Raw genomic sequence first — 72,089 nt, 5'->3', positions numbered from 1 at the left:
GTCGTGGATAGATGTATGCACGCACACAATGATATAAAAAATCATACATAGATAGATAGATAGGTTCTCTTATTAATGAATTGTTATTTTAAGAATATGTTGTTTTTTTTCTTGTTAGTATTAATTGATTACTAAATATATTTTATAATATTTTGTGTTTATTGATTTCAGTAATAATAGTCCTTCCAGCCGGATTTATTATTTAATAATACCAATTTTTTGATGTAGAGGTAAAGCCATGTTGCGGTCTTTACTCGTGTAGTTAATGATGCTTGTATTTTGATGTTTGAAAGGTGTGTAATAAATAAGTTTTGAAACTGTTACTTGTATCATAAGTTAGGTTAAGCGATAAGTTATATATCTGAAAACTTTAAAATATATCATTTAGGGTTGATGTTTTAATTTACTTCGTTATATATTTGTATGGATCATTATCCAATTCTATAACGAGAGCAATGCCTCCTAAATATTCTGATAACTCTAACACCTAACAGAAAAGTTATTTACATATATGTATATATAATTATAAAGCGTTGCTGAGTTAGTGTATAATTTATGTTTGGATAAAAAAAAATCTAAGTAAAATGGTTATACTTCTACCACATGTATTGAGGAACGTATTTAGGATGCAAAATTCATTTGGGCACGATGAGGGTAATATTTTAATGTTGAAATACAACGATTGTATACGGAACGTTTGACTGTAAACACGTGAAACTGTTTACTTAAACATCTTATTTTTAATCCCGCTGTGTGTTTCTAGCAGCAGCAGAATTTATTTCAGCAACTCATACTCACCACAGAAAATAATATAGAACACCAGCAGTGCGACTCTGTGAAAAAAAAAACACTTCGTAGCTCACTCGTGAAATGTTGAAACAGTTTTGATACAGTATAGACAATGTCGTATATTACATCCTGACGTTTCACGCTCGTGTTCTGCGGCGAGTTTCGAGTTTATTTTTATACAATACCTCTATGATTTCCGTCACCGCCGAGCACGAGATGAATTACAAACACAAATCAACCACGTACCACCCACTCATCAGATATTGTACCGCTAAACAGTAGTACCTAGTATTGTTGTGTTCCGATTTGAAGGGTGAGTGAGCCAGTGTAACTACAATCACTACATAACATCTTCCCAAGGTAGGTGGCGCATCGGCGGTGTGAGGAATGGTTAATATTTCTTATAGCGCCATTGTCTATGGGCAGTGGTGACCACTTAACATTAGGTGGCCTATTCGTTCATCCGTCTACATATATCATAAAAAAAATGTACAAGCGCCATTATTTTCCGTTCATAATTTTAAAATTAGGCTCAAATCAAATCAAAATATATTTTATTCAAATAGGTGAACAAATAGGTTGAACACTTAAATATACTTAAATATTACTTCAGAGAAAATCTATTAAATAACTTTAGTATTCGTTTGAATATCGAATGTTTAAATGTGGACTTGAAAATCGGTTTGAATATCGAATGTTTTAACCCGTCGCAGCTCTCAAAGGAGCGGATATTACACCCATACTTCGATATTCAGTGTTGTAATATTCCTTACTGTGTACACTACACGTGTCTGCTGAATGGAATGAAAAATGAGCATTCGTAGAAAATTTTGTATTTCGAATATGCAAATGTTAAGAAAAGTAAACTTTAAACTTTTGGTGATCAATTCTAAATAGACTTAACTATATACATATATTGAAATATAAAGCTTTTTTCAACGTAATTAAAAATTATATATATTTTTTTAGTTAAAATTTTATATAGGTACTCCCTCATTGGTCTCGTGGCTAGTTCTTGAATCTCTGCTCGGTCTTTTCGCTAAGATCAAAGTGTATTTCTTTACAGCTTAATATCTGAAGTTTCCACACCACGGGGCCAGTACATATATTAGTGGCTGGGTTATGAAGCAGTAGTATGCGGAAGTTAAGAATTTGAGTGTAAACGATCCCTTTGCGTCGAAACTGCTTAAAACTGTCCTTTGAGATAGACACTTGAATTTACGCACACACTCTATCAATATAATATTTCCTACGAAGCTAGGTATTCTCCGTTTAAAATGGCGGTCGTGACGTCATATCAACCATTCCTTACGTCGGCACTGCGCCTTCAACATAAATTAATGAAAATGAAGATGTCTGTGTGCCTCAGCATATGACACACATATGAGTTCGGAACGGATAGATAGTATACATGTCAGGTCATGTATGTTGCAATTGTAAAGATAAAATCATCTCTAAAAGCAATAGACTTTGCTTTCCAAGCCTCAAATTAAATTCAAATTAAGAAAATTGTACATTGCGCACGGAAATTGTACTGTAAAAGGTTTTTTAAAAGCATTATGCAAATAGCGCGACCCAATAAAAATTGAATTCCATTAGGAGATAAATCTTTCGGTACTTAAATACAATATTCTTGGAAAGTGTTGACACTCAGATAGTGCCATTAGCGAGTATCGTGCAACAGATCTTAGAATTTAAAATTTTCATTTTCCCAATTTACATCGTAGCACCGCATGCAATGCAGATGTTATTTTGTATACGTTTCAGTTTGTTCATAAATATACAATTTTGGTATAAAATTATACACGTTATACGAATAATTCGATGTTGGTTTGTTTGAGATTTGATTCATCGCAAATACAACTTTATTTGTGATGAATCATAATTTACGTAAAGGATAGGATGAAAACATTCTGCATGATCATGGAGAATGTTTTCATCCTATCCTCTTCGTTGTAGTTCGATACTAGATGGCGCCATGGTATTTAGTATAAAAAAATATGTACACAGACAGTTGAGTTTTACTATTATTTTTATTTCTTTAAAGATGTTTACTGCCATTTTAGGGTTCTGTAGCCAATTGGCAAAAAACGGAACTCTTATAGATTCGACACATGTCTGTCTGTCTATCTGTCTGTCTGTCTGGCTGTCACACCACTTTGCCCCGTTTTTCCGAAACTATAAGAACTATACTGTTGAAACTTGGTAAGTAGATGTATTATGTGAACCACATTAAAAATTTCACACAAAAATAGAAAAAAAAAAGTTGTGGGTTCCCCATACATAGAACTGAATCTCAAAAAATATTTATTCATCAAACCCATACAAGTAGCACCTATATATAGGTTCGAGGTATCGAGGTTTCTAACATATTTTTTTCTAAACTGAATAGATTGCGCGAGAGATGCTTCCAAAGTCGTAAAATGCGTGTCGCTGCTACGGAACCCTTCATGAGCGAGTCCGACACGCACTCGGCCGCTTTTTTTTACTTTACGTAAAACTTCCTAAAATCCGTTTGTACAATAGTTATCAAAAAATATCTACCAATTATTAAGCTCTATGGTTGATTGAAACTAATTAATTATTATTTCATGAAATAAAATAGACTATATGCGTTATGCTGATCTGAACTATGCACTCTAAAATGTAATAGTATTAATAAGAAGATTCAGTGTGTTACAAAGCTCTTGCAATACACCGCTCGATTGAACCTCTCGGGAACAAGAAAGCCGATGAAACAGACATAAAACAGCAATGAAGTTTATGACGTCAATATGTAGACGATTGCTGTCATAAATCCTCCGAACATTGGAAGAGGGGAGAAGATTGATGTACTTTGATATTTATTACATAAATATAATAAGTAGCAGGGGAAAGGTGCGAATTTCCGCTTTACTTAAACTGTTGATTAACTGTTGATTGGATTTTGGGTGTAGCTCATAATATATTTTATTTTAGTAAACATTCAAATTATTTGACAAGGTGAAAAGTTTGAAAATTCGAAAGAAAAACGGTTTTAGAAGAAATTTTAAGCGCGATTTGAGTTTCTTATCGGAAGAATCGACAGTGTTTGTATCCATAAGAGCTTAAGTACTTGAATAAGTTGTATTTTGATTTTGAATTTGAGCCAATCATACCAGTTGCCTTGATATATATTAAATTAATGGAATAACATTTATGCTAATTCACTTAAACGTAAAAGCAAGAAGAAAACAAAACATACTTACGTTACGTCAGAAAGAAAAATGTTATGTTATAAAAATAAACGACTCGAACATAGTTACCAAAATAATTACGTAGTCCTGAGTTATTTCAAAGTAATCTAAAGAGTACTGGCGAGGTTAACAAGCCGTAAGAGGTAAGAGTATTATCGACATAAGATCGATGTTAGTTCAAAAGCCCTTCGCTTGGTTTGTAAAGGGAGATTATATCTTTGACGCCTTCAACACATTTTTATGAAAAATAAATATTTTCTGTATTAATCAAAATGACGAATGAATACTGGCAGGCAAGTATAGCTAATGACCTATGATGGAGTATTTCAATTTACTCAAGACTAAAAATCCTTAACTTATATATCTGAACGCATTCTGGAAACATTGTGTTTCTTCTGATACAAAAAGGTCTGTCATACTAATTTTTTAGTAGATTCGATATGATGAATTTATGGGGATTTTTTAGTTTTATGATGTTCGTGATCATGATAAGTAACAAGTTACTATTTTAAGGCCAAATTAAATGTAGTTTTGTAACAATTCCACCGTTGGTCTGCCTCGTACCTCATTATTTTTCTATTGAAGTTTATTGATCCTCACCCTTTGTTTATCTGGTGGAAATTGTTTGAGCAAGACTCTTTACTTGTATAAGTTTTCTATTTTGTTTTTCTTCGTCTTCTTCAACATCTCTTTTCTTTTTTTGGAATACCACAATTGTTGTTTACATAACATAATAATAACATAATCAGCCTGTAAATTTCCCACTGCTGGGCTAAGGCCTCCTCTCCCGTTGACGAGAAGGTATGGAGCATATTCCACCACGCTGCTCCAATGCGGGTTGGTGGAATACACATGTGGCAGAATTTCGTTGAAATTAGACACATGCAGGTTTCCTCACGATGTTTTCCTTCACCGCCGAGCACGAGATGAATTATAAACACAAATTAAGCACATGAAAATTCAGTGGTGCCTGCCTGGGTTTGAACCCGAAATCATCGGTTAAGATGCACGCGTTCTAACCACTGGGCCATCTCGGCTCGTGTAAATTAAATTGTTGTTTACATAATATTAATTGATTGCCGAAAATGTCTAGCGCTTTGAACTAGTGTTGCATATCGATAGTCTATCGATAGTTAAGGTGTTAGCGATAATATCGATAGTCTATCAGTAAAGAGTATAGGAATTAATATATTTAGAACTTTTTCATCGATTTATGAAAAAATCATTAAAGTATACTCTCAAGTTTCAAAATTGTGGGTCTTCTTGTAGAAGTGTAGAATTTACACAATTACAGACGACCGTCGTAACATGTCCAAAGACGCGTTTAAAAAAAAATAACAATATTCAATAATAAATCAGGGCCGCGATTCAAACAACACTATCGACTACTTTGACTTCGTCATTATCCCTTTCTCAACATTCATTCACTGAATATCGATATTCCAAAACTATCGATACTATCGATAGTATTAATAGTATCGCTGTTACCAATAGTTTTGCTCACGGAGACCTATCGATAGTATTATCGATATCCTGAATAGTTTTAGATTCCAACTATCGATAGTTTGACTACACTAGTCTGCAACACAGCTTTGAACTCGTGAATCTTTACCGAAGTTGGAACCCGTTCAAGCTTTTCAGATTTGTTATATTACCTAATTTTTGTTTTTTTAATACATCTGTATCCACCAAGCCAACCGTAGAACGTTAATCCTCACTAAATATTCCAAACCGTGGTACCTTAAATATGAGTAAAGCAATATCTTCAATTTTTGATGGAATTTATTTATTAAAATTTGTTTTTTATTTATTAGACAAAAAGTTAGCTCAAGTTAGCCTACCAACGCCATATATTGTTTAAGTTTAGGTAATTTGATTTGGAAATTGTCATTTAGCAGTGCAGCGGCCCTTGCCTGGCAGTAGGACATGTTTGGATATTACTTATTAAATATATAAAATCGGGAAGCTTAGCTACATATTAATATACGAAAGTAAATACATGATTATGAATACATCTAGTATGTTACTTATATATATAATTTTTACTGAAGCACAAAGTTTCCAATAAAACTTCGTAAGCATCAAAAAGGGTTATTAAAATAAATTGCGCACGATATTTTCAACAAATATTAGTTTTATGTATTCATAACGATTTTATGTCAGCACGTTGACAAAAGTGCTTTGAACGATCCAAATTGCTCAGATGGCTATCTCTCGTGCAACCAAACATACGTTACGGCAATTTCGCCCAGGTTAGGTTGGTTACACACGGCACCGTAACTGACGTGGGACAATCGCGACGATCAACGACGCATATAAAATAAATTCATTAAAATTTGCGGCACATTTAAAATATTCCTTCGACATGAGCAGTAAAGATTAACAAACCATAGATTTATATATTCCATGTGATTTTCAAATAGCTCGACTATATTTTGCAGAAAAAGCAGTTCTTAACTAAAAATATATTTATTTATACAGCCCTATTTCATTTATGTCCACTTTAATTTCACTTGCAGTTTTGATAACTACATCACCGCCAAACCGAATGCATTTTTGAACGAATCCATAATGAATTTAAGATCTAGATCTTAAATAATCTGTGGTATTTAGTATTCGTCGAGCTAATGTCATGTTGATGTCATGTTAATTCAAGGTCACTGTTTTTTCTTTTTCTCTCTGCCACGTAATCACAATTCTTGCATAATGGAAAATTAAAAAGCGACACTTATTTCGCGCCGTATGTAATCACCCCTAGTATCGTTAATTGAAATATTGTAAAACAGTATTTATCATTCAGCACAAGTAACGCTCGTGATTTCGTTTATATCAATTTTAGACGTAATGGTGTGTTTTATGTGTACGCTGAAAAAAGTATGTTTTATAAAATATTTCACCAGGAAATTATAGTCACTGCCTGGCGATTGAATGATCTGAAAGGGCGAGCCAAAACATTTATATTGTGGATATGTTTACATAATATTATTATACTCATTTTGTTAAAAAACTGATGGGAATGTCGATATTCAAGATCATGAATAGATCGGACAGCTCTTTATTTCTGAATTAAAACCGTTTCTATATCTGTAGCAAAGTTACTGTAATTTCTATTAATATAGTATTTTCAAAATCAGAAATTTATTAAAAGGGCCCATCCCTTGTTATAAATCTCTTTATCCGCTCTTATAACATCCACGATATGAGATTAGGGATAGCTTTAATCTACTCTGCAGGAACCACACGGTACAATTAACATCTTAATTTCTACAGACGTAGCTTTACATTTGATTCAACGTCGTAGTTGCTAACAAGAGTGGTCGCTCAGGTGTGTTAGATCCCTTTCCTCTTTAGGTAGCCTTAATGCTTCACATCTTCAAGCTAACTTGCCATAATTAGCCCTTGAACAAGCTATTGTGTTGTGGTTTGTATTGCAAAGGTATGCTAGTAGACTTGGTGATTGGGTAATACAATGCAAAATGTTTGATTATAAAGAACGATTTTGCATTGATACACGTACAATTTACTTTTTTTTACGTTAGCGAAAAGGTCGTATAATATTCAAGTTACGAACCTCGACCTGATATGGAACGAGAGAGAGTTTCGTGTAGTCTTGAATAATTTAACCTGTCCGCCAATTAGGTTACAGTTTCACTTTCAGCGATAAATTTTATTTTTATCGCAGTTTATTGGGTTGCCAGCTAAATTTTTGATGTTTTTTGTATTTATTTTGTTATGTTTACTTAATAAAGTTTTGAAATTATTAAATAACATACATCATATATACTGAATCGGTGGCTTTGGCAGGATGATATATTGTACAAGAATTCCTTAAGGAACGTGTGTGAGCTCTAAAAGGGGTTATTTTAAAGTTCATCTTAGTAAAGAAATTTCTCATTTCTGATGTCAGATGGCAAACTATTAAGATGCTAGTACATTTAGATTCCCATATTATTTTACGCATATGAAGAGCTTGTTTCACACGCATTTTTTTTTTTTCTTGTTTACTTGCCAAAGTCATTACTTGAGCTGCTTCTTATAATATACTGGTGGTATTTTTCGTCGCCGGTGACGCTTTTGTATAGAAAACAATTTGAAGTAAAAATATTTTTTAAACTTGACATATCAATCACGAGCAATCCTTCAGTCAGGTCATCTACTCCATATATAGCATAAATTTTGTAAGCAGTTTCTGTAGTCTGATAAAGTGACTGAAAATGCTTCACAATTGAACAATTAGTGACTCAGAAATTATTACATATATGTGCAGAAAATCCCTTAAAAATCGCGCCGTAGTGGTGGTGATGCGAATGTAACTTCAAATTCTAACGCGATGTCTGAAGGTGAAATTCAGCAGTCGGAATTAATCCAAACAAATCCTCGGAACATTACCCGTGAAAAATGCGTTAGAAGATGCAGATTGATCCGAAATATCTACGCAAAATCAAACAGATCTGAACCGGCTTGATCGTCGATTATTCGTGCCGCTTTGCTTTGAATAGGTTAACCGGAAGAAGTTGACTATTCAGTGTTGAAGTACTCCATTTCAGGCCTTGTATACTTGTACCGTCTTGCCTTACTGAGCACAGCAAGATTGCAATTCGGCTTGACCTTCCAATTGACCATGGAATTCAAATAGATTCGAAATATCAACGTCAAGTATTCCGATACTAGCAGTGGTTGCAATGGGAATGTTCTCAAAGCGTGGAAATAAGACCAATGATAACTGGTTAGTCGTTAACGCGTAAACTTGTATCTTTTACGGATTGAATTGGTCTCGATCTCTAATCAGCTGGTGTTACTCTAGGTACCGCAGTTTGATAATGGACTCCATTATCTCGGAGAACAAGGAGGTGATGAGCATAGGTCTGTACGTGGACGGGTTTGAGGGGTTGGTTTTTTAGGGATCTCTTTTTTTCAGGACCTAAAGGCAGAGTTATATTCCTTTCCGAATGCGCTGGTATTTACATCACGAGACGCCGATGCGTTAGCCCAGGCTTGGCAGTGTTTCCGCTTACAGCGTTTGCAGTAGTGCCACATTTAGTGGCAGCCCACAAGGCTGTGAATATTTGTATAAATTATTTTAGTTGTATATGAATACGAAAAGTAACAAAGAAATCTTTTCTCTTTGCGATATTAAGCATTAATTATTCTCTTGTGAATATATGTTCTCATTTATTTCCGTTGTAATCCCAATAAGTGAATAAGGATTGTTTCACACGTATAATATTAACAAAGTATACCAGAAAGAGGAATAAATTATATGGTTTCTTACCTGACCTTTAATAAATGAATTAGGATCATTTAATTTATACGTTATATGGGTACCAAGTTATCCTTCACAAGCGTTAACGTTTTCAATATATTCTATGAATTATGATGAAATATTTTAGTATGTTCTCGTTAGATAACTTTTTGAATATTTGTCATTCGCATAGATTTATTCATAACGTAATTTATTCCCTGTTTAAGAAAATCGATGTTTAATAAGTTATTGTTTATATAATTTCAAATTTTAATTTCCGTAATTTTTAGCCATTTAACTTTTTTAATGACACAATAAATACATTATTTAAAAATTAAAAAAGCATTTAAAAGACATTCACTTTAAATTTACATTATACATTTAATACATAGTCTCACTTATCAAGTACATACACGTCGTACCATCTAATTCGCCGAAACGTCCACTTCCGCCGTCATATACACTGGTGATGGAATGTGGCCATAAATCCTATCAGAACGGAACGCATCCATAGTAGAAATGCTTGCATACCTATCTCCTCTTCCCGCTAATCTTGGAATACTGGATTTTGTACGTAATTTGACTCAATTGCATTTTATACTACGAACTATATCTTAACCTTAAAATATTTAGTTTAATGACCATTGAGCACGATGATATTTTTTTCAATTAATTATTCTTACTAATAAAAAATAGTACTTAAGTGCTCAAAGTCTAACAATCTGATGATTTGAACAAAAGTTTGCTTTTTTTCCTATCGTATGAGTTGATTCAAAATTGTGTGTCAATTTCTTAAAAACGATAAAATAAAATATTTTTCTTTGATTTAAAAATAATTTGAATTATTCTTAAAATGAAAGTACCTTTAAATGGATTTCCTTTCAATTCATCCGACTTTACATTTATTATTTATGTGTGTGTATTTTGTTTAAATAACCTTAACGAAGCTTATTATTATGCATTTCAAAATTTTTATTGAAGAAATCCTTCTCACCAATACCTGTTATGCGGCCAATTTGAGGAGACTAGTCAACCTAGCAGGATTTTAACTTGCAGATTTACCGCATACTACAATATATAATACGATAACAAAGTAAACTATTTAAACTTAGAGGTGTTTGTTAAAATTCGATGAAATTATTTACAAATACAAATACTTATTATACTTTATTGTACACAAATATTACAAGAAGAAAGTTATGGAAGATGTACAAGGGCGGTCTTATCGCTTAAAAGCGATCTCTTCCACACAACCTTTGGGCATAGGACTCTACGTAGCAAGCGGATTGGAGCGGTTTGAACTTATATAATGAGTGCATAAATATATTCGGCCTATATAATATACACATGCATATTGTATTTATATATTAATAAACATAATATTTTAAATTAAATATTTATGCCAAATTTGGCGACAAAAGTTGTTTTTGTTGTTGAAACATGTGTGGAATTTAGAAAGTCTTAAATAAAGAGGAAGGGAGTTTCCCAGTTGAACAGCTTCAACAGGCAAGGGTTTAGAGAAGAGAGTTTTAAGAGAGAAATTTGTATGTCAACGAAATGATCGATCATAAGGATAACATTTTCTTCGTTATCTAAAAAACATTGTTTGAGGAAAAAAGGTAATTCTGCCTTGCATATTTATATATACTTATGTCATTGTTTATTTTAAGAGATCTTAATGTCTCTAGTAATTAAATATCTCTACGATAAATTTAATGAATAGAGAATTACACATCATTTTGTAAAGCATATTATTAATAATAGTAAAATATTTATTTATTAACTTGATGACCATCTCTTATAAACACAATTATAAACATAAAAATATTGTATTAACATGTTTGCCCATGGGTCGAAATTGGTTCGTTATCTCGCGTTAATCGCTGACGTGACATTACTTTTTTTTAATCACAGCACTAACTCTTGCCAATACAAACAAAAGTAAATCGGTTGACACAATAATTTATACAAGAACATATCCATCTAGAACGGTAATTCTACGTTTTTTTATGTGTCGAACAATAAAAGTGTATCCATTTTACTATTGCGTATAATGAAAAGATTGTTCATAAAATAAGACGCTTTTCATGTAATAGGAATACGGAGACAATATTGCGAGTGCCCTTTTCTCGTCGCGAGAATATTGTCAGTCGTGACACGAATATGAGTGTATGTGTGGGTGTGCTGAACCCCGGTGAGTTGTTAAGACTGTCTTTTCATTCGTCCATACTCACCGTTGATGGATTCACGACACGAAATCAAAATGTATGTCATTTATTGTTACTACATTTTTAATAATTTTTCGTGACGTTAATTATTCATGTAAATTATATAAACAAATATAAATATTGGACAACATCACATTACTCTGATCCTAACGTAAGTAGCTAAAGCACTTGTGTTATGGAAAATCAGAAGTAACGACGGTACCACAAACACCTAGACCCAAGACAACATAGAAAACTAATGAACTTTTTCGACTCAGCCGGGAATCGAATCCGGGACCTCAGAGTGGCGTACCCATGAAAACCGGTGTACACACTTACTCGACCACGGAGGTCGTCATAAAAAACGTAACGTAACTCTGTCTGTCTGTCTGTCTCGCTTTCACGTCAAAACTACTGGACCGATTTAAATGAAATTTGGTACACAAATAGTCTAGAGCCTGAGAAAGGACTAGGCTACTTTTTATTTGAAAAAAAAATACTGTAAAGGGTTGAAAAGGGGGGTGAAAGGTTGTAAGTTGTTGAAAGTATTGTCATTTTTAGAACTAGAAGTATAAAACTTATATTTTAGGCTGTACACTTATAAACTAATATATCATGATACCCACTAAGGAGTGAATTTTGGAAATTCTACCCCTAAAGGGGTGAAATAGGGGTTGTACGTTTGTATGGAAGTCCGTAATTTTTTAAGTTACAAACATGAAACTTTATTTTTGGGATACTGATTAAAAATGAGTGGATACTTGTTTAAGTGTTTATGCATATTCTACCCTCACGGGGGTGAAATAAGAGTTGAAAGTTTGTATATAAGTCCGTCATTTTTTAAGATAGAAACATGAACTTTATTTTTGGGGATACTGATTAAAAAGGAGTAGATACGTATTTAAGTGTTTTTAGATAATCTACCACTAAGAGGTCGAAATAAGAAGCATGAAATTTTTTTTTGGGCTACCGATTAAAAATGTGTTGATTCGCATTTAAGCGTTTTTGGATATTTTACGCCTAAGGAGAGAAATTGGGTAGACATTTCGTATATAGGATAGTCTGGAAGTCCGTCATTTTTGAAGTTAGAAGCTCGAAATTTTATTTTTGTGCCACTGATTAAAAATGAGTTGATACGTATTTAGGCGTTTCTGGATATTTTACGCCTGAGGGAAGAAATAGAGTTTGACATTTCGTATACAGGTTAGTCTGGAAGTCCGTCATTTTGAAGTTAGAAGCTCGGAATTTAATTTTTGGGATACCGATTAAAAATGAGTTGATTCGCATTTAAGCGTTTCTGGATAATTTACGCCTAAGAAAAGAAATTGGGTAGACATTTCGTATATAGGTTAGTCTAGAAGTCCGTCATTTTGAAGTTAGCTCGAAATTTTATTTTTGGGATACTGATTAACAATAAGTAGATACGTATTTAAGCGTTTCTGAATATTCTACCTAAAGGGCTGAAATACACACCAATGTGGTATACAAAGAAGTCTTACATTAACGTAATATTTTAAATTATTTTTTAAATATATTCATATTCTACGCGAGCGAAGCCGCGGGTAACAGCTAGTAATAAAATAATTATTATCTACCATTATAATTTTTTTACATGGCCTAGTTCTATTATAAAAACAAAACACACTTAAATTTCAATAATTTGTTTAATTTGTTCCTTATACTATGAAGTTTACAATAAAATTATTCGTAATATGATTGAACATTCCTATGAATAATTATAATAACTTAATAAATTACATTATTTATTAAATATATTATTTTCTTTATAGCGCTTGAAACCAGTCTTTATAGCGCCTTTGAAAATATATGCTCTTAGAATTAAATTTTGGATGACAGATTCACTGGAAGTGAAAATCGGTGTTTAGGGTTCTGTTGAATTAAAAAAAATATTATAGTTACATTGAAAATGTATCACTTAAGAGAGTAACATTGGGGAAGTTGCATAGAAGTTCGATTCTTTTCAATGTTTGAATTATGGATATTTGTGTGTAGGCTTCAATTTATGAGCAAAATATATCATAATCATCATCACTGTCATCCTTTATTTTAGAAAACAATATTTGCTGAAATAAAAATTGCTACTTTTAATAGTTTAGTTTTTATCTTTACTGTATTATTTGAATTCATTCATTCATTCATATTTAATATTTATTTATATTACGTCGTACTGAATACAGGTAAAGTACAATTGAAAATCAGTGTTGGGCTTTAGTACCCAGCTCGAAAACTGAATGGTACAATTATTTGGAACATGATTGCGGCCATTGTTTTCAAAGTGTTTTTCTTTATATAACCTTAAGTTTTAATTTATTAATGTTTTTTTTTTTTGGTATATTTTTTGTTAGTAATATTATATATACTTAGAATATTCATGTTTCAAACAATCTTTTTCTAATTATTATACATTCTTATGTAAATTAATTTGATTATACTCGCGCCATCGTGTCTGTGTGAGAGTTTATTCGACCATCGACTTTTAAAATGCCTGAGGATATATAGATGTTGCAGGGTATTGTTAGAATACTTATATAGTTTTGCTTTTAGTTAGTTTTTGGGGGACAGTCGTGCTTTTTAACTTGTCGGCATGGATTGCACTACTTAAAAAATAAAACGATTCGAAAATGTTGTGAGATTTAAAATATTAATCTATACTAATATTGTAAAGGGGTAAAATTTGTTTGTTGAACTATATAAAAGTTATATGGTTTCATATATGTGTATATTACGACAGAATTCATGTAAGCTCTCGATTGGCGTCAATTATGTATGACTACGAATATTTTTGTAAAAAAAATCTTTGTTTACGAAATGTAAACTGCGCAATATGTACCTTTGTGGGTCGTTGTATGAATGTCTGAATAATGAACGAAGGGACCGACGAAATGAATGGAAAGCAACACGGTACATTACACATTTCACCACTGTGGCTGTCCTATTTAAAAAAGGAAATTTAAAAAAAGATTGTCTTGTTTTATAACTGATTATGGTAATGTCATCGTTTTCAAGTATCATTCCGGGTAAAGGTCGTTAACATTGGTTTTTTAGATTTATTTAAAATGTTTGAAAATTTTGAAATCATTTGTCATTCTAATGCCGAATTGATTTTCTGTACTGATTAATAAATGATTGGTTAGCCAGTGTAACTACAGGCACTAGGGACGTAATATCTTAGTTTCCAAGACTGGTGGTGCATTTATTTACTGTGCCAACAAACTATGTCTAAAGGTATACTACATGAGTATTATAGTATGCATTGTATATTTATTTATACAATCAGTGTATGTATAGATAAGATGATAATTTTATGTGTATTTTAATTTATTTATATGTAATCTTGTACATCTCACTGCAACTTCAATTCAAGAATCGTCAATAGTGCAATGTTTTTCTGAACTCTTGGGCTAATGTCTCTACTGCCAGTTTGAAAGGAGGGGGGTAATAGGACTATTAGTAATTTCTTAATTAATTTGGGGCATTGCCTCTATTCTATTTAAAAGTCCCGAGTCTGCCCAAGGGTCGTCTAGAAGATATCGCTATTTAAGCGATAAGACTATCTTTAGTAGATACTTATGTAATATTTTAATCTGTATTTTTATATACTATAAAACATATTTTTATTCGTATCTGTAACCACATACCATCAGCTGACTCATTTGTCGATCTGTCTATCTGTATTAAATAGATAAATAGAACATTTAAATGTTAATCTAAATTATATAACATAGTGAGATCGATTCCTATTATCTAGGATTACGACTAACCTTTGAAATCTCTTTTAAATAAGACACGATCCGGTTATATGCCTTAGTTCTCTGAAAGGAATTTAATGCTTACTTAATATGGGTTGTGGAGTCCGTATTGTAATCCTTTGGACTGTAATGGTATTATTTTTACACTGTATTCAACTAGCAATTCAGTTTAATTCATATTTAAGGTTTTATCTTATTATATTTCGTTGGTATTATTTTATATGAACGATTATAAAAGTATATTAATATGACTATTTTTTTATCCATTCATAAATATATTAATGAAATATATACACATAAGTACATATATATAGTTAATTAAATACTTTTTATTGCCACTTAAAAATCATTCATATTAACAGATGAAACTAAATTAAAGCTTGTAAAAAAACGAAGGTACATTAACGAACAAAACTGTACGTACTTATATTTATTTTTATGTCAGCGTGTCTGTGTATAGAGTGTCTTGTTACTGGCACTTTAGCGGAAAATCGCGTCTATGGTAGCGAGGCAGCCATTTTGATTTTATTTAAGAAGAAATCCGAATGCTACCAGCATATTAGCGACAATTCGTTATCTGATATAAACAGCCTGTAAATGTCTCATTGCTGGGTTAAAGCCTCCCCTCTCTTTAAGTAGAAGGTTTTGGAACTTTTTCCACCAACCTTGGGAAACCAAGAAGTTACGTCCCTTGTGCCTGTGTCCTTCAAACCGGAACACAACAATACTCAGTACTGCTGTTTGGCGGTAGAATATCTCATGAGTGGGTGATACCTACCCAGACGGGCTTGCACAAAACCCTACCACCAAATAAAATATATAAATTTTATTTGTAAAATGAAATGAATGATCAATTCAATACTATGATAATAGTAATGCAATATAATCACTCTAAAATGCAGACAGACATGAACATAACCATTTATTTCATACAGAAGGTTGTGACTATCGTTTAATGTTTCACTGAGCACAATTCTGAGCTACGCTACGGTGCTCCATTACTAATTGGCAGATAAACATGTCTCGGTTCTTCCGACACATTCTGGTTTCCTCGAGACATTTTCCTTGCGTCGCACGGAATGAATTGTAAACACAAAAATGTTTGCTGTTTAACTTTGATATTTAAAGGTATTACATTTAATAATGTATAACTTCAATTTGTTATTGAATTTATATACCGGTATGTCTGTTTGAGATGAATACTCAAATTAAAAGGCACGGTGAGTTCAGTTGATTGAAATGTGCCCCTTATAATATGTGTTTTTTTACGAATAAGGTATTTGTTATTTTTGGATGTTTAACTTATATGGCAGTAGCATTAGCATTAGCAGCCTGTAAATTTCCCACTGCTGGGCTAAAGGCCTCCTCTCCCTTTGAGGAGAAGGTTTGGAGCATATTCCACCACGCTGCTCCAATGCGTGTTGGCGGAATACACATGTGGAAGAAGAATTTCTTTGAAATTAGACACATGCAGGTTTCCTCACGATGTTTTCCTTCACCGCCGAGCACGAGATGAATTATAAACACAAATTAAGCACATGAAAATTCAGTGCTGCCTGTCTGGGTTTGAACCCGAAATCATCGGTTAAGATGCACGCGTTCTAACCATTGGGCCATCTCGCCTTTTTTTTTTATATGGCATATTAACTTATATACCTAATATATGAATATGTTACTGTAAAAGCTCGAACTACGGTAAATCTTAAGGTTTTCCAGTAAAACCTAGATTTACCGATTATGAATGGTAAATGTCCATAATACTTTGGGATTCGAACTTTTACCATCATTTGGTAAATCTTAGAATTTACGTGTTAGGTTAGGTTAGGTTGGAATGGTAAAAGTCCGAAAAAGTCGTCCTTTTATAATAAATACTTACATTTACCAACTCATGTCGGTAAATCTTAGTTTTTACTGGAAAATCTTAAGATTTACCTTAGTTCGAGCTTTTACAGTAACGTATACACAACCAGGTATATATCTGCTGGGATTTTCTCAAATATATTTACAATAAGGAATAAAACAAGTATAGATCAAAATAAGAATATTTTTTGTATACTAGTGATGCTCGACACATAAATTTAATATTTTTAATTAATTATAACTCCAGTTAGTCTAACAGTTTAATAACGTATTAATTAAAATCAAGTAGGCTCACAAAAGCAGGTTTGAATCGACATGTTACGGTGTAGAGGAGAGATGGCCTTTTGGTTAGAACGCGTGCATCTTGACCGATGATTGCGGGTTCAAACCCAGGCCAGCACCACTGAATTTTCATGTGCTTAACCTGGGAAACCGCCATGTGTCTAATTTCAATGAAATTCTGCCACATGTGTATTCCACCAACCCGCATTGGAGCAGCGTGGTGGAATATACCCCAAACCTTCTCCTCAAAGGGAGAGGAGGCCTTAGCCCAGCAGTGGGAAATTTACAGGCTGTTAATGTAAAAAAATGTAATGTTACGGTGTAAGTAATTGTAAGCGAGAAAAACGAGTATGTCAGTAAAATACAATTAAATATATAAATATATTAAAATATAACTTAACTGAAATCTATATAAATGTTCTTTGATAATTTGAAAATTTCTTAATAAAAATGGAATGATCAAAGTTAATAGTACTTTTTCAATTTTCACTTGTTTCTAAAATATAATGCTGCGACATTTTAATTAGTTTCAAACTTGGGTTGTTTAAGTTTTATCAGACGAGATAATTTTTTTTATTTTATTTGTCTGTCTGCAGCTGAAACAAGAGGTCATTGTACTGAAATGATGTTCATTGTTTTATATTTCATCCATTGAAGAAAAAGGACACTAAATACTTAAAAAGGAATGATGTTTGGTATGTTTGTCCTTTATGCGTTCTTAATGTTTGGTTACAAAATAAATGTGTTATCTTTTAAAAAGAAAAATATAAAGAAATGTTTTAACTAGCGTTGAAAGAAAAATAACATTAGAACATGTATTATAAAACAGGGACGACTGCAAAACATATAATATTACAGTATTGTTTAAATATCTATACGTAATACATATTAGAACATTCACGAGGTCATCAATAATTTGAAATTTAAAGAAAGAAAGAAATATATTTTAGACTATTTGCTTTGCTTCTTATTAGAAGCAATTTCTGGCAATTACATCAAAATTCCTTTGTTACATCATCAACAACTAAACAACTATAACAGAAATTGACACATAGTTTGCCTAGGAACTATAAACCTCTAACTAAAATATGTATAACGCAGGCAGAAACACGACATAAATATAGTTTAGAATAAAGTTGGGCTTATATCTAAATCCAGAGCAGAGCAGAGCATTGTTTGTGCTTGCTTTCGGAGCCTGTGATAGTGAACAGATCTAATTCTAGCTGTCTGGCTCAACGATGCTTAAAATATAGGGATGTGTGTTCTTATAAAGATATTATTTACATTAAAAATATATTATTATTGTAAATTGTAATCATTTTAAATTTTAAACATATTTTAAATAATATTATGAATTTGTGAGTTTCTTTACTAAATGACTTCAAAATAGAAGGAAGTGCTCAATTCGGTTGTTTTTTTATTGTTTTTACCGCAGTCCTCTGTTTTTTGATACTTTCCGTTTAGTCCCATTTAAAGTTGTCGAAAAAATACCACTCTTAACGGTGAAAAAATACGCAATTTAATTTTTTATAGACACGAATTTTATTTTTTAACTTAATTGCTCAGAATTTTATTTGAAGTCGGGTTTTTATTTGTTAAAATTTTATATAATTTTTATGCTTTCACGTCTGAATTTTTTTACACACGTTTTCAAAGTCCAGAAAAAGACATAGAGTACCGTACATCGGTCTCATACGAGTTCAAAGATCAAAGCCACGAGATCGAACTAGTACAAAATAATATCGATATTCGACTCATCGTCGTACTTTACGTACCTGCCCTAGGGTTTAGCTTCTATGATCCTTAACCTCAGCCGTTAGGTAAAATACACTTCCTAGCCATACTCTGAAAACTTCTAAATATTTTTACTCGTATTTAAATATAAATCTGAGCCAGTTGTTAGAACACGTAAATCTTAATCGAAGAAGTGGGTTTAAATCCGGGAAAGCATTACGGATGAATTATTTATAGTTATTGGTGTCGAGTTGCGTAATCAGCTCCAAGCTTTCTCTTTAAGAAGAGAAATCTTTGCCCAGCAATGGACATTTTAAGTTCTGTGTACTTCGTTTTTGTGCTTCACCACATATAGCTATACAATATCCCAAATACCTTATTTCAGAATGACATAAATTTTATTAGCTCTTTATAGTATAACTTAATATCTTATCCGGCTTAGGCGGCAACACTCCGCAGCCTCCGTCAGAACGTCGAAAGTGCGCCCCTTCTGAGAGCGCTCGAAGCGTTGAAGCGACAGGAACACTGGAGGGCTCTAGCGACGTGGCGCGATCGTCTCTGTCAGAACGGTTCACGAAAACGCTTTGTTGGAGCTATCCTGCCAGTCTTCGAAGCTTCGAAAAGACGAAAATGACGAGTCAACTTCAGGCTTAGACAGGTAATATACGGTCGCGGTTGTTTTGGAGAATACGTATGTAACTTGGGACATCACCCAACGTACGCTGGATTCGTGTCCCGTTCACTAAGATCACATACAACCGTCTCTCCTTAAGTAAATTACTTTGCATTACTGCGTGAACATACGCAACGCTCAGCATATGTATTGCTGCTATTATCTGTTGAATAATAATAATTATCATATCTACATTGATCTTTGCCCAAGAACTTCTGGGTAAGTACCACACGCACATTATATATTCTACCGTATAGATATATAAATAAGGTTTATTGCTTATTATCATCTTGTAATGAATGACATACAATAACAAAAAATCTCCAGCTTATTTTATTTGGATAAATCTGGCGTTTCTTTTTGGAAACAAAACAAATGAGTGCAATTAATAAGATACGCGGGTAATCAGTCACGGTCTGGACAGTTACGCCGTCAGTCGTGACGTCACTAACTCAACTGAGTTAATGGCTTGCTGGCTTGCATGGCTCGGAGGAATATTTTATGTTTGGGTTTATAGCGAATTGGAAAGTGATGAATTTAGTGTCTACATTTTTACTATTTTTAATATTATTTAACTTGTTCTTAGTAAGTATTTTTTATTAATTGTCTAAATATGTTCATGTAAATTAAATTGCAGTATATTGTTATAAACCTCTCGCGAACAATAATAATTTTCCAAATATATATTCCATAATATATATATATATATATGTGTCTGAGTTATATCCGAACATACATAAAAAATATAAATATATATCCAAATTCAGAGTAGACCCTCCTTTGTTGAGGTTGGTTACTTACTTTTTTACACAATATCTCATATTAAAATATTGTCTATATATACATATATACGTAACACACATTAAAATGAGTAAAATATTCACGAGGTCATAAAAAAAATTACAATTTTTATTATTTATATAATATATATAAATAAAATAAAAATAAATAATATATTCGACATAGAGGTGGCCTGAACTAGATAGGGACAAGTATTATATATAAATGTTACGATTTACCAACATGAAAATATTTATGTCGCGGACAGAGGCACGAGATACATATAGCTTACAATAAAGTGGGGCAATTAAAAAAATTATTTTATTTTCTTCCCGATCGCAGCGCCACCATCGTATACAATCAAATACAGACTTAAACTTATAGGAGTTATAATATATTATTATAGATGTACAGAAGGTTTATATTTATAAAGATACAAGCTGAACCTGCGGCTTTGCCCGCGTGAAATTTATAAGACACAGACTTCCAGCCCCCGTTTTACCCCCTTATGGGTAGAGTTCCGTAAAATCCATTCTTAACGGATGTTTACACCCTTTAAGGAACCTACCTGCCAAATTTCAAATTTGTGGGTGATATAGTTTCTGAGATTTCATGATTAATGAGTGAGTGGTATTTCGATTTTATACGTATAGATTAGTTAATATTTATTTTTAAATGATGATTTTATTTTTATTTTCCGACGGTATATATGTAAATTTCATAATTCTTTTTATCTTTTACAAACTTCTCTTTCTCATTGTTCCTCCCCCATCTCAAACTCAAACTCAAACTCAAATTCCTTTATTCAACATAGAAGCATTATACTTACTTATTGATGGTCAAATTAAACACTACCACCGGTTCGGAAAAAGGAACACCCAGACCTGAGAAGAACCGGCGAAAGAAACTCAGGGGGTCTTTATTTTTTTTGTCAAATTAATTACATACATAATTGTATATGAATAGAAACAGCCAGGAGGCGATCGTTTCATTTCCAAGGTGTGCTATCAAACATAAACTCACTAATTGTATAGTAACCTTTACCACACAAGCGTTCCTTAACATTTTTTTTCAATTTGGCAACAGAAGCATTTTGAACGCTTTCTGGGATCCTGTTGTAGAAGCGTATACATTGCCCCACAAAAGAGTTACTGACTATATGCAGTCGAGTAACAGGAGTAACAAGATTGTGTTTGTTCCTTGTACCAATGTTATGAGAATCACATTTTCTCATAAAAACATTAATATTTTTCCGTACATACAAAATATTACAGAATAAATATTGAGAAGCAACAGTTAATATCTTAATTTCTTTAAATTTATACCTTAATGATTCCTTAGCTCCTAGGTTATAGATTGCACGAATAGCCCTCTTCTGCAGCACAAATATAGTATGGATAGCGGCTGCGTTACCCCAAAGCATAATACCGTAGGACATTATACTGTGAAAGTAACTGAAATAAACTAGGCGAGCCGTATCAACATCGGTAAATAATCTAATTTTTTTGACCGCAAATGCCGCAGAACTCAGTCTACACGCCAATCCGTTTATATGTGTAGCCACTGTAACTTGTCATCCATCGATTCCCCATTGATAAGTACATCGGGTTTTACATTTTGCACGTTTGGTGTGCTAAATTTTACAATTTTAGTTTTTTTATTATTCAGCCTAAGATTATTTACGCTAAACCAGTGTACTATATCAGACATTGCATTGTTTACATCGTCATACTGTACCTGTTTCCTATTAATTTTAAAAACTAAAGAGGTATCATCAGCAAACAATACTATATCATGTTTGTTTCCAACAAGAAAGGGCAAGTCATTTATGTATATGAGGAATAGAAAAGGTCCAAAAATTGATCCTTGTGGGACCCCCATACCAAATGAGACCCCAGGAGACCTTGTCCCTTTAACGTCAACCCTCTGAATTCTATTGTTAAGATAAGAAGTCAGAAGGTCGAGTGCACATTCTCTAATTCAATAGTGATATAGTTTCATGACCAGAGATCCTGACCTGATCTTTATTCTACACTCTATTATTGCGTTATATTTCTATGTTATTTTAAATAACGTCATTAATGCTAAAATTACATTAACATTGTTGCTTCATAATGATGAATAGAATGAAAACTAATAAATCAAATCCCGATAGATAAAAACAGTTGAAAGTTTCCGTATTGTGACCTCGACGGTTATAAATCGTTGCAGTATCGGTTTGTGAGTGACGTTTAGCTTAATAGACTTCAGTTTTCCTGACTCCGATATAATATGAGTAATGTTGTGCTAACAATTAATAATAATAACGATCTCGTTATTTTTTACCCTTACATAACACAAAAAAATATTTAAAAAACTATAACGCAACTAGGGAGAAAATCTTTCTCTGAAATTATGGAACAAGAAAATATTCTCATCACTTTTATATACAAACTTTTCAATATTTATCGTCTAATAGGAAGACAATTCACATATTTAAATTTATCGGACGTAGTATAGTTCAGAGAACAACCGTGGTTGTATGCCTCTTTGCTCTAAGGATCGCTGTTTACTAATTCAAGTGGCCTTTTGAAAGGACTTTTGAATCGTCATTTTACAGAAAGCTACTACCCGTTCGGAATGTAGATTCTACCGAAAAGAACCGGCATGAAAATCAGTAGTTACTCCTTTCCAATATTTGAGATACATTATGATAATTAAATAAAATTAATTAAATAATATATCCTGCCGAAAGTCAACAAGCTCCACAGCTCCACGCTTTGTTGTAATCTATATAATCTTGTGTAATGAAAATAATAATAATATATATAATAATACTGTAAGGAGTTTTCATGCAGCTGAAAAGAGTTTTCATGCATCGTCATTAACCATCTGACGAAAACGAACTCAGAAGTAACGAGACATTTGCTTGTCATCGGTTGTATGATGCGGACGATTGTGTGTTGATCGGGAGTGGAGGTCACGTGAGCCATTTTTAATGTGTGTTACTTAGGCATTTATTCTCAAAAAAGAGAATACACATATATGGTATAACACTATAAACTGTAGAGTTGTGTAAACAACCCTTGAGCTTCAACCCGTTTGAACCATCGTTCATATAAATTGTTGCTGTAAGATATATTCATCTTTCTTTATATTTCCAAAGCGCCACCAATCTTGAAACCTTGAAGTTTAGTTCCTTGTGCCTGTAACAACACTGTCTCCCTCACCGAACGATTCGGAACACAACAATACTGATTTATTGTTTAGTGGTAGCATAACAAGGTACCATCAAGTTGATTTATTTATCCTAATTGATAAAATCAATCAATAAATTCTATATTTTTACTGTATGGTATCGACCTTAATTATGAACAACACGGACCACCACCTTTATCGAAGACTTTGGTGAGGCGGACGTTTTGGTAGCATACATTTTCTTAATTTCCATGTATAACCTGGAATACTCGTCTGTTAAATAAATAGTAAAAATAACTCAATCAATTATGCTCTCTATGCTTGACTCCGCAATATTAAGGGTTAATGGCGGTCGTTTTGTATATTAGGCTAGGGCCGAAAACGATGTCGTCTGTATAATTTTCCTATTTTCTAGCTTAACGTTTTCTTTTACGTGACCCGTATTCCTTCGTAATCTTAGAACAAAGACAGTTATCGAACTTTATGTTCTTTGACTGATATTTACTGATAGTTAGGACTGCTTTGTAATTAAAGAAAAGATTCATTTTCGCTTAAGAGAAAATCTTGATACTACATTGATACTACTTGATAATACAAAAAATGTTGTTAATTATTATTGTAATGCTTTAACAAGGACTTTAGATCGATGCGTGAAGTAGGGGTCCTGTTTCAGTCGGTCCTGTGAATTAATGAATTCATTGTTATTTCTCATACAAAGCTTTAACGTTTAAAAAAAATACAAGTCAACGCACGCAGCTTCGTTCACGTTTTAGAGGTTGGTTGATCCTTCCTTGGAATTCAATTTTGCTTCATACCAAATTTCGTCAAATTCGTTTCATTGGTTTGGCAATGAAAGAAACCGCTGAACCGATTTAGACAACATTTATTATGGAGATAGTTTGAGTCCCCGGGAAGAACGTAGGCTACTTTTTTTTTATTCATGCCCCAAGGGGGTGAATTAGGGGTTTACCGTTTAAAGGTATCATTTTATAAATTTCGCGCGGTTAAAGCCGAATTCAACAAGTTTATATTTAATAATAAAATGTTTTGTATATTGCTTCGCTTTGATTAACAATAAAATCCCTCTTTACAAAGTTTATATATAAACAGCTATAAGTCATAATATGATAAACAATATAAAAACAAGAATACTTTCTCTTCCATATTAGTTTTATGATTAAATTTTTCTTGTTGTTTTTTTTTGGGTTTTCTTGTGTAGTTATTTCTGTGATTGAAAGAAAGAATTGAAAGAAATACAAAAGTGGCCTCGAATGTGTATCCTCAGGGAGGTCCATTCGTTCGTATCACCGGTCCTTTCATTTATTATTCACTCGTCCAATGAGCCGAGTCGACCGACAAAGGCACTGAGCTTATATTGCGTTACTTTTCATAATGTTGTGTTGTTTGATGAAAACTTAGAAGATTTATTAGATATTTTTTGAATTTCGTACACTTTTTTATGTCAAAGTAAATAACTATCACGAAACTGACATAACCGACTATAAAAAAAAGTATATAATATCTGAAACGTATGTTTTATGTCAAAATTCTTATATCCTTTTTTTTTTTAAATAGGTAGCTCACCTATTGTAGGTATCCTGAGTTTAGTCACGATCGCCATATAAATCTTTCTATTTATCGACAGAAAATCGTGAAATATGTGCAAAGTACGTTCCCCGGGGGTGTTATAAGATTTTACATCAACTTTTCTGTGATAAATATTCTCTTATATACTTATATATAAATATGGATAAAACGCTATAAGAATAGTATTTCTTTTTTCTATTCTATACTTTAAAGCATTTTTTATGCTGCTTCATACGTGTATTTACTATAAAATTTTTAGTATGAAAAAAAAAAATTTAGCAATTTTTTAAATTGTCCATTTTAAATTAGTATGTCAGTTACGAGAGAAACCGCGATTGTTTTATAATAAGGGCAACTATTGTTTCATGCTTTAAAAAAATGGTTTAAAGTGTAAAATCGACCGAATGTAGTAAATTTTTCGTTTTTTTTAAATTGCAAGTTTACTATTTTATAGTATTAAATTGTTTATATTTTAATTATGTAATTAGCAAAATCCATCAGACACTGCTCTGTCTGTGTATAAGTTCAAGCTGTCAAGGCGAACCATGAATCGGTTGAATCGTATAGAAGTTTATATGTTGCAATAACTATGAAATGACAATAGTTTAATTCTATTGATTACAAACAGAAATACCGACACTCATTTTTGTATGACGTGTGATTGAATTTGTAAGAGATAATTGGGTATTTGTAAAATACAATGTAGTTTTGATAAAGCATGAGGTAAAGTATAATTCGGTTTTTGTATTGTAATTCCGGTTCAATCATGTGACACGAGGTGAAAGATTTTCAACGATGTTAAGCCGTCAAAAATGTATTGAATGTTTGTACTGAAGATTTGTATTAAAGAGGCTGTTTTCTGAATCGCGCTAACGTTTGGTTCGTCCGAATATACGAGTATATAGGGTCTCGATGATAAAACAATTAAATGTTGGCATTTATGGAACTTGCAATAAGTGTCAACCAAAATTTATTAAAGTGTTTTTTTTTTAATCGTGAGTATCGTGATGGGAAGTGGTCACCACTGCCGTTTGACATTGCTAACAACCTAGGGGACAAATGTATCATTGTTCCTCCCCTTGTTCCTGTCATTACGTGCCCGATGACGGAAAATAGATTTATAGAACGACTAAAATGTATAGATATTTCTTTCAAACAGAACATATTGCAATAATGTACAGTATAAAATATATTTAAATTTATTTTTATACAAAGAAATAAAATTGCTCGTAACGTTATCTATTTTGTTAGTAAAATGAGAAAGATAGATATAATGACTATTATGGTGCTTGTCGTCATCCGATACCATCATTAGGTGTTTTAGCTGATTGGTCTCCTAGCGTAAGGGTGTGTTTAATAAACACGTTTTAGTCGGATCTTATAACCGCGTTTACATGGAAAATAAAACATACTATGTAGTAATTTTTTGTCCATATTCTCCAATCAACAGATTTTAACTTTATCAAACTCCACAAGTTACTTCTGTAAGTATACTTGTGTATTTTTCTGTAACTGTAAACTGTGTGTGTGTTTTCTGTAGCATTCGGTTACGATTCACGTGTACCTATTAACAACGTCTCATACAAATATTCATAATATGAAACACTGTGCGCTATGATGACGATCAATGACGCAATGGGTGAGTGACGGACAAGGAGAGCTGGAAGGTGAAGTGAGGAAGCTGGATGTGTCACGTGTAACGACGAAGTGCATTATTGTATCCTTAAAATAATTTGCAATAAAACACGTTTGCAACACACAGACATGTCACAGTTTACGTGTACGTCCTAAGTGGCGTCGCCAGCGTCTTGCGATTAATAGAAAGGTTCCATTTTTATCGAGTATTTCTAACGTGTGTTACGAATTCCTCGTGTGGGGTGAACCCCGCGACGCCGTAGCAACGGTAAGCGTTGCGACGCGACTTCGCAACGCTCGTGTGAAATGCGTTGAAATCATAGCGTCACTACGACGCAATGCATTGGCAACGCCCGTGTGACTTCATTTTAATAATATCAATTTTAATACAGCTCGGTGTATGAATTCCGAATGCCCTGTAACATAAATAACTATACATGTATATTGTTTACGTAACACGACGATTTAAAAGTTTAACTTATTCGAGTAAAGTATATTTTGATATGATGAATATACATTATTATGACGAAAAACGAACTAGGGCTGGTTAGCTAATATTTATGTAAAATAAATAATGCCTATTTGAATCATGAATATAATATATAAATAAAATTTAAGTAGGTATCGCCTTAGATTACAAACTAACCTCTTTTTAAGTCAGCGTGACTATTTTGCGAGCTATCAAAACTTAAACAACCATTTCTTATTTAGTTTACCGTTGGCCCTCTTAACTTAAATAATTTACACTCATAATTCAAACAGGCATTATTAACGTTAAAAGGGCAGAGTAAAGGATTTTCGTAACAAATTAAATTTAACGCTAGAAGCCGCTTGGTTTTTGCTAGTTTATATACGTTATATTGTAATAATTAATGATGTATTTTCATTAATCTTAAAACTTACACGATGTCGGGTTTTTTAGCTTGTATATGATATGATGTTAAACGTAATACGACATTTTTAAATAATCCGGAACGTCTGGTTGTCAGACATTTTCCAGTAGACTGATCGCGAAACGCAGTTAGATTTGCTCTGTCAATTTCAACGAAGTTTTATCAACGTATTTGGGTGAACTGTCGTAAAGGAAAATGTTGTAACGATTCCTTTAAGCTCTAGAGAATATATTTTGGATACGATATGACTTAATGTAATAGGCGTACCAATATTCAGCATGAATAAAATTTTATTAAATAATAATAATAAAACAGAAAAAACGATATAATTTTTTTTTATATTTCCTTTCGTTTAAATTAATGACGAATTAAATTTAATTTTACATAATTATAATAGTATTACGGACACACTAATTGCTATAAACTATATACAGGGTCATTGGTAATTCGACGTAGTCCCGTTAGGAGGTGACTATTTGCGATAATTTTAACCCCCAAATGCTAAGCTAGCTAAGCTAGCTTCTTAAAGTTTTATCTTTAAGCATCCCTGCATTCAAGCATTTAAAATAATATCATATCATAATAATGATAAATTCTTATAAATACATTTTAAAAAGGGTGAAATAATACCGCGGGCAATATTTACAGAGAAGTGGTCTATAGCCATGTGGACAAACAAGACTTTAAACGTAAAGCCAACAGGACGCTAAAAGCCTTCCTTTGACTGCTGACTCGTATCAAACACAATTTCCTAGCGCTCTTGGCGTTTATATTTACGAATTTTACTACGATATTGCGCTGGAAATATATTCGTATACAACTTAAATCGTTCTTCAGAAATAGTGTAGATGAATTTAGCCCGTGACTTTGTGTACGTGGGTATACATAACTATACTCATAAATATAATTAAGTATTATCTATATTGTGTCTATAAAGCAACACAAGTTATAATAATTATGAATTCTCTGACCTCTGCGTGTATTAATATCGCCCTGACCGATTTTCGACCGACTCGATATTAAGCCCTGGCTGGGCTCCGTTGAGATACAGGACGCAGGACTATGCAGGACGTGTTATAGTATTATGTGCACAAGTGTGAGGGCAAATAATTCTCAATCTCATAATCCCATGGGACGGCAAATCCAACACGACCGGAAGAAGTTCAGGCATACTTTATATGCTATCCAAGAAAGTGTGCACACTTTCAATTTCCAAACTCCAGGCTGTTACTGAGAATTTTTCGATAGAAAAACCCAATTACGTTTATTGGCCTGACCTTGGGTTTCTATACAGGACCTCGGGATCTGCGGTCTTATAAATTAACACGGTTAGATCACGTTAATTGTACACGCGATCGCTTTCATCGAACGTCGGAATAGACGTTTATATTGCGTGATATTATTTATTATTTCAAATTGAAAATAACTTTATATATTCTTCATCTGCGTTGATTGCACTTCTAACACAATACTTACTAGTTTATGATTGAATAATCTAACATGTGCAATGCTCTGTTTTAGAAGTTAATATAATTATATTAAACTGCGTTTGAATGGTCACTGAATGAATAATCATAATCTTCGTAAAGACATGTACGATAAAGTTTGCTGAAACACTCATAGAATTACTTAGAACTTTTCTCTCTACTTCTTCAATATCCGTGGTATATATTATGCTTGGAAAATAAGATGTCGTTTTATGAAATTGATATCAGAGAGACAGATAATATCACCGCTTGGTTGATATTATTGGCTTCAACCTTAGACCCTGGTACAGGTTCTCTCTGATAATTATACTGGCTCATTCACCTTTACCTGTACCTCAAAACATGTATGCAAAATTTTAATATATTGCTGTATTATACGTATAACGAAAATAATAACAAATTTTGTGTATAGGAAATTCAATAACATTGTAATTTCCAATATGTTTTCTAAGCGTTATATCGAAAGGACGGTGCTTATTTATTAAAATGAACGAGCTCAGAATAATCCATATTATTCAATATCGGAGACGCTCAAGGTATTAAAAAGTTATACTGTCATTATTTGTCACAGTAACTATAAAAAATGTAAACAGTACCACAGTAACAGAAGGTTTGGAGCATATTCTACCACTGCTCCAATGCGGGTTGGTGGGTACATATGTGACAGTATTTCTTTGAAATTAGATACATGCAGGTTTCACAGCAATTGGCTTATTGGTTTAGTGCAGACTTGGCTGTAATAAAAATACTATGGTATTTGTCAAGGAGTTATCAGTAGCTGTCTCGAATTTGGGACGTAGCACACGCTCGCTCTTTTGTCTCGGCAATCACATAAAGCCCTCGCCTGAATTCTCGTCAGTCACATGTAATTAGGTTCCTATGAGATTATGAGTGATAATCCACTTTTGTACTTTGATATCTCCTGCCCTCATTGGTTAATCTCCGATGAGAATCGTCGCCCTGGCCGAAATCAGATTATTTCAGCTGAATTTTTATACACTGATATGTTCTTCTGATTCTATGTGCCAATTACTCATAACGAGATAGCAATTAGGAGCCTAGCAACTGTGTTTATTTGAGATTTATTAACGTAATTTCAAGCTACTCCGTAATAAATTCCGTAACCAATCACTGGACTACGTTTTGAGGGAATATATTTGATAAATTATGCTTATATTAAGTCATACGAAACGTTTTAATAAGTGTTGTGCACAACAGCGTGGCAAATGCTGAATACAATCTTCAATTTTATAATACTAAGCCGTCATGTTTGCAAATTACTCACGACGATTTATATTTAGTACCCAAGACTTACTCGATTCCGAACTATTCATATCACCTTATACAAAACTGAACAATATTTAGGATTTTAACAAAAGAATTTGGAAAACTAAACCACGTATAACCACATACCATTTAATACGTTGCATTGATTGCTTGATATTTCTTTGGAATTTGTGGTCAAAATTCTCAAACTTCAGTTGATGTTTTCAGTTACGTATCTGTATTATTTGTATTAAGATTTAAGAATTTCTACTAAGGACTTCAATATGTATGTATAAAACAGAATTAAAAGGGCAATATGCTAAGAGCATTTCCCCGTTTCGTTTCTCCGGACAACTTGCCCTCCTTACAAATAGAGGCACGATCACTGATTTATATGTTTTAGAAATGTATTACAAGAAATTCAATATTATCTACTTTCTATTTGTATAAATATTACATTAACCTTGTTTAAGATATTATGTCCTTGGTGTAGTTACACTGGCTTACTTCAGTAACCCTAAAAACTAGATCATCAATACTAAGTGTGCTGGTCCTAACCTAACCTACCCAAAAAGGCTTGCAAAAGCCCTACCGATAAGTCATTGAAATGTACAATGCTATAGATTTTCCTAAAACTAAATATATCATGCAATATTCATGAGTTATTATAAGTTTTTGTTTCAAAGCCACCGTAATACTGCAATAACAGACTCTCGCTAATCCAGTGTTATTTCGGTACAACTTTGTTCATTATCAGGGAGAGTGATACAACGATCATAATATAACCTCGTCTAAATCTGACATATACGTGACTGACATAACAAAGCCTTCGCATTGAACGTTCGATATATTATAATAATTTAGTTATTAAATGATAACTATTTAGATTAGATAGACATATTTACATAATTACTTAAAGATACCTAATCTTTAAGTAATTCAAAATATAAATTCGCTACGCTTTTTAATAATTTGAGAAAGTCAAGGATATTGAGTTACTGTGTAATCGTGTATTTTAATAATTTGCGTCGCCATAATAATTTTATAGCGATATAAACTACGCTAAGCAGCAGCGCTATTCTGTAAAAATCACTTCGTATCTCACTCGTCAAATATTGACAACCGATTTACGGTGATACGCCGTTTTGATACGTGTATCCTAAAAATTTTATAGGTACTTATTATAACAAGTTTGCATATGACATCCTGACATGCGCGCGTTAGGCATCCTGGGCACCGGCAAGTCTTACATAACTCCCCCTTTTAATGGAATTGGAACGCATAAAGCGTTTTTCTAGCAAGAAAAAAAGATGTCCTGCAGCAGCTATGAGTTACACAGGTGAAATTTTTAAAAGCGTATTTATGGAGATAAACTTTTTTGACGTGTGTATCCTCAAATGGTTTATTTATAACACACATCGTCGCAAATTTCTCACACTTCACGATCGTGTTCTACGATAAGTATCGAGTTTGGTTTTATAGAATACTACAATCCTTTAGAGAAATGTAATTAATTAAAAACATAAACCTAATTCTCATTAATCATCAGAAGTGTTTATTTAGTGTTCTTTTAAACGTGAATTAATAATTTCTGTTGGCGCAAACTAAGAATTCCTTAAAACCTTTGTACAGATTATACTTAAAAGATTCTTTGCTTTTATTCACAATTTTTTTTATGAGCCTCTTCTTAATGAACATGATGGAAGCTGACGTTTGAAAGGAAATAATAAAATAACTCGACAAAATATTATTTTAAAATTTCTTCAATGCGGTTTATTCAAATCAACATCTTACGCGAAACATTCCTTACAATTTTACATTTGAAAAGAACTTATATTTGAGAAGGCAAGCATGACATTCAGCGTAGTTCTGAATTGAAATGTGCATCTTTCGATATATTTCTCCGGATACTCGTATGTTTGTACACAACTTTACTTTTAAAATATATTTGTTGACTCATTTCAGTAGTGAAACGAAGACTTACCATTTCTACTGGTATTTATTTAGAATGAGAACGAAAGTCGTTTAGTTTCGTTAATCGTTATGAGTATTTGGGAGTTCTATTATGTGAGTATTAGCCCAAGTTATTTTGGTCAGCAGCTGATGTTCTGTTTATCGCGTATTGCGTATTTTCATATGGAATTCAGTTTCCTTCAATGTATAAAGATTTCTACCCCTATCATTTCTAATTATTAAAGGAGGTTTAATAGAAGACTAGGTTTAAAAATATTATTTAAAAAAATAGATGTTTTTTTTAATCTTGTATAGTATGAATATTTCTGCGATGAAGATTGTAATACCGTTTCTCAGTACAATGCCACGCTATCTGATATATCTCTTCATATTGACACACACAATTGATACATTTCTCTGCGGTCCGTGCCTTTATATACGTAACTGTCTGTCCTAAACTTGATTTACAGTCTACATAAACATAGAATGTTTTATTGTCAATAAATTCGCTTGCTATTCCATGTTTTGCATCCGGTGGCTGACCTACTGAACATTATTTGTGACGTAAATTACAGCTGAATTAAATTTAAATCTTTAACGTTCGATGTTCGATCACATTTCTCTTATGTTTGATTTATTTTTCTGTTTTCTTGAGCTTGTTTGGTTTTTTAGCTTCTCTCGTTTTCTCTTAGTTTACTATTAAAATTTGGACGAATCTGCAAATATTTTATTAGGAACTGACAATTATACCAAATATCTTTAAATATTTTGAGTTCTATTTCTCTTTAATGATTTTCTATTACTTTGATAATTTATATTTCGAACAGCTTAAACAAATACTGCGATAATTCCGTATTAATTTTATTTATTTCGTAGAAAGCGATTGGTTTACAAATAATGAACATTTTCTTCTAAGAACATTTACGTAATATTTAACAACGTTTTTTAATAAAATATTTATACGTAGAAACTGAAATTAATATGATTCAGTATGTCACCGTTTGCCAGTAGAATATATACCAGGATTTGCTAGTTATATATGTGTTAAAATTGACATTTATTCGGACTCAGCGTAATTTTATTACAGGACGTGAAAAAGGATCGGGGAACGTTTTACGACTGCCGCCTGCTTGACGCCAACTCTTTCAAAACGAGGGTTGTTTAGGCACTTAGTGCCAAAAGCATTAAATACGTATAACGTTAATAAGAATATGGTTTTTTTTATGTTATAGGTGGTAAACGATCACGGGGCTTACCTAATGGAAAGTGATTACCACCGCCCATGGACATCTGCAACACCGGGGGGCTTACAGGTGCGTTGCCGGCCTTTAAGGAATGAGTACAGTCCCAAGTCATATCGGAAAAACCGGCAATGAAAGCGAAGTATGTTCCTTATTCAGCTCTTATGGCACTCTTGAAATAAGGTTACTATATTTAACACTGTTGAAAACAAACAACTATGAACCTGGTCCAAACTGCATCATTTTCTTTTGAGGCGTCGTGTTTTTTAAATATGTTTCATTTGAATAACAGCTTAAATAAAATCTCAAATGCTTCGTAAATTTATTTTATTATGATATTCATAAAATGAATTGTAATAGTAATGACTTTTTTGTTGTCTAAACCTATAAAATATAATTATAATAATATTATATATTTTATTTTTATCCAATACATTAAAAATATTTTATTAATTATATAATTAACAAAATCTTGTAAAACTTTTTAATGCTTCCTGGCATTTTGTTTAAAACGCAATTAAAAAAAAAAAACTTTATTTAAAATTTATAATATCTGTTTAAATATTTATTTAATTTGTAGCTATAAATTTAAAGAGAGACATCAAAGCAAATCTAACCATGTCACTCAGTTTAAGTCAAGCGTCGTTTGTTGGTTTCTTTGAACTTGGCTGACTTAAAAATTCATTTTCCTTTCAAAACCTCGTCTCGGTACTACGCGGTAAAGTTATCGAGTATCTGACGAGGTTCTTTCGAAGTACTTGTCTTTATATCGGAGTATAGACTACAGACTTACTTCTCTCACGACGTGTCTTACCCAGCTAATACGGTTATTAAAAAGTTTCGTTAGCTTATAGTACCTGAAGTTGAAGAGAAGTTTTCGTATTCTTCAAACCATAGTTTATTTCTAGTAGGCACTGATTTAATTAGTTTTTTTAGTATGATATGAAATAAAGTTATTGCAGAGGAAAAATATTTACAAATTTAATTTTTTTGGGATGATATTTGGCTTCTCTTTTTCGTTTTTAATTTTGGAACTTTTGTCCTACACAGTGGCTTCTCTTGGTATGTCTTCTTATGAACGTTAGTGTCATAATATATCTAAGCATATCATTCTGTTCCTTCCTGTAAGAGGTTCGTTTTGTATTTCCTAATATTATATATGTATATTGGAACCATAATTACGATAGACAACGACAAGTCCGTCTCGGTAGATATCACCACATAAGATTACCGACAAACAGAGTATTCAGTATTGCTGGGTTTGAGCGGTGAATGAGTCAGTGTAACTACGGGCATAAATGAGAAAACGTCTTAGTTTCTAAGTTGGTTGGCGCATTAGAAAGGACTGGTTAATATTTCTTACAGCGCCATTGTTTATGGGCAGTTGTGACCACTACCAGGTGAACCTTTTGCTGGTCCGCCTGCCTATATCATAAACGAAACTTATTTATTTACAGTTATATATTATATTTATCTTTAATGCTAAGCGCTGTCGCTTGGTAGATACATTTTACGGGGCAAGATGTGTGCAACTTTATATGTCATTACCATTTAACTGAGAATAAACAACGATATATGTGTGTAATGTAACTGTGGGCGTAATTACTTACTGTAATTAGTGGTCGTCTTCGTCCATACTTCAATTGCAGGAAGCACAAACTACTCACATAACATCTATTGCGAATCACGACTACATCTAACAGTGACATCGGACATATTAAATGTCGAAGGGATCTGTAATATCATTTTTACTTTACATTAGCACCCTGTAAATTTCCCACTGCTGGGCTAAGGCCTCCTCTCTCCGATAACTAACAGATAAGAGTGTTCAAACATTATCACTTAGATGGTTTTTAAAAGTTTAAAAAATATAGTATTATTTCTTCTTCTCCTTCTAAAATTAAGTATTGGCTTTTTGGAACGTTTAGTTATATTTAAATTACTTCGTAGCGGTAACAAGTGGCAACCGGACCTCAGATGTGGTTTGATGGTTTCTGTTGTGAAGCAATCACGCAATCTATTGGCGCACTTTAGGGGTAAGATCGAGTCGTACGCTACGGAAAGCGCTTTGACGCTGGTTTAAGACAACTCCCCCCCCCCCCCTATCGCCTAATTGTGTTAACGCAATGATGTTATCGTTTACTGGTTTTATTTGATTATATATTTTTTGAATAACCTCTTTAATATTCACATCTGTCGAGCACTTCGTGACAACCAAATTTGTTTCGGATCGCGAGTGTACAATGATTTAGATCAAATATATAATTAAGCTATTGCTGCTAAGGCCATGTTATGAGCAGGAATGAGGACCATGTTGTGAGAAAGGTTTTGAGAATGGATGTGGATGGATACAGAGGTAGGGGATGACCCAAGAAACGATGGTTAGATGGTGTGAAAGACGATATGGTTAGAAAGAATGTTACTTGTGAGATGACGTCCGACAGAGAAGTGTGGAAGAAGAAGACATGCTGCGCCGATCCCAAGTAAAATTGGGATAAGGGCAGGAGGATGATGATATAATTAAGCTATTGATCTGTCATAATAATAATAATTTGATACACGGTAACATAACACAGTAATATAACGAGGATATAACTAGAACTTACATTAATATACGATAGAAATTGCAACCAAGTATATAATAATTATTCAGGCTACACGTTCGTGCACGTCTATCTCATAATTAACGCGCACGGCTTCTACGTAATTTCATTCATTAAGTTTACTGAACTGAGTTTGAATAATTGATTGATTTCGATATAACATAGAATCGGAAACTATATTACGTTCGGTACAAATGCGTTATAATGACTCAACAGTACACACGATTAGAGTCTTATTTTGAAATGATAACGTCAATATTTTTTATCAAAAAATACGACACATGATAAAAATAAAAAATATAATAATAAATAGCCTTAAAAAACTATATTTGTCATTAATATTCTTTGTTTTCTTTGTATTTTTTTTTGTTACAGTTTAAAATACTTAAAAAATTACTAATTTTATATACTTTGATTATCTATTAATTATTATTTAATTATTTTATCAGATTGTTGGCTTATGTAAGACTTATTTTGGTATCAATTGTTTGTGTGTTATACTATGCTGTATGTTTCCCGAAAATAAAATAAAATAAAATTAAAAAAATAAAATAAAAATCAAATACAATTTCCGAACTGAAATTGATTTGACAAAGAACACAAATACTATATATGTATTTTGAAGAGATTATTAATATTTCTATTGATGTCATGTCAAGGTTGGCAAGATAAAATATTAAGGACTCGTATAAAAAAGTGTTCTACAACTTTTAATTTATTTCTGTTCTGAAAAGAATAAAAAACTTTATACTAGTTTATACTAGAAGCTGATTGTGTAAGATTTTAGCTCAATCGGTTGGGTGGAACTATTTGAAAATTCTATTACAAAATGTAATTCACATCAAATTAAATGAACTTTTCAAAATGGAAGCCGTTACAATAATATTGTAGAGTATTTATATTTAAGAGCCGAGATTGTTTAGAATATAACACGTGAATATTTAAAATGATTATGGGTTCAAACCCAACTATGGTTACAAGTGAAATAACCCATCGTGAGTAAGCTTAACGCATGTGCATTAACCAACCCATACTGAAACAGCGTGGCGGATTAAACTCTAAACTTTCTCAAAATGAGAGGCTTTTATCTAGCATCGAAAAATTACTGGCTGTACAATAAAAACCTAATAAAAATTCACTTAGTGGTAGTTGCTTTGTGCAAGAAACTGCCTTGTCTTAAATTCTATCACCGTGATCAGGGTGAGTGACAAACACGGACTATGTTTCTATACAGATACAAGTGACATACCGTCTCCATTTTTAAGGATTAAAATTTCTTGCGTTGCCGGTATCTACGAGCAGTGGTGACCATCCATTTAGAATCAGGTGGCTCATTTGTCCGTCTAACTATGCTATAAACACACACACATATATATATATATATATATATATATATATATATATATATATATATATATATATATATATATATATATATATATATAAATACATTAGAAGTACATATGAAGTGAATAACGGCTGACGTTATGATATTATATTATGAAAAAACTTTGCTCATTTGTTATCTTTCTATCAAATGAATGATCTGTTTTTTTTTACAGTTGTTTTATTCAAACTCGAGTCACTGAATATATATTTCTGGAAGAAACTATTGATGCAAACCTTTCTGCCAGCCCATGTAATTTGTTCCAAAGAATAAACAAACTTGTTCTGAACTACTAATTGTAATTTCGTGTTAAGTTTAAGATGTTGATCCTTTGATGAGACGAAACCAAAAGGATCTTTGACAGAAGATTTGCAATAATAAAGTTTGTAACAAATACAATCTCTGCCATATGTCCAGTTCAAAGTATTTATAACTAGCTGTTACCCGTGGCTTTGCTCGCGTAGAATATGAATTTATTTACAAATTAACTAAAAACATTACGTTAATGTAAGACCTCTTTGTATACCACATTGGTGTGTATTTCAGCCCTTAGGGTAGAATATTCAGAAACGCTTAAATGCGAATCAACTCATTCTTAATCGGTAGCCCAAAAATAAAATTTCACGTTTCTAATTAAAAAAAATTACGGACTTCCATACAAACGTTCAACTCTTATTTCATCCCTTTAGTGGTAGAATTTCCAAAATTCGCTCCTTAGTAGATGTCATGATATGTTAGTTTATAAGTGTACAGACTTAAATTATAAGTTTTATGCTTCTAGTTCTAAAAATGACAATACTTTCAACAACTTTACAACTTTTCATCCCTCTTTTTAACCCTTTACAGCACTTTTTTCCAAATAAAAAGTAGCCTATGTCCTTTCTCAGGCTCTAGACTATTTGTGTACCAAATTTCATTTAAATCGGTCCAGTAGTTTTGGCGTGAAAGCGAGACAGACAGACGAGAACGAGGGGGAATTTGGTAGCGTTAAAATTATCTTATCTGTTATATTTATTAAATTTTCAAATATTTTATGTAAAACTCAATCTGTCAGCGTTATTAAAACCTAATATATCTTGAATGTCATTGATATATATTATAATAATATTTATGTGTTAATTTTACCGCATATAATTATAAATTAATATTATAAATGCGAAAGTAACTCTGTTTGTCTGTCTCTCTTTCACAGACAAGCCGATTTTGATAAAATTTAGTATGAAGCAAGCTTAAACTCCAAGAGAAGTCATAGGCTACTTTTTATGATTAACATCTGACGACTTAACGAGCGAAGCCGCAGGCGACAAATAGTTAATTATATATTTCAAAATGGTATTGCTAGGATATATTAATTGTTTGTGTAGTTACCGCATGATATGTCATAAAATAGAACAAGTTTATTTTTATTTCCTGAAATGTCAACCTGTAGAAGTGCAACCCAGTCACAAGGTGTTCCAACGCTTACAATGTACAATTTCATAGGGAAGACTTGTAATTCTTCGCATTAAAGATATAACAAGTTAATCTTCAATTGACTGTTTAGTGAGAATTATTTTAGTATAAAATTTCAGTTAATTTACAGCGTGTAAATATCGCGGGAGTTAACTTTCATTTTGTTGGGTTAAGGGCTAGCTCTCATTTGGTAAAAGGGTTAGGAGCTCTATAGGCAGTAGATACCCATACGGCAGATTTTCCAGCGACATACACTGGTTTCATCGAGGTGTTTTCCTTGAACACAAGAAAATTAAACGGTTCTTACCCGGGATTGAACCTCGGCTTAATAATTTCAGTATATTTACTTATTATATTGCATATAATATATAATACGAAGGTAAATAGTAGTACTTTAATATTAAGATGTTTTAATTTTTTTATTTTAGGAATGGTAAAATTATTTCCTTTATGAATTAACAAGTCGGGGAGATCAAAAGGCCCCTGTTTTTTCTATCCAATATAATCAGACCTCAGAATCAGACAAAGCTTTAGTAAAGTTTTATTTACTTCGCGATTTATAATTTGGGAATTTTCATAGCCTTTTATTCTTGACAGCGGTTTTATTGTGCGAGGATCTAACACTCAAGAAATCTGTTCCCGCTTCGCTAGGTGTCAATTTAATCTTCTTGTCAAAAAGTGGAGGAGACCTTACCTCAGCAGGACATTTATATGTTTTTATACATTTTTAAGTATAATTAAAAAGTATTTATGGTACTATATGACGAAAAAGATTTATACCATGTAACAATAATCTGTTTTTTTTTTAAATGTAATAATTAGGCGGACCGGCGAATGGGCCACCTGATCTTAAGTGGTCACCACTGTCCATAGACATTGGCGCTGTTATAAATAATTACCATCCCTTACTTCGCCAATGCGCCACCAATTTTGGGAACTAAGATGTTATGTTCCTTGTGCCTGTAGTTACACTGTTTCACTCACCTTTCAAACCGAAACACAACAATGCCAAGTATTGCTACTTGGCGGCAGAATAGCTGATGAGTGGGTGGTACCTACCCAGGCGCGCTTGCGCAAAGCCTTACGACCAAGTAGTCTATCTAGTAGTTCCAGCGTAGTTGTGAAACAATCACATTGAAGGCTCGTATTTCTAAGATTAATAAGAATGTTTCACTCAAATAGAGGTGGCTTAGTGACTTGAGCACGTAAATCATCGAAATATTGCGGCTTAAACTCAAGTAATCCCTGATTTTTCAGGTGTTTAAACTGTTTTTAATTCATCTCATGCACGGCAATTAAGGAAAAAATCTGCGTAATATGTCTGATTAAATTCTGTAATATGTTTATCCATCAAGTCAGTATAACATTATACTTTCATATATGTGAATAAGCTGCAAGCCTTTTCATAAAGAGGAGAGGACGTATGCCAACACAATTATGATCAGTCAACTATTTGATAATCTTTTTATGAAAATTTTTTTGGACCTAAATTGAAAAAAAGAAAAAAACAAATAAAATAAAAACTTTTTGTACTGTTACAAATATATTTGCCATTATCTCTTATCAGTGGGAAAAACTTTAATATATTTTTTAATTCTCCTATTAAACATCGATATTATATTGCTGGTTTAAAATTTATTTACGATCTCCCGTACATATTTATTTTTAATCTATATTCACTAATAGGAGAAAAAACTTAAAATAACATAGGTATATTATACTTATAGTAATAAAACATATAGTATTATATATATGATGTTTCAATGTATGGCTTTGCTTCTTAAGGTAACAATGTTACTGTGTATACTCCATCTATTTAAATGTTTTTTTTTGATAAAAAATCTTTACATATCTAAAGTTTTGAAATCGTAATTTTATTAAAAATACATATATCTACCATTATTTCAATGTTTTATTTTAAATTTAAATCTATCATTCTGCAGTTCCGAATTTGATATTCGTAAAATTCACTGTTTCCAAATGTTAGATAGACTCTGTTCATTGGAGCATAAAGTTTAATATCCTACGAGTTTCTACCTTCAATTTCGCTGGTACAATGAACTAATTTTAGGAACAAATGAAGTGTTACTAACATTCATTGTTTAATCTAAGCTACCAATAACTGTTCTGTCATTCTAAATGACTTTGAACATGTTATAATTTACATAACTTCTTTATTCAAGACACAGGTTCAATAAAAGTTATTCTAGGGTTAATAAAATAAAATTATAATTGAATTCAACTTTATAACCGATTTTAGTGTTATTAACACTTTCAAATGTATCTAGTGTACTGCCTCTGGATTTGTTAAATTATTCGGGTTTATCCTTTTTAGGTAATCTCTTATATTCTCTAATTATATATAATATGTTTTAGATTTTGCGTTATTTTTTTGGGATTATCACAAAAGTTGGTCTACAATTTCATCTATGAATATTATATACATATACAGTCATGTTAGTTAAATACATAAATATTGGACAACATCACATACATTACTCTGATCCCAATGTAAGTAGCTAAAGAACTTCTGTTATGGAAAATCAGAAGTAACGACGGTACCACAGACACCCAGACCCAAGACAACATAGAAAACTCGGCCGGGAATCGAACCCGGGACCCCGGAGTGGTGTACCCATGAAAACCGGTGTACACACTACTCGACAACGGAGGTCGTCAAACATATAAATGTTTGATTATTTCTATATTATACTATTTAATAGTCTTGTTGATCTTGTGGATATATCATACTGCACTGCAGTTTTTGAGCCTTTAAACCCTGGGTCACATATTTCATACAAATATTTTGATTGTGTCAAGTTGGGTGTTGTTCATGTGTATTTTATTTGATAAAATATAATCTGAGCTTATTATACAGAAGCGTCCACATGTCAACTGATATTCACTTATTGTTTTTATTATAAGAGCCTACTCGAATGATTTGATAATATTCACTAAATTGTTATTTAAAACAGTACATCAATTGCACACTCATATTCGTATAAAGTTCTCTCGAAGATAATGTATGAGGCGTTTATTTGCTGTGAATTGGTATTCAGAACAGATTTGTCCATATGTTCATGTTTGTAGACTGCATGGAATGAACTCCGCATTATTCGGGTGAGCTAAATTCAGGGGCTAACCCAATACGGAATAGTCAAATAGAGGAATTCATTTACTTCCTTTATAAGTAAGTGTTTGTAAGTAAGAAAATGAAATACTAAGAAATTGACTGAATATGTTAACTGTGTAACTTCGGAAATATGAAATTTTGAATAATTTTTATATTTAGGGAAGCTTAAAAGAAAATTTTATTATACTTATTTTTTCGACGGATACCTAATCAACAGATGTTTAAACATTTTATTAAAATACGAAACTCTGGTATTATTTATTTGTTACAGTTTTGTCTTACATTGGATGGCCCAGTGGTTAGAACGCTCGCATCTTAACCGATGATTGCGGGTTCAAACCCAGGTAAGCACTGCTGAATTTTCATGTGACTAATTTGTGTTTATAATTCACCTCGTTCTCGGCGGTGAAGGAAAATATCGCGAGGAAACTTGCATGTATCTAATTTCAACGAAATTCGTCCACATATGTATCCACTAACCCGCATTGGAGCAGCGTGGTGAAATATGCTCTAAACTTTTTCCTCAAAGAGAGAGGAGGCCTTAGTCCAGCAGTGGGTAATTTACAAGCTGTTAATGTGAGGTGCGTTATATTGGAAAGGACTTTTCAAAAACTATCCAGTTATAACAATGTGACACTAAAATAAATAAATAAATATTGGACAACATCACATACATCACTCTGATCCCAATGTAAGTAGCTATAGAACTTGTGTTATGGAAAATCAGAAGTAACGACAGTACCCGCAACACCTAGACCCAGGACAACATATAAAATTAATGAACTTTTTCTACATCGACTCGGCCAGGAATCGAACCCGGGACCTCGGAGTGGCGTACCCATGAAAACCGGTGTACACACCACCCGATTATGGAGGTCGTCATACAAAATACAGAGTTAAGCCATCCTCTAGGTGTCACAACATATATGTTTGTGATATTGTTAATAAAAAATGGGCTCGTCGGATTTTCATGTTCTATATCTGATAGAAACATTTTCTATTGGGGTCAAGAAATAAATCTGTTAAACAAATAATTACTGTGTAAGAACTTTATTATATTTACTTACTTTATTTTCAAAATTTGTTGCTTTCTATATTAAAAATTTCTAATAAACAGATATGATGTGATGCAGCAACAGACTTCAAAATGGCGGCGCTTCCCTATTTACCGCGTGGGCTGCGTCATTATTCTCGTTCAACGTAATAAATTCTTTGATCGTTTAGCCGTCAAATAGTTTAATTAAATTTTTGATGTAGATGTCAGACATTATATAGCAGCAATACTAAAAGTTTTCTGAATTGCCTCTAAACGGAAATAGATCTAAAGAATTCCAATTCCTATGATTATTATGAACACTTAGCTAACCCTAGTTAAATAGTCCGCTTGATGTTGAAACTATAGTGTCCCAGAAACATGTCCACCGGATCCAAGATTAATAACATAACTGAAACCATCATAGTTACTAATACGAATATGATAATACTCTGTGCGAGTTAGTTGGACACTACTGATTCTTCCGTTGACTGAGTGACTCAGCGAAATTACAGGTATAACGAAGATAACAATATATATAATGATAAATACCGTAAGTTTTTAAATTTATTGTGTAATAATATGGTTTATATCATTTCTTACAGTGCTATTGTCTATCGGTGTATGTCCCTACTCAGACGGCTCACTTGATTTACTTCTCTCTATAAACTTCACAAACAATAGAAATAAATCATCACAAAGAAGTTATTTTGCTTTAAATAAACTTCCCTTTGTGAATAACAAACTATTTTGTTTAAAAGAAAATCAAGCAGCTTTGTTGGATTTTTAAACGTCCGTGTAAATCCTTTAGATTTTTTGCGCAGCAAGTGAGCAACAAATTACGGTTAAAACTACTTTTCCTCAAGCAATACTTTCAAAGAGTGCTAAGAATTTGCGGGATTTATCACTTTAAAGCTACAACCATTAACTAGAGATATGGTTCTTTGTAGTCTTTTCTCTTTTAAATAGTGAATTAAATATACATTTGTATAAAAATATTACAGTGGAAGTAACAGTCTATCATGTCCCAATACTGGGTTGAGGGCTTCTCTTTTGTCGAAAAGATTTGGAGTTTATTCCACAAAGCCGTTCAAATGCGGGTGGTATAAAAATTCTCAATCTATCACAAGGAACTCTTTTTTTAGCCGAGTCAAGGTAATTACACGAATATTTTCGAAGCTCTTAAAGCGTTAGATTAGATTTTTCGCAAAACGAATTTAAGGCATGCCCAAAAATATGAACTTGATAATTTAGGACTTGAAAAAACAGTTGTACAGTTGCAGTTTATTTTTTATTCTTTGGATCTTCCTTCGTTCTACCTTTCTTGGATAATCGCTTCGTTTTGAATCTATTCTGTATATAAAACTGTATTTGTAGGAGACGATTATTATAATTGAGCAGCGTTGACTGTATATAAGTTACCTATTATTGATATTACCCGGATAATTCGAACCCAAACATGCTATATAGGTTGATTGCTTTGTCTTCTCCTAATGAAGTGACCCATATAATTTATTTTACTTCACCCTCAGCTGACTTGATAGTCCCAGTGGAATACGAGTATGTTAGCCGAAGTTGGACGGGTATTGTGAGATAAAAGCAAATGCAGAACGGTTATGTTTAGATTCGTTTGTGTTTGATTGTAATTTATACATCCCATGGCTCTGTGACGGTAAAATATATATAAAACATCTATGTTTCACATTTTACTCCAATTTCTTCTCCTATAATGTGACGAGACCTTTGCTCATTAGTGACCAGTTTCAGATTTATAGGTGAGTTTTTTTTGAAAGGCAGACTAACAAATGAGATTTTTGATGCTAAGAGGATCCTTCATCCAAAGAATATTAGGATACCGTAATAATAATATAAGAACCAATTAGGAAACCAATATTAATGTTCCTTGTGACTTTGATATGACTTATTGATGAGTAGGTGATATACAGATACGCCTACCCTAGCTAGCTCTATTTCTTATTATTCTCTATTTAGTAATTTTATTCCTAGCATAGGCTCTTGTTTTTAAAAAAAATCCATTACGATACTATGAACGTTGTTACTGCAATATATTGAAAAATTATCGTATGGCGACGTAACTAATGGTTAATATTTCTTACGGCGCCATTGTCTTTTGGCGGTTGTTAGACCTTCGGGTGTTCCATTTGCCAGTCTGTCTATCAATTTTATAACGCCTGTCACGAATCTCACTTGAATTAAATCAATAATAGGAAAACTTTTAAATGTATTCTTGTTTTTAATAAAAAAATACATTTAACATCTAAAACTATCTAACTATAAAAAATATTAATAAACGCATTAATAGATTTTTTAAAAATAATCTTTAATTTTTATATTCTTAAAATGAATCTAAAAATAGCTTTGAAGTTCATAAAATCCATCACTTTGATACATTATATCAATCATATAATTTAATAAGCATGTCGCGGGAGTAAATATGTATATGTAAATATAATATATAAATATGTAAATATGTATTTATAATTTAGATTAAATCTGTATTTAATTATATAATATAATGTAAAACGGCAAAAGCGCGCCCCCTTCTCAATGCACTCGAAGCGTTTAAGCGGCAGAAAGATTAGAAAATTTTAGCTAAGGGTCGTGTCATCAGAGCTATCCAGGATGAGACGATAGCAATGAGCCATCCTTCGACTTACCCAAGTAATGACTGGTCATAGTTATTTTGGTAGCCTGTTAAAGATCGGACGCGAAGTGACGTCGATGTCACATCACTGTGGTGTAAGCCGAGACCGGATGTGACTTGGAAAGGCATATCCTGGTCCACAAGGTCGGAAGAGACCTGTCCCTGCGAGCAATCGTGTCAACGAAGCATGTTTTACAAGAAATCATCAACAGCTGTCAGCTGCTTTCGTGAGACCGTTATGTTCCTGAAGTAGACGGCGGAGTGAGACCGGGAAAGAGCCGATACTACTCAGCCAAGACGACTAATTTTATGAGGTGTTCAGTCTTTTATTTTAAGGCCCAGGGCCACGCCCTATCTGTTAAAAGATAGATTGTGCCTGGGCCCTTGGACGCCTAAAATGGGTCTTGAGTGTCTTTTTGCAGATAGCCCTGAGTAGATTAGGCGGGATAGCCTTGCAGTGCCGTATGCTTCTAGCGTCAGCCCCTCCGATCCGTGTCGAAGCCGACCAATGCAGTGGGTTTAGTAGGTAAGAATAACACATAACCCGGATTACCCCTTCCCTTTCTTCCCTATCAAAATATCGAATGCTTAAATTAGTAGATTAGACTCACGTTTTCTGGTGATTAAAAGAGCTTCAGAAGTAATTAATTATATTACACTTTGTGAAGCGGCAATATTGTCTGTATAAGTTACCGCGGGCACTGAACCGCTTGAGTTGTGAAATTTGTTACTTTGAATAGAATTAGCAGCAAATACACGCACACTCCACACATACATACATAGACCCACCCACACTTAAGTATACTTAATTATTCATATATTTGAAAACAAGTGACGAATTTGAAAAAAGAATTAAGTTTTTTTTGAAAGATAATTAAGATTTAGAATAAGACTAAAACATAATATTTCAATTTAAACTAGCGATATAAATATTATCGTAATATTGAAAAAGGCGAACTTCCATACAAACTTTCATCCTCAATTTCACCCTGGTATGTGATATTTTTTCGAAACTGTATAACAACCGTATTTAACGGGAGCCTAAATACCGACTTCCATTTCTATATTCCTATATTATCTTGTAAAATACACACTAAACCGAGTAGAATACAAAAATAGCAAACAGTTTATTTCAGTTAAAAGCAAATTAGCTCAAACTACAGGCATTTTTTGTATTTCATTTAAGTCTTGTTTATTTTTCTTCTAACTTAGAAGTTAATACTACCTTTAAAAAAGAAAGAGGCGTAACTGACCGGGGGAAATTCTTCTAGTATTTTTAGCTTACATTTTCAAAAGGTCACTACTGATATATTTTTAAAATATTTGTTAGTTTAAAATACACAGTCTGCAGTCTAAATAGCGATAGATATCTGAGGATTTTTGGTACATTGCGAATAAGAACATCCTGAATATTATACCATGGTTGACTGCGAATTATTAAATTATGTGTTAAAGGACGTAACAGTAATTTTTTTCAAACGTCAATTTACAGCAATGCGACAATTTTCTTTGCTGAAAAATCAGTTGCAATATTTTATATTCTCATACTAATAGCGGAATTTGACCAATTTACCAATTTCCGTCACTAAAGATTTCTCATGAACGTTTAGAAACCTCATAAGGATAGTTGGTTCCTTCTGTTCCTGAACTATGCAAATTTCAAGAGTATTAGAAGTGCTATACATCGTCTATGCAATTCAAGTGCAGAGCTTAGAGTAGTATATTACATACTACTACACCCCCAGAACTGCATACTCACTGTAGCAATAAATACCGCAACTTTCAGGTCCGCTTTCTTTGAAATAGCTCCTCATCTATATTAAATGTAATTAAAAATCAATATATATTTTTTTATTAAAACTCCTAACGTGCTATTATTATTCTCACTTGGTAAATCTATAAACACTGAGAAATAACTACCTTTAATCTTTCCTAAACATATTTGAATATTTACATGCTTTACTGAGAAATAAGAACTTATTACGTGACTATTATACAACCTTAATTTATCTAAAGTATACTCGAAATAAATTCCTGTTAAAAAGAATTAAATAAAAAAGTCTAATAAAATTTTCGAGAGGTATTTTAAGGGCTCTTTGTCATAAATACAAAATACAAATGATATTTCACGAGCATTTTAAGCAGATGTTCGATACACAAGCTAATTAAGAAATAATAAAGAAGAGAAAATACGAGGAATTATTGAATGTTCCGGCAAATAATGAGTTAAAGATGGCTACGCTAAGATGCTTTCTTTAATCAGATTTGAAAGATCGACCGAGTATGATGGTATATTTAAAATTAAACAACATATAGTCTCAGGTTTTGTTGACGAAAACTTCCAATCGGAGCAACATAACTGTAATGGACAGTCTTCTCCAGTTAATAATAATAAAATTACCATTAGTTATCAAAACTTTAAAATGGAAAACAATCCGTGAAAAAATCCATGAAAGAAACTCAGCGACGAAATAGGGAATAGTCCGACAATATTCAGTAACTGCTTGAAGACAAAAATAAATGGAGTTCTTTCTAAGTTTGATTGTGAGAGATGTTCAAGTACTTTGCGAGAACTTGTAATAAGATTGTAGAAACAGCGGCGAAGTGAAATGCTTTCATTAAATACTAGATGTAAGATGGATTATTTACCTATGTTATTTAAACGTGAAGCTAAAACCTTGTTAAACGTGAAGCGGAATATTTTAAATGATATGCTTTAGAAAAACATTTAATTAATTAAATAAACGTCAGTAAACCATTAACAACACACGTCATGCCAAAATTTAAAATTATTGACGTTTTTTTTATATCAAATGTCATATCGTGAAATGGCTTATTTTTTTTAAACATAAAACAAATGCGATTTATATAATCAAATAACATTTTTATATTATCCTATTTAGATTAAATATAGTTATCACATTTTGAAAATTACTGACCGATGAATGGTCAAACAGAATTAAGTTTTGAAGAGGAATTCCCCATGGAGCCCTAAGGAAATGATAGTTTGTATGAAAATTCATTTTTGATATTAGAAATATTGAAATTGGCATTAATGCTTCTGCTAATGAATGAAATTCGATTTTTTTGAAATCTGTTTATGAATAAAAGACAGATGTAACAGCATTTTTTTGTCGTATTTACAGGAAACGACTACGTAATTTAAATTAAATAATTTTAAAAATACTATTTTTATTATTAAAATTAATAACATGATCGTGTCGTGGTAAAAAAAAATTGAGATTTTGTCCAAAAAATTGCTAATGGAGATCTATTAGCATATCTCGGTGAAATTAAGTAACTTAAGCGTCGGGACGAATTTAATGGAACATTTTAATTAAAACGTAAGAACTGTTTCTTCTGAAATCCACTGTAATTTAGATATTTTTACGAGTAATGATTTTCATCTTGACATCTTATATACTTAATAATATTGTCCTTGCTGAAATTCTGTGTCCTTTTAAATGAGCTGACCTAGCTCAGTGGCCAGAATACGAGTTGGTTTACCAAAGGTTGCAGATTCATGTAAAGCGTGGGTGGTATGTAGACAGCTTAGATAGAGCCTCCACTTATAGTTTTCATACCAAACCTTACTTACAGATATAATTATATTCAATTCTACTGCCAGGATATTAACGTAAATATATATTATTACTGTAATATAACAAATAAAATATTATTTCTTGATAAATGAATTGACATTGTCTATTAGAATATTCGTGGGACTAAATCTTGAATCCAAATTATGTAATGGCACACGTCGACGCGGGGGGACACGTGTCAATGCAAATTGATACCTTGTATTAACAAGACACGAGACGATGTGCGTATTGTCGACATTTTCTTCTTACATTTGAGATAAACGTTTCTTTAGTGATCTGTTTTGTTTTTAAGAATTAATTAATAGGATAAATATTCTTAGCATTTAAAAGTTTTATTGAAAACTTATAATATATACTTTTAACGACGTAATCTCCAAGAATCATGTCTGTATTAAATGTTTACAACGAAATTATAACTTTTGGAAGTATTGTTGTTTGATATTACGTCGCCAGTCGACAGTTTGACTAAAAATTATTTCTTAAATAATTTATTTTGGATCGTAATATTATTTTTCATCGCTACCCTACTTATATTGTTATATTTTTATTATAAATATATATCTTAATATTGATCTCCAGCTCTACAAATGGAGTGTATCTCTTCTTCTCATTCTCAAAATCCATCTCTTAGGTTAAGAGAAATATGTAAACCGATTTCGTTTTGATTTTGGATTTGAATTACCGATTTTGACTAATCAAAAAGAAAACATTTCCTTTTTTTCTATATTATATTCTATGTTAGTATAAAGTTTAATCATATTCACCAATGACTATTACAAACAGTTCAATTTATTATATTAGTAGGATTATAAACTATATATTATTATAAATTATAGGTAACGTCCATTTGTGTATTTTTTTAATTTATTATTTTATAATATTGTTGGAGGACGAGCGCAAGGGCCACCTAATCGTAAGTGATTACCAAGGCCATATACATAGGCTCCTGAATAAAATTAAACCAAGTTCATTTGTACCCGTTCACTCATCATTCAAAAGGGAAAACAAGAGTACTAAGTTTTTCTAATTGGCGGTAGAATATACGATGGGTGGGTGGTACCTAATCCTCCAAATGGGCTTGCACAAACTCTACCACCAACTACTACTACCACCAACAAATAAAGCACATGCATAACACGTATGTAAGTTAGTGTGTAGTGAAAAAATAGATATGTGACGTCATCAATCCTCTTAAATTGAAAGATACGAGATAACTCATCATAACCTTTTAATTATTGACTTGTCACGATTTCTAGACTGAAAATTTAGATCTTTAAGCAATTATAATGATCCCTTACAAAAGATGACTTAAAAAAGCTTATAGAGTTTGAAAATTTTTAACTAAATACTAACAATTTTTAAACATAGTCCCTTTGTGCATTTCACAGTATACCTACATATTATATGAAACAAGTAGGTATCTATTTGAGATTAATGATAATTTTCATCACCGTTAGACCACTTACCATGATAATTAATATTTTCGGTGTTCACTATTTCCTTTGAGAGAATCGGCAGGCAATGGATTTGCACCCTGCAAGGTCTACCACACCTTAACAAGACATGCGAGTAAGTCTGGTTTGCGGTCAATGGTCAAACTTATCTTAGTTTAAAATTGTAATTTATTTTTAGGGCATGTTCCCATTTTTAACGTGAAACCAAATTTTTGGACAAGCGACCTTATTGTCTATAAGTATTAGATACCATTTCAAAATAACTGGAAATTCAAGATGAAATGCAATAAATCTTTCCACTATAAAAGTTTTCATGACATTAACTTCCTTTGCAAGAAATCCGTTAGTCCCGTAACATTTTCGTGTTGAAGAATCTCGGAATGCATTCAATTCTGTATAGCTAGAGATACAAGTCATATGTCATGTACAAGTATATACGACATATGATTTTGATACATGATTCTGCTGAGAACAGAATATTTCTAGCTTGTATTTCAGAGTTCCATATTAACTCCAAGTAAAATTGGGATAAGGGCAGGAGGATGATGATGATTTCAGAGTTCCATTCAGGTCTGTAAATTATATTTTTTATAAATAGCATGTACCTATGTATATTTGCCTTGTGAGTCCAGTCAATAGTTTTTGGACTACGAGGCTATTTGTCCTGAGATTTAAATCTCAAGTTTTTTTTTTGTAGCGGCTCGGAGTAAGATTCATGGGTCATTCATGTTTTGTGGTGTAAGACTGACACTTCTCTGCGTGGTTTTCTTGCCGTCTATTTAATATGGGATTGCAATTGTGTGTGCGCACGACACAGTTGTTATGATATCCTACACAGTTGGTTTTTATAGATATTTGCGAAATTCGATAAGGTATAAGAGCCAAGATGGCCCAGTGGTTAGAACGCATGCATCTTAACCGATGATTGCGGGTTCAAACCCAGGCAAGCACCACTGAATTTTCATGTGCTTAATTTGTGTTTATAATTCATCTCGTGCTCGGCGATGAAGGAAAATATCGCGAGGAAACCTGCATGTGTCTAATTTCAACGAAATTTTGCACGTGTGTATCCACCACTGGAGCAGCGTGATGGAATATGCTCCAAACCTTCTCCTCAAATGGAGAGGAGGCCTTAGCCCAGCAGTGGGAAATTTACAGGCTGCTAATGTAAGGTATTTAATATTGGTATTATAATATTTGATAGTAATATATTTGTAGGTCACTAATAAAGCACACTTGTAATATTTAAATGAAAATCTAGTTTTTTTTTATATTTAAACAAATTCCATAAATACAAAATGAACCCATTCAAACAAAAATTTTATTCAAAAAACATAAATAAAGCTGGCTTAGCGCTCTAATATATTTACAGGAAACAAAACTTTTTTTTTATATAAAAAAAAATACCCTGAGGAACTAAGGCGGTGTTTTATTACTGGAGTATATGTATATCAATTTGGTTTAAAATGTATAAAATGTATAAAAAAGCAGTTCAAGCAGAAGCAGTTCTAGTTGTTCCAAAGGCCGTTGTCATCTTTGTGCTGAGTCTAATCATAGAAAAACAAGAATATAAAGGAATAAATAGATTCTGTACTGATTATACGTTTATTAATAAAAAAAATCTGTAACTTTAATCATCAAAACTCAATTTGCAACAAAAACAATTATCGTCGTATTACTTTTTTAAATGAAAATGTTGGAACATTGCAAACGTCTGAACTTTTGAATCAAGAGATCTGGAGTGCAGACCACTCAAGTATCTGTCGCAATCAAACTTAGATTTCTTCATCTGGTAATGGTTTTGAAAGCCTCGTTGGTCTAGTGATTAGCAGATATCAAAAGATTTTTCCTGGGTTCCAATCGCAGGTCGGACCAAAAAATTAATATTATGTTTTTCTCTCTAAAAATTTTTAGTATTAGCACGGAGCTCGGAGATTGACAGTGCGTACATCACCATGCTTAGGAAATCATTGCATTTGAACTATTGACAATTATTTTAAGTTACCGACCTGTCTGATTATTATGAAAGTGCGGAAATCAGGAGTAATTTGTTATTTGTAGAGTTACTAGAATAGTCTAGACAGCATTCTCAAGGAAGACTAGCCATCTCCATTGGTTGACCGAAATCTATCAGGATGAATCATTATAATATATTATAATAACAAATGTGCCTTATATTTACGACCAACTTTATAAACATTATGTTTTCTCATTTATTGTCCTTGTTATATAAAGGTGCACCCGTTTTGTGAAAATATATATCTTTTCATCATCACGAGTTTAAGTTTATTAATATTTTTTATTACGACTCCTTCAATACGTATTCTGCATCAATGTTCTATCAGCTGCATTAGTTCAGTATTAACATCGTTAGTTGGTTCAAGTTCCTTCATAGAAAATTAAAAAATTATTGATTTACAACTATTTCAATTGAAAAACTACTTTACTGGAACAAAAACACAATTTTGAATCACATTGCTTAGACAGCTTAAAAGGTTTGGAGGGACAATCATAAGAAACTTTGATTCGCAAACTTGTACCCTTTTCACTTTGGATTGAGTTTAGGAGATGAATTACAGCCCGAGAGGAATATTGATATAAATTTGTACACATAAGTAAATTGATTTATTATATTTTCGTATTTTTTTCAGAGAAATCTAAGCTTGGTCATGTTTGTATTGTAGGGCTGACAATTTATGTTCAAAGTTTTATTATAATATGTTAAAGTTTTATCCTGTAATATTTTTATTAAATTTGAGATATACATATATAACAGAACTTATAATACAATAATTTATAATAACATAACTTATAATATTCAGCAAATGATCTTCGATCTAATTATACTGACCTAATACATCATACTTCCTTATTTTTACTCGTATTACGTTTATGATAGTGTATCTAAAACTACAGATCCAAATAGCAACAACTAAAGCAGTTTTAATGAATAGAAAATGTCTAAAATAAATAATTTTTTCATTAATTGGATGACTTTATAGACTGACGAATAAATGTTACTAAAATTATCATTTATTTTTCTCCAAGAAAAAATATAATTGCTGTGACTTATTTATGAGAGATAATATTAAATGCCGATATATATATTTTTATCATATACATACGAGTATTAACAAAAATTTAAGCAACGTCGCTTGGAAAGTATCTAGCCAGTTAAATTTCGTCTCCAACTATCCTTCTTAGCGATTATGGTCACCGCAAACAATCTCAAAAAAGGCTAGCAAACTATGTACTTATATAGATGATATATCGCATGATTATAATGTTTAAGTGTGCCCAAACACAGGTGCACTTTGAATTGCCTCACTCTTATAATTCGTTGGGACGGTAAATCCGACACGATCGGAAAGATTCGAGAAGAGAGAGAGAACTCTTGGACGACCAACGAATATACATGCTTTTCGAGGCACGGGAATGTACATACTTCTAACTTCCAGATTGAGGATTTTTCGACTTAAGAATCTAGTAGCTATTTGTAAGCCCAACATAGGTTTTGAACCCAGGACTTGAACTCTGGATATGCGATCTTTTATCCAGTAACTAAGCAACCACAACAAGACAGGCAACAGGAAGAAGAAGATCTTATGTGGTACTAGTGATCAATAAGTGCATAGTATTTAGTCTGATTTGTTAATCTGCCTTCTTCAATGTTTTAGGATTTAGGTATTGGAAGTATGCTAGTTAACAATAATCAGCAACATGTACTCTTAAACATACGTACATTACAGCGTTTATGTTTACGAGTGTTGGATTCCCCGAGTCGTAATCATAGAAAGAATGAAAATATAATTCAATACATGACAAATTACAACTATAGAAGAGGAATGGTTTACAAATAAAGAAAGATTTTAACAAAACTCAAAATACACTCCCTACTCCCACACACTCAATTCACAAATCACTCAAAACTCAAAAATCCGAATAAAAAATAAACTGATATATTTTTTTCAATCATCTCCAACGATTGCACTAAAATCAGATAAAATTCTCTATAACAGTAACGGATATTACGAAAACACTTTTATATTCAAAGTGCAATATTTTAAAATTTAAATATTGCAGTTCTATGAAAAAACTGCTACGAAAATTGCGCCTACCAAATGCGATTCGTATTTGATAGAATTTTGAATATTAAATAAAATACCTTTTCACATTTATTTTTTAAAAATTGTTATTTTGATCGTATCAAATTAATATGATTGATTTAGATTCAATTTTGCGTTCAAAAAATTAAGTTCCAGTTCCAGTCGTTTATGAGTTGCTATGTAATACACGCGTACATAATAATTATATAATAACATAAAGACCGTGATAAAATAACGTATACAAATATATTATATCTAATTAAGATTATTTATATTATTATGAAAACATAATAAAGTGTATTTTTTTTCTGCATCTTGCCGTCTAATGATTGAAAAAAGCCTCCTCCATGCAGTCTCCTTTGGCAACCCGCATTCGTCCCGTAACTGTCACCTTTTTTAAATCGTCCGTCCATTTCACCACAGGGCGTCCTATGCTACGTTTGCCTAAGCGTGGTCCACTCATCGGCTCCATCGGCAATCAAGGCACCTTCAGACATGACCAACCCACTTCCACTTCAGCGAACTAATTCTACGCACGATATCGTTTTCGAGTTCTCTGGTGAGTGTTCCTCATTTCGGATTCTGTCTGCCAGAGAAACCCCAAGCATCGAGCGTTTCATTGCTCGCTGTGCGATCTTGAATGTCTGGACCAGTTACCAGACAATGGTGCTATTACATTGCTTTCTTAAATGAATACAATTTCTAAAACAGTTTAAAAACCGCATTAGGATAGCTTGGCAAAACATGCTTAGAATCCAGACAACCACAAATCCAGTCTTTTACTCAAATATAATAAAAAAATGGATCTAACTAAAAGGTAGTTTAAACAAAATGCTTACCACTATTAAGTTTATCAAGCGCTTAATTTGCTTTAAATATCAGAAGAAATTACTAGACATGTATATTCAAAGCGATAAAGCCGTGGAGAGATTAAACTCTATTTTTCTCCTTAATCGATAAAGTGGCATTTGATCAGTAGTGACATACTTACATTATTTAACATGCCAAGCTTTGAAGAGGAAATTCGATTAATTTACGTGTTTTACACTGTGTTCTAATTATTATTATCGTTCGTTTGTGTGTGTGCACGTGTGTGCGAGAAAGAGAGACTAGTATGCAATAATGTACACGCGTGCGCGAATGCATTCTCGTGTAAATATGTTTGTGTATGAGTGTGTGTGTGGGTGCGTGTAAGCACGCGTGTGTGCGTGTATGTGGATAATTTTGATATTATTCAATTTTATAAATTATGGATTATATAAAGCTTTTCAGTAGGTGATATAATATATATATTTTTAATAAGCTATTAGTAGTTTAAAATTTAATTTCCTTCAAGCTAGTAAGTTTAAGTTTATATAATTCATTCAGTAATCATTTTGGTATTTATCATGATGTAATATGTTGTTAAAATACTATAAGTTGTTAAATTAAATATTGAAATATATGCATATGCTTGGTCATAGGGCTTTGTGCAAGTCCATCTTGATTGAGGTACCACCCACTCATCAGATATTCCACCTCAACCAAAGCCATTGTAACTACAGGCACAAGAGATGTAACATTTTAATTTCCATAGCTGGTGCGCCATCAATTAACGATGTAAGGAATGGTTACAATTTCTTATGTTGTGAATATCGAGTGGCGACCACTTACCATCAGGTGAACCATTCGCCCGTCCACCTACCAATGAAATAAAAAAAAGTGTATATTTCTTTTCACAATTTCAAAATAGTATAGAATAACAAAGCGCTATTCAAATTTTTATCCACTTAAGTGCAAAATCCCTGCAGCACTTTATCGATACTGAATTCCGCATACACGTTCACACTCGGCGCCAGTAGAATGGAGGTCTGTTGCAACAGATCGGAGAATTCGTTTTAACATTTCACGATTCTATTTCAGTCTGAATTAATATGCAAATGGCTTCATTTGCATACGCGGCCAGACATTCGTTGATCATATTTCAAGGTTTTGTGCAATTTTTTTCAGTTAATTTGCTATTTCATTCGTATTCCTTATTTTCTTGTCATATACCTTTGACTGCGTCGTTAATTCCAGTATTTTTATGACATAGTGTTTTGTATCAATGATGTACCGAATGTTCATAAGATATATAAAAGTAAGGTAACAGCCTGTACAAGAGCTGGTGTCAGGCTTTCTTTTCCTTTTTTGGAGAAAGCTTGGAGAATTTCATCAAGCTGTTCTGATGAGAGTTAGTGGATAAACATCTGGCAAACTCATCTTTCACCGAGCAAGAGAAAAAAAAAAGTTAAGAACATAAATTAAGCACGTGAATTTGTACTTGCCCGCATTTGAAGCAATTTTCATAAGATAAGATCACTGGAACATCTCGGCTGTATAAAGTTAAGTTCACCTTAAGCTTTTATTTATCATCGATATTATATGTGTATCGAACGCCTGAAGTACTTACCAAAAGAATTTATATTCCATTCAGAAAATTTGAATATGAAATATCGCAGACCAAAACTAATGAGGTGGAATGGGGACCTATTTCTAAAAAAGGTCGCGCGTAATTCTAACTTTAAATAGTGCTTAGATTGCATTGAAATCGTAACGCGATGCCTATAATATGCACGACTTTTCTTCTGTAGATATTACGGAAAAATGAATTCAAGAGATCATAATATTGTAAAAAGTCAGATTTAGTAAAGGAAGATATCGACTGAAGGTGATACGTGAGTGTCATTACCAGATCGTTGTCCAGCAGATCAAAATTAAGCGTGAGTTCTATACGCATACTGAATTCTACAGTTCCTGATAGTTATTAAAAATTGTTCTGGCGTTCTTACTTTGAAGAGTCGAATAAAAATGATAGAGCAGAACTACATAATCATAATCAGTCTGTAAATTTTCCACTGTTGGGCTAAGGCCTCCTCTCCCGTTGAGGAGAAGGTATGGAGCATATTCCACCACGCTGCTCCAATGCGGGTTGGTGGAATACACATGTGGCAGAATTTCGTTGAAATTGGACACATGCAGGTTTCCTCACGATGTTTTCCTTCACCGCCGAGCACGAGATGAATTATAAACAAATTAAGCACATGAAAATTCAGTGGTGCCTGCCTGGGTTTGAACCCGAAATCATCGGTTAAGATGCACGCGTTCTAACCACTGGGCCATCTCGGCTCTATATCACTTTAATTCGAATATTTTTGGTTGGTTGGCTGTCACGGGCGATAAGTAAAAAAAATGATCCCGTTATGCCTCCCGATGAGACGGAATGGTTAGTGCTGGATTTTTAATGGATATTCCGGTACGCTAGAGCACACTAGGCGTTCTGGTCACCTGCGAGTTTCACATAAAAATATTTTTTGTGGACAAAACGCGTAACGCGTTTTTCCAACAAGATCAAAAAGGCGACCGGTATCAATCGCATTGCTTTACCCGTATGGGTGATGAATAGCACCTGCAGCAAGGAAAACGAATACCGGCGCATTTGTCTCGCTCGCCGCAGTCGCCAGCAATCTCGCTCAGACATCCATATACGTGTAATAAAATTGGAGTGTCTGTTTGTAATATTAGAATAACCGATTTTTACTAAATGCATATGTATGTATACACGGTACATATACCAAAATAACATTTTTTACAATTTTTGTCTGTCTGTCTGTTTGTTCCGGCTAATCTCTGGAACGGCTGAACCGATTTCGACGGGACTTTCACTGGCAGATAGCGGATGTAATAAGGAGTAACTTAGGCTACTTTTATTTTAGAATTATATATGGAATAAAAATAAAATCACGCTACAATATCCGAATAACTTAAATTCAAACAACGCGCACGAAGTCGCGGGCACAGCTAGTGCTGAATAAAAAGAAATTTATCGCGTAGGCTCCTATGCTAACGACGCTTTGTGATTGATATTTTTATTTAATATAAACAAACATTATGCTTTCTATGTTTCTCTTGTTACTATAAATTTAATACAACCACGGACGACTTCATGTCCATGCATACGTGACGTTTTCGAGACATACTTGATATTAAAAAGAAAAGGTACTCTTAGTTCAGATAAGAAAACAAGAGACAGGTGGAGCGCACATTATACACATACATATACAGGGTCGTTGGTAAGTCGACGTATTCCCGTTAGGAGGTGATAGGGGTGACTATTTGCGATAATTTTAACCCCCATATGCATAATGCAAAAGTGAACCATTTTTGAGTTATCACGTTTTTTAGTTTTTTTCAAAATAAGTCAAAAATGCAACTTCAAAAATGTATTTAAAAAAAAGTTTCGATTGAAATCTACTTTTTTCGTCTGATTTATAAAAACGATTAGACACTGGTTTTTTTTCAATATTTAAACAATCATTATCGGTCCAAATTTAAAAATGCGAGACGGAAAACGATAACGATGCATATGGGGGTTAAAATTATCGCAAATAGTCACCCCTATCACCTCCGAACGGGAATACGTCGAATTACCAATAACCCTGTATAAAAACATCGCGCACATATACGTATAAAGCAATAAAAGCGAATACAAAACCAAAAGCGTCAGAAAATCTCGGTAGTGCGAAACGACGCCTTTTTTGTTAATACGTCAAAAGTGGTTTAATTATTACTTATTGTTACTCTAATTATTATATATTGAGTCATTAATGAAATGTTAATTACTACACACACTACCTAAACGTAGCTCAAAGTATTAGATTATTTATATAATCGGATATTTAAAGGGAAACATTTTTTAAAATACAAAATATAAATGCCTATTTTTGAAATATCAAAACTTCTTTTGAACTGACGACTTCCGTGGTCGAGTAGTGTGTACACCGGTTTTCATGGGTACTCCACTCCGAGGTCCCGGGTTCGATTCCCGATCGAGTCGATGTAGAAAAAGTTCATTAGTTTTCTATGTTGTCTTGGATCTGGGTGTCTGTGGTACCGTCGTTACTTCTGATTTTCCATAACACAAGTGCTTTAGCTACTTACGTTGGGATCAGAGTAATGTATGTGATGTTGTCCAATATTTATTTATTCTTGGTTAGCGACTACTAGCGATACATATATTTTTTGTCACTAGAACTATGTTATATGATCTTACTTATTATTTCTTAAATTCGTAATACTTATGAGAACATTTATTACAAGACAGACAATTTAAAACAAAGGAAACGAAGCTAGACATATTATAGTTTAAATTTTAGCGCAAGAACCTCCTAGAATATCATAAATTTATTGTAAGTATATACATATTATGTAACTAGAGATAGTGCTATGCAAGGAAACCACTTACTTGATGAGTTGATACCTTGGTACTACGATACTTGGTCTACTCGGAGGGTAAAAAATTCAGCACATAGCAATTTGCAAGGTTTTAAAGGTATTGCTTCGGTGAAAACATTTACTTCAGACAATTCGATGTAACATTAATTTTGGATGTAAATTTCAAGTATATTAAAAGTAGTTGAAAATCAAAGTAATATATGTATTTTTTTAATTTATTTTTATTTATTGGTAAAGTTACACCGTCAACTTATCACTAAGCACTTAAAATTAATATCTGACTTGGGTAACGTACAAAGTGATACGTCTTTAAAGGTGTAAACAACATTGATGACATTAACATTGATGTATTACTTTAGAGACATGTTTCTTTGCTAGATAGTTTTGTGTTACAGCGACTATATTACAAATGAAATAAGAAGGTACGTTATAATCAGAACACTAAAGAAAATTCAAGAAGCAAAGCGGTTACGTATGTGGGCGTACTCCCAATTGCTTAAATCATTAATTCGACCCTACCAGAACCCAAGCACGTCAATTAGCTGCTAAATCTTCCTTCTTCTCCTTCCGTTAACATTAACTCCTACTTTCCGAGGTAACTTCGACCGGTAAACCAAGTATGATTAGTGGTCAACATCATCAGAAATATTAATCATTGCTTACAACAGCAATACATGCAATACGATTGAGAAATTAGATGTATTGTTATCTATCGATAGATCTTGACGAGAGTTTATAAATGAACGTTGTAGCTTCTCCGAGTAAATATTCATACGAATAGGTAATTATGTTATGCAGCGACACGACCGCAAAATGGTGAAACTTCGCCCTCTACCGTGTGCGATGCGTCATAGTCCTATTTTTTTATGTATTTTTGTCCATCTCTTCAGGACCCGGACGCACCTCGTTGAACTGAACAATACAATTTTTTCTGAAAATACAAATATTGCAGTAACAATTTCGTTAGGTGGTCGTGACATACCATCAGGTGGCCCCTTTGCATAAGTTATAGGCAGACTGCCCACTTATTTTAAATAAAATAAAAACATAATCGTTGATTTAAAATTATTTTATTTACAAACTTTCTATTATTATGAATGTCCTACTTGACATTTCATTTGTCTATATAAAACGTGAATTCTAATTACACGACCTAGTTCTCAATTCAGCTCGCGTGCTCATTCTATAATAATAATGCACAATTTGATATCTACGCTTTTAGAAAAAGGTTTTATTTTTATTAATAAAAATAACAACTACCAGATAACCAACTTAATTTCGCAGGGTTATAAATTAAAATACGACTACATGATGTTAAACTGAATTGTTGATTATGTAAAAATGTCCAAACTAGATATACTCGTAAAGAGGATAGTGCAAGTTTGTCATCTTAGAACAAGGCAGAAAGTCATAGCAATTGAAAATTTAATAGAAAGTTACGAATCACTGCACAAGAAATAAGTTCGAACACGTCATTGTCGAGTCTCTTCGTTATTCGAAGAGACTTGACAATGACGTAAGCTAGTGAATCCGACGAAGCCGGTCTCTCATATAGCATTAGAATTTTGCGACTTTGCTCGCAAATTGTAACTATCGAGCGCTTGTGCGCGATGACACCTAACGGCATTTCTGAAAGCTCGGGTGAAATACAATCAATTTCGCTACGCATGTCGGAGCGATTTTTTACCGATGATCAAGCTCGGGCAAGCCTCAATAAGTTTTGATGTGCTTATTTTAAATTACGAATTCATCTTATGCCACTAGAGGAGATGAGGGTTTTGTTCAGCAGTGGTAAAATTCTTTGTACAAAATAGAAAATTTGGACGTCTGAAAGTGGTAAAAATTGACTTACAACATTCCAATTAATCTTGAAAAAAATTAATTTTCTTTGATATAGGTAGACGAATGAGCAGAAGGGCCAGGTTTGCAAGTGATCTCAACTTTTGCAGACATTGGCGATGTAAGAAATATTAACCATTAGTTACATCGCCCATACGTCACCAACCTTGGGAACTAAGATGTTATGTCCAAAGAAACCTGTAGTTACAATAGCTCACTCACCTATCAAACCGGAACACAACAATACTAAATATTGCTGTTTGGCGGTAAAATATGTGATGATTTGGTGTTACCTACACAGACGATCTCGCATAAAGCCCTACGACCAATTTGAATACATACGGGTCACAATAATAACATATACATTTTTTTTTTACATTAACAGCCTGTAAATGTCCCACTGCTAGGCTAAGGCCTCCTCCTTTGAGGAGAAGATTTGGAGCATATTCCACCACGCTGCTCCAATACGGGTTGGTGGAAGCATATAAATAATAATATTCATTAATTCTAACATGGAAAAAATCTCCTCCTAAATGCGGAAAACATTTAGGAAATTGGAAATGCGATCGCTTAAAATTCGAAGCAAACGCAGAGGGGAGACTGGATACTGTAATATAAAACGCAAATTGCCATTAAATTGTTCTGGCGAGTTGGATCGCCTGCAAGCTGTGTAGATGGGCAGAATCAAGTTTGTAGTGAATACTTATCTATACTGACGAAATTGTTACAAGGTCGTGCTTGTGTGTATCTGTGTGAATTGGTACCACTATTATTGATTAGTATAGTAATATTTATTCATACTTCTGATACATACCACTAATGAGTTATTTTGCAGCAAAATATAGTTACAGTCTACAGACCAAAATTTCAAAACGAAGTGTTTTACTTTCATCTATGTTGTAAAAATCAATAAGGCCTAAAATTTTTCATTTTTTAATCATCAGTTTTTTTAATTGGTTATGAAAAATACATAAATATATTTTGCTCTGAACAGAACAGCCTTTAATATAAGCCAGAACAAGCCTTTGAAAATTAAAATATTTTTTATTCAAGTAGGCCCATGTAAGCGCTTTTAAAGTGTCATATTATAGTAAAGAATTAAATTGACAGTCAAAATATAGATGCTACAGAAAATAGCCGCCGAGATATAAAATTATATATAGTTAAATTATTATTTATTACAAGAAATGCAACGGATACTAATTTTACACTTTTTTTCATCTATATTATTAGTCTTTTATCGACTAATAAACATAATTACTATTGAAAAGAATACCACGCCCTAAAAGGAATATATTCATTTTGAGAAAACGGAATTCATGTTTTCATAAGATTATTTTTACTGCTTATGTTTATACAATGATTTTTACTGTTTGTTTCATAGTATATATCTTTCATAATATATATCATATCTTTATTACAACGAACTTGTAAAACAAATGATTTCCAAAAATAAAAATTTATAATGCACACGTGGTCCTAAAGAATCGAATGAGATTATTTCAAGGCCCAAAACTTAAAATATATGCTATAGGTACTATAAAAGATCGCTTACGACACAATATCAATCATTTATTTAACAAACAATAAAAATATTTAAGGATTTAACATTTGAATTCAGAACGTCCCAAGCCAGCTAAATTCTACGATATCTGACAGGTCACGTGGAAACCGTAACTTTGACGTCAATCATGGTTCCCAGAGCTCCGAGCTGAGGGCCCGGTGCTCATTACTCTAAATTAACCGCCACTAACACCGCAATATTGCAGGAAATATTAAAATTCATTTTCATTTAATAATGTAATTCAAATTTAGGGAGCAATTTATTACCAAATATGGTTTAATGTTTACTCGCAAATTTTTCTGCAAAATAATTTGGACAGATTCCAACAGCCCCAACGTCAGTTTTATCATTTAAGAGGAAAAGTGTATAATAAATACTTGATCTATAATTATATTTAGCAAGACCGAAGTAACAAACAAAGGCAAGGGCGAATTTAATTTTATTTTTAACTATCATTAGAAATGTTATTGAACACTTTTTAGGTAAAAAAATGTTATATACTTATGGTCTACGTTCGTGCCATGAAACTTTGACAAGAACTGGACATCAACGTAATGATAGGTTTCAATTAATTCGCATGTACACAGTACATGTAGCAGGACTAAAACAAACTATTATTTGTATAAATAATTTGGCCACAAGCCCTTTAAAACTTCATTACCTTTATAGGTACAAAAAATAAATGGAAACCTATTATTTACTTTCATTATGTACACAAATTCTCATGTTAGTTTCAAACAAATAACATCTCCTCAAAAGCCTGACTGATACTTATGCAAGTATAATTCTAAAATTTCCAAAATATTGCTGATACCTGTTAAGGTTCACTATCGACGCAAAAGTAGTTAAGCCAAAATCAATATTATTATTTAATATAGAAGCCCTATACTTATTTATTGAATTTACAAAAGATTAATAACTGGTTTGAAAATAACGATCTTCATACTTGAGAATCAGATTATTTTCTTTTGATAATTTTTCATTTCATTTATATTTAGCAGTCATGTTTCGTTTTAAAACGGCTGAGTGTCGACCGTTTCGTTCGCAAGGTGTGTCATCATCTAAGATGCAGATCTTCCGATTCGAGTAAATCGCTGAATGTTAATGCGGTCTTTACACCAAGATACCATTTCCCAAAGGTTTTAGTACATGATATTGTGCTCGGTCGTTAGTTATTCAAAAGATAAGCCGGTAATCAGTCACGAAGCGGTCCTGTCGTCATTCGTATACAACTCACTGCAGTTAAGTTAATGGCCCGTTCTAATGGTTGCGTTGAACATTTCGGTTGGCTTTGTATAAATTTTGGAGTTACTTATTTGATCTGTTTTATTTTAAATAAATATTCACTTTATAATGTTCTTAAATTAAAATATATGTCCTATAAACTTTTTGGAAATTTAAATTATTTAATAATTGTAATTATAGATAGAAATTATCATCAGCTCATTAAAAAATATAATATCATATCGATATCAGTGAAATACTTAGTTAGTTGGTGGTAGGACTAGGAAGTTGGTGTCATGCCTTATCTCGGTGGACCGTGGGAGTAAATCCGCTGTTTTTGTGCCGTTTTCGTGCGATCGATAATTCTCTACCCGTTATAGGTCGTTCAACAACACAAACTGTATGTCGTCCACCACTGGCGGACGAAGATCCAAAGTTTGCAGCGAAAAGTGGCCATTCGCATTGTTCGAGCCAAATAAAACCTCCTTGCTGTGTACAAAATTAATTACGGCGAGACGTAATTTTTTGAAAAAGAGAAGATTTCTATTGGAGACTTGGACGTCAAATAATAATATAAATTATTTACATAAAATATTATGTTAATTTGATTAAATTCATTATTCAAGAGCAAAATACTCTTCTCATTTCTCCATCTTCAATCATTGGCGCGATCACGCATGATGGACGAGGCAACAACTGTCCTATCCATTCTGGTGGAAATGGAAGCGAGAATTTATTAGCAGACCTGTGTCCTAGCTCAGAGCGATATAAGCGCTCTAGAAGGAGACGGTGTAGTGGGAAAGGGCCATTCCTGCTCGGAGACGATGAGTTCGTAACCCTGGGACAATCAACGCGTGAGGTGAGGGAATTTCGTGTCCCATTTCAGGTGATTCTTAAGAAGACGGCAGCCAGGATGGCTTAACGCTCTTATACGCACTATCGAGGAGTGTGGGAGGTGATATTACCTTCGCACCCCGAGTAGAGCTCCACTGACCAACAAGCGGAGCACAGCACGAGATGAGCCGCGGATACCTTATAAGGGCATGATTCCGCAACCGTTTCGGTCCATACCGAAGACGGCTTCGCAGCAGGCTTCGCAGTGGTTTTAGTGGGTAAGATAAGGGGCCTTTTTGAAGGTTTCCACTTGTAATGAAGTTAATTTTTATAAATGGCAGAAAGTACTCATAGAATGGACAAAAATAAACTCAACATTCTCTCTATGATTAATGATGCAAAAACAATTTTTTATATTCGTTATATAATGACAGTATTTGTACTAATTTCGGCGTTGTTAAACTAGACTGTAAAATAAATAATAATAAATATATTGTAAGATTTATTTCATTTAACCATTCCAATTCAAACTGATGCTTTATTTTTCTTAACGTTAAGAATGCACCAAACAAGAATGATGATTATAACGCAAAAGTGTGCATGCACACAGTAGTCATAATCGTTATAATCTGATGGAAGTGCGGAAAGAGATACGAATATTATACATGTGACTATGTGTGAGTGATCTTTTCTTTATTAGCACAGGTGACTAACATACATATGCAACGAAACTACGACTAAAAATTACACTGTTATTCTATCTAACTAGGTCCACAGATGCGACCATAGCTTAATCGATGATTTTGCGTCGTTTGATTTCATAGGATTGCTTAAGTCCTTTAACTATGTGCAATTACGTTATATGGTAAAACTATTTATACTTTTATGGTTGCCTCGAGCTGTTAATGTCGAATGAAAAGTAACAAGTTTTAGTCGCAATGTGGACTGAACTGCAATTGCTGTTTGGTGTATCGATTTTAAACTGTTACTGCTAATAACGTGGAATCACACACCTATGTTAACGTTCAAACTTGTATAATAATCTTTTGGGATATATGTTAAAACTACTGATAAAATTTTGGTGATTTTTTTATATTGCTTTGGAAAATATAGGGTTTCTTATGGTATAAGCAGGCAGATCAGGTTGTCACGGTAGCATGCGATTCCGTGGCGCCCGCTGATGCAACGGAGAGGGTACCGATGGGTTTTTAGTGGGTATTCCAGTGTACCGCCAACATCTTGGGCACCGGTGAGTCCCACTTCCACGTGGGGGAAACGCGAAACGCGTTTTTCCAGCGAAAAAAAAGGCGGACTGATGGTGAGTGGTCACCTGATGGCGCTATGAGAAATGTTAACCCTTACATCACCAATGCGTTACCAATCTTGGGAACTTAGATGTTATGTCCCTCGTGCCTGTAGTTACACTGGCTCAGTCACCCTTCAAACCGGAACACAACAATACTGTTGTGGTTTACTGCTGTTTGGCGGTAGAATATCTAATGAGTGACTTGAATCTACCCCTACCACCACCCTACCACCGAGTACATATTATAAATACATAATTTATATTATATATTTTATAAATATCCTTTTATTAGACGCGTTTAACACACATACGATGGAACATCGATAAGTCCATTGATTTGTCATCCGAGATAAAAAGTAACAAGAGAAAGTTCTTGTATTGCGAGCTCGAAGTTAATAATCATTATTGCCGATAAATGTTCTGATTTGTTTTATTATCTTGTTAATAAAACTTCTTGTAACGTACTGTTAGGGTTGACGTCGAATTGTTGTTTGATAATCTTTAACTTTTAAAATCATTATCAATTACTGTATATTAGTATTATTAGTATATTAGTATTATAAAATTACTGTATTATCATTTTTGATACTTGAAATGGAACTCGATTACCATCCTCTGAAGAGATCGGGCTAACTTGCTTCGAACTGAATTAATCTTGAAGGAAAAAGAATGTGTAGGCGTCCCGCGTCATTAACTGTCCTAGCGACGTATAGTTGTATATGAAAAAAATTAAAAAAATGGAGTGCTGTGAAGTACGAAGCTAAAGTAAGTATTAACTTTACTTTGATTATTAACTAGTAAGTATAATATTAAACATTGAATAATAAATTTGATTTAAATTTTAAATGTTGAGTGGGAAATTAGTAGGACACCCTCTGGCCCATCATGGACCATATGTGAAGTCAAGTATAGATTTATGTGGTACTGACGATTCCGTCACGGTAGCACGCGAAAACGATTCCGAGGAGACGGAGAGGGTACCGCTGGTTTTTTAGTGAGTATTCCGGTGTATACCTATGCGTGTTCTGGGTTCCGGCGAGTCTGACATAATCCCTCCCCCCTTCTTAATGAAGTTTGTACCACTAATGAGTATTGATGACGTAAAATATAGAATTATTCTTCTATGGAAACACAACAAAGACATAGAGGGCTATATTTTTTTTTTACTATGATTGTCATTGCTATAGTTTTGGCAGAAGGAGAAGACGTAAGTATTTTACCGTATTGACAATTAATTATTAAATTAATTCCGTCCGTCAATTACGTTCCTATTATACCTACTGTAATTTCAGTAGTTCGGGATGGCAAAATAAAATTATGTTTTACAATGATGTTCCAATCTCTCTTATATTTCTTTACAATCCCTCACAATCATCCGATTGTTTTCCTTATGACAGCTCAATCATTTTTAAAATAAGAAATAATGTTACATGCCAGTATTAAACGTTATTCCATATAAAATAATATTAATTAAGGTTGTATAAATTATTGATCAATTAATTACAATAATAATTGTATATATTTATAATATGTAATTATAATGTGATATAATTAATGATATAATACAATAACATAAAACCATATTGGAGGCTAGGGCTACTCGCTAACACTACATTGTGCAATTTTAAAATGATATTGATTTTAAGACAACTATATATTAAAATCACATTATTAGAGTATATAAATATACTATATTTGTATTTGAAACATGAATTTAAATGTATGTATATTTTTTTAGGGATCTTTTTTTTATACCTTATACATTTACCAGAGTTTATAAATGCATCAGAGTTCGCTCCATGACTCCACAGAAAATAAAACAGTGGTCAAATCTGGCAGTGTCATTAATGAAAGACCTTAAGAGATTTAAATGTAAGTTCACATAAATGGAATTTCGAATCAGCGATCTTCTTACAAGAGATAATAAGTAAGTATATATTTAAAAAGATAATTGCTTTAAAGCGTATATAAGTTAACAATTGTTATACTAAAGCAAAAAATATACAAAGTCTGACAGACTTGGCTATAACAGCTTTCTTTGCCAGACAACCTTCACAACGAACACATTGATACTTTAAAAATTGAATATAAAATTAAGGAGAGCTATAAATAATTCATAATAACTTATAAAATACTCATTTAAAGAGAAATTGATAATGATTATTTCACATATGAAGACTTTTCACACATGAAATGAAAAATAGTAAAATTATATATAGTAATTATATTAAACTCTCACAAAAATTATATTAAGTAAAAAGACTATAAGTTTTCATAACAGGTAAAAAATATATTATATTCTAGGTGGATTTGGCTTAAAAAACAGTGATAAAATTCGATCACCACTTGGTAAATAAAGTTAAATAAAAGCTCGCAAAAATCTTTAGTTGGTGGTCGGGCTCTGTGGTAGGTTTCACCTACTACCCACATCATTATATATTTTTCCTCCAAGCAGTTAGTATTGTTGTGTTGCGCTTTGCATGGTGAGTGAGCCAGTGTACAATAACATCTCAGTTTCCAAGGTTCAGTGATGACCACTTTCAATCATAGAGTCCATTTGCTATTTCGCCTAGCTTATACATAAAAACTACTTATTATAAATAATATTATTGAGCCGAAAACATTAATTCATTAAATAAATAACTACGGCAGAAACATCATCAGGTTAAACATGTTTCGTCATATTAATATAATGGAATGGAATATTAATGATAGAAAAACAAATGACGCATTTAATTGACATTTCACTATTGCATTGAAAATATCAGAAGAGTATAATTTAATATTTAAAAATGTAGCCATTTTTCATCAATAACTTCAGACATATTTTTGCAGACGGTTTACAAAAAAAATGCACGGTTCGTTTGATATCTGATTATCGTAATTCTGAAAATTTGTCTTTAAGAGAAACGGTAGACTATATTATAAAAACGTATGAATTCATATTTTAGCATAACACACTACTTACTTACGAGGTAAATAACGTTTTTGGTTCGAGGTAATTTATAATCTTCTGCTAATACTTATTTTGCTTTATTTGAAGGTTGAATGATGCATGATAATGAACGTAGCATCTGATTTATTTAAATTTGGGTCTTTTTGACTCCAAAATATGGCGTCATTTCTAGGGTTGTTTTCTATCAAATCACAACTCAGATCAGCTGTACTTGTGGTTAAAAGCGCTTTAGCTCATAGAAATAACAGGGCTTGCAATACAAAACAGGGACTTTAAATAATATATTATTAAATACAGTTATATTCATCGTAAAAATTGTTTTAAACATAAATCAACATATATAAATCGCATGACAGACAGACCGACACAAATCAACATCAAAGTAATTCTACTAGTTATAGTAAATACGACCCTAGATTCCATTCGAACGCTGAACAAACTTTAACAAGATTGGTTTGTATAATCAAGATTACTACTTACTTAGCTGCATATAATTAATTCTCTACGAAAAGCAAATTATTTTAATTTTCCTTCTTTGAATTTCTGCGTAAGATGAAATAAACTCGAATATATAGGATATTTTTAATAATGATGTGACAAAATTCTTAGAAGTGTCATATTTTGTTAGTTTCTTTTATTTTCTCACTAATTCTGTATTCTGAGATTCTGGAAGCACTCACTTTTTATTTCAGCCGTGAAATGATAAAATCGTTACCGTGATATGCTATATTGATAATGTATCATCTAAATGTTATTATTATATTAAATGTCCCATATAACATGTTCTGAAGTGAGATTCGAGTGTGTTCTTACAGAATATGTAGTTCGTAGACGAGTGGCAATATGATACAATAATATAACATAACATTTGATATCTAAGATCAATACAAGTATATAGTAATTAATCAGATACAATATTCTACCAGAATATTTTAAGTGATGAAATATATAATCACTGAGTCATAAAGTAAATAGACGAGGAATGTCTCTTTATCTAAAGGTTAATAAGGTTACGAATCCTGAATTCCTGGGTTTAAACCATAGTTCGGTCCGATAAAAAGTTATTTAGTTTTCTATCGAAAAATTCTCAGTATTAGCCCAGCGTCAGAGAATTGTTTCTCTTCTTCTTGAAGTCTTTCGGTTCATGTCAGACGTCCCATCGGATTACGAGAGAGAGGGATTAGAGAGAGCACCTTCGTTTGCGGATACACTTGTACATTATATCCTGTGTGGTTACTGGTTTCCCTTGAGATTGCCGCCGTAGCTGAAACAGTCAGCACGACATCATCATAAATTAGCCGGTAACAAGAAGCAATACTTGGTAAGCAGTATTTTTTCGAAAGTAAAAATATGGAAGCTGTAAACCAAGGGTTTTCAACCTTTTAGAAGTCAAGGGCCAAGTATACTATGATTTTTTTTTCGCCGGGCTGCAACTCAACCAAAACATTTCATTATAATCTTAAGTAATTAAAAAACAAGAACCATCGAAGGTATTCATTAAAAAAAAATTAACAAGAAATTATTTTATTAAAATTCAATGAGACGTCATTGTTTGCTCTTAACTAATTTATCAATATATGCCCCTATTGTGGTCGTTGCGAGTCTCAAACTGTTTTCAAGGTGAACATCGGTGATTCTTGTTCTTGCCTTCGACTTTACGTTTTTCATTCAAGAAAATAACTGCTCGCATAGATACGTTGTGCCAAACAGAGAGGTCATTTTTAGCGCATTCTCTCTGATTTTAGAAAAATCTGACATAGGGACGTATTTCGGGGAAGTACGTCCGCGCCTCTCTGCCCGCACTCGTAGTTTCACGTTTTTTTTCAGTTTAAATAACTGTTTTGTTTTAATTTCTATGTAAGTAAGTAATGTAAATTTAATTTATTT

This window comes from Vanessa tameamea, chromosome 22, assembly GCF_037043105.1.
Source record: "Vanessa tameamea isolate UH-Manoa-2023 chromosome 22, ilVanTame1 primary haplotype, whole genome shotgun sequence".
Classification (NCBI taxonomy): domain Eukaryota; kingdom Metazoa; phylum Arthropoda; class Insecta; order Lepidoptera; family Nymphalidae; genus Vanessa; species Vanessa tameamea.
The sequence above is the reverse complement of the archived record's forward strand: the minus strand, read 5'-3'. Positions refer to the sequence as shown.